The 72,089-nt window shown below is 35.0% G+C and overlaps 1 pseudogene; it reads right to left on the reverse strand.

The window, feature by feature from the left end:
- Positions 1–19,145: 19,145 nt before the first annotated feature.
- On the reverse strand, positions 19,146–40,187 carry LOC128590586 (E3 ubiquitin-protein ligase NRDP1-like; annotated as a pseudogene).
- Positions 40,188–72,089: the final 31,902 nt, after the last annotated feature.

Below are 72,089 nucleotides of genomic sequence, written 5' to 3' on the forward strand. Positions count from 1 at the left end.
TTCTGATGCCGAATAGCCAAATTGTGAATGCAAGGAATGATGATGATCTCCCTCTATAATGCATAAATGTTCTTAATGACATCTAGAATGGTGAATTTTTTTCCAGAAGGTCTTCAATTTACTTTTTTTTCTGGATCTCTTAAACAATAAGACTTGAAAGTCTCCCCTTATCCCTGCCTACAGAATGGATGTGTGTTAGCAGAAGTGAAGACAGCATTAATTTCCTTGCACATCACCATCAGAGGTCTTGGGTGATTAGGTGCATTGTTAATGGGCAGTAATATTTTGAAAGTTATCTTTCCTTTTGAGCAGTAAGTCTCAACAGTGGTCACAAAATATGTAGTAAACAGCTGGAAACAGAGTAACTATCATCTAGGCATTTTTGTTCCCATTTATAAAGCACAGAAAGAGTAAATTTAGCATAATTCTTAAGGGCCCTAGGATATTGAGAATGGTAAACAAACAATGGATTCAGCTTAATATCACCAGCTGCATTATCCCCTAAAACAAAAGTCAGCCTGATACTTCAAGCTTCAATGCCAGGAATTGATGTCTCTCTAAACATACACATAGAAGGTTGTTTTGTCTACATTGAACTTTTATTGTTTTTTGTAACTGCCTTCATCCATTATCTTGGCTAGATCTTCTGAATAACTTGCAGCTTCCATGTTAGTACTTGGCTGCTTCACTTTGAACTTTCATGTATAGAAAAGGCCTCTTTCCTTAAACTGCATGACTACCTTCTGTTAGCTTCACCCTTTTTTCTTCAAGTTTCTCATTTCTTTCAGCCTTTATAGAACAAAAATAAGGGTTTTGTGCTCTGCGTATCAGCAATGAAGCTATTGGTTTTCTTTTCATTTATGTATTCCTGGAGTAGCAATTTTAATTTCCTTTAAGTACTTTTCTTTTCCATGCACAATTTGGCTATTCAGCATCAGAAACGTAGCTTTCAGCCTATCTCAGCTTTTGATGTAAAAAAAAAAAAAAAAAATCTTCCTTACTATGATTAATCATATCAGGCTTTTGATTTAAGGTCAAAGGAGTTCAATTCTTCCCTTCACTTGAACACCTAGAGGCCACTGTAGGGTTATTAATTGGCATAATTTCAATACTGTCATGTCTCAGAGAATATAAAAGAGAAGAAAAGAGACTGAGAAATGGCTGGTCTATGGAGCAATCAGATCTCACACTACAGTGATTGAGTTCATAGTCTTCTATGGGTGGAGCTCACGGCTCCCTAAAGCAATTTGTAATAGCAAGATCAAAGATCACTGGTAACAGATCACCATAGATCTGATCACAGAAATTCTTGAAATATTGTGACACTTACCAATGTGACACAGAGACAGGGAGTGAGCACATGCTGTTGGAAACACGATGCAAACAGACTTGCTTTACACGGGATGCAACAAACCTTAAATTCCTGAGAAATGCAGTATGTTGGAAGCAGAGTAAAGTGGAACACAGAAAAACAAGGAAGGCCTGGAAAGTGCTATAATGTAGTTTACTTAATAGAGTTTGGGCCCTTATTTAATTGGCCTTATTAGCTCCCTCTCTCAAATAGAATTGAATTTCTGAGTAATGCCACAGTGGAAAAAGTTAAGAAAGATTAGGTTAAGATGAGCAGCTTCCATAAAGCTTCTCTAACACTTCTGTCAGTCAATGTTTGATCATTGTGTAGGGTTGGCAAACATAATGTCAATTAATTAGACTGAAGATGATAATAGAAAATGTTAGTGAGTATACCATTATTATGATAATAATTATCATTATTACTACCAATAGTGGTAGCAATAACTGTAATAAATTTGTTGTTATTATTGTGCTACTTTGTTGTAGGAAAAAAGTAGGTAAACAGAGCACATATAAATAATATTTTATAATTTTACAGTGTAAACAATATATGGAAATACAAAGGGCTAAAATAAATAAATAAAAGAACTTAGAAATAATTCTAAAGTATGTAAACTCATGTCTTACAATAAACTCCCAATGTAGAAGTACTTTGATTATACAATGAGGGCTTAAAATATTGTTTTCTATGATTGATTTATATTAAAGAAAATAAAATTCTTAAGACTCTAGCTGAAATTAGAAAAGCATATCAAAATGTAGGTATTTTTTTTCTGAGGGAAATTATAAATCTCTGAATTTTTTTTTTTTTAATAAAAAGAAGTGTCAGACTAAGAAAGCATAAGCTTCTATAAAAAAGCCATGAATAAGCCTTTAGCTAATCCTTGTACCATGTACCCACAGATCTGAGGGCAGCACTTGGTACAGAGTAAGTCTAAATATTTATGAATAAATTAGTGAGTGGAAGGATTTATTAACCCTACCCACTCCAGGAAATCTATAACTATTAAATTAAAAATATGTAATGATATTATTGAGTAGCTTAAAAAGACCTTCACTGTAAAATTAAAATAATTATGTAGAAACAATTTTACATATTTATTTGGAATTACTAGAGTAGGGAAAACTTATTTAAGTGAGGAATTATGGAATTATTTATGAACACAATTGTTTTTCTTTTTCTCTTTTTTTTCAGTTTTTGGCCAGGGCCAGGTTTGAGCCCACCACCTCTGGTATATGGGGCTAGAGCCCTACTCCTTTGAGCCACAGATGCCACCCATAAAATTCTTTTTCAAATATGATCATTCATATAGTTTAATTCTAATAGACAATATTTATTTTCTAAATGAAAGTCCTTCACTAAGGTAAATAATCCATTTTGTTGGTAGTAGTTAATATTACTTTGTCAAAATTTTGCATACTCTCAGGTAAGTTACTCTGAGTTCCAAATTTTATGACAGTAGAAAAATATGTTATATCACATATGCACATGAAAGTCACCTCCACACATCCCTGGCCTATCTGTTTAATACTTTTATTATTTTCCTGAAGTTTGATCTAAATATATAGTAAAATAAAATCTCTTGCTGTGCTATGACAAATGTATAGGGTATTTAGATTGGCTTTAACAGACAGCACTTTATTTTATTTATTTAATTAGTTAAATCATAGCTATGTACATTAATACAATCATGGGGTACAATGTTCTGCTTTTATATACAATTTGAAATATTTTCATCAAGCTGGTTAACATAGCCTTCATGGCATTTTCTTAGTTATTGTGTTAAGATATTTCTGTTCTACATTTAGTAAGTTTCACATGTACCCTTGTAAGATGCACCGTAGGTGTGGTCCCACTGATTACCCTCCCTCTACCCATCTTCCCCTTCCCTTCCCTCTCTCTCCCCTTTCTCCACATTATTGGGCTATAATTGGGTTATAGCTTTCATATGAAAGCTATAAATTGATTTCATAATAGGGCTGAGTACACTGAATACTTTTTCTTCCATTCTTGAGACACTTTGCTAAGATTATGTTCCAGTTCTATCCATGTAAATGTGAAAGAGGTAAAGTCTCCATCTCTCTTTAAGGCTGCATAATATTCCATGATGTACATATACCACAATTATTAATCCATTCATGGGTCGATGGGCACTTAGGCTTCTTCCATGACTTAGCAATTATGAATTGGACTGCAATAAACATTCTGGTACAAATATCTTTGTTATAATGTGATTTTTGGTCTTCTGAATATATACCTAGGAGAGGAATTGTAGGATCAAATGGCAGGTCCATTTTTAGATATCTAAGTCTTCTCCAAACATCTTTCAAAAAGGAACATATTAGTTTGCATTCCCACCAGCAGTGTAGAAGTGTTCCCTTTTCTCCACATCCATGCCAACATCTCTGGTTTGGGGGTTTTGTGATGTGGGCTAATCTTACTGAAGTTAGATGATATCTCAAAGTAGTTTTGATTTGCATTTCTCTGATGATTAAAGATGATGAGCACTTTTTCATATGTCTATAGGCCGTGTGCCTTCAAGTCCCTTGCCCAGCCTGAGATAGGATCACTTGTTCTTTTCTTGCTTATATGTTTGAGTTCTCTGTGGATTCTGGTCATTAAACCTTTGTTGGAGATATAACCTGCAAATATATTCTCCCAAATTGAGGGCTGTCTGCTTGCTTTACTTACTGTGTTCTTGGCTGTGCAGAAGCTTTTTAGTTTGATCAGGTCCCAGTAGTGTATTTTTGAAGCTGCTTCAATTGCCCAGAGTGTCCTCCTCATAAAATATTCACCCAGGCCGATTTTTTCAAGAGTTTTCCCTGCAGTTTCTTCTAGTATTTTTATAGTTTCATATCTTAAGTTTAAATCTTTAATCCAGTGAGAGTCTGTCTTAGTTAATGATGAAAGGTGTGGGTCCAGTTTCAGTCTTCTACAGGTTGCCAGCCAGTTCACCCAGCACCATTTGTTAAATAGGGAATTTTTTTTCCCACTAAATGTTTTTAATTGGGTTGTCAAAGATCAAATAATGGTAAGTAGCTGGGTTCATCTCTTGGTTCTCTAGACTTCACTTTAAAAGGGAATCAAGCTGGGCGGGGTGGTTCATACCTGTAATCCTGACACTTTGGGAGGCCAAGATAGGTGGATTGCTTGAACTTAGGACTTCGAGACCAGACTGAGCAAGAGCAAGATCCCATCTCTAAAAATAGCCAGGCTTTGTGGCGGGCACCTATAGTCCCAGCTACTTGGGAGGCTGAGACCAAAGACTCATTTGAGCCTAGGAGTTTGAGGTTGCTGTGAGCTATGATGCCATGGCACTGTACTGTAGGCAACATAGTGAGACTCTGTCTCAAAAATAAGTAAATAAAAATGGAATCAAGCATAGCAATCGCTCCAATTATACGGCTCAGCATAGAGGGAAGAACTTTTCATCATGTCTCTGGTTTTCAATGGGATATAAAAAAGGTCAAAATAAGGGAGGGGAAGGAGGGGGGAGGGAGGGGGAAGGAGGGAGATTAATGGGATTACACCTGCGGTGCATCTTACAAGGGTATATGTGAATCCTAGTAAATGTGGAATGTAAAGGTCTTAGCAAAATAACTAAGAAAATGCTACAAAAGCTATGTTAACTAATGTGATGAAAATGTGTCAAACGATCTGTGAACCAAGTGTATTGTGCCCCACAATCATACTAATGTACACAGCTATGGTTTAATAAAAATAAATAAATAAATAAAAAAGGTCAAAATAATATTTTGAGTTCACTTAGCATTATCCAGGTGAGGGAAGGGAGATATAGAGAATTCAGGAAGAACACATTGATTGAATTACTTTCCAAAGATTTTTGTTGTAAACAGTATAGAATAGAGCTACTTGTATAGTGACCAAACTTTCCACAATCTGGTATCACCGTCATTTTTATCTGTATACTTACATCATAGCTAGTACTTCAAAATCACCTTGGCCTTTAACCTGGCATTACTTTCACTAATACTACAATAAACCAGAAAATCTGCTTTCCCTGCTCCTTTTACCATGAAATTAAATGCTGTTCAACATCAATGATGTGACCTCTCTGGCCACTTTCTCTCAAAAGAAAAATGGTCTTCCTTGTCCCTATATTGACTTTTTATCAACTATTAAAATCATTTATTCTAATTTGATAATTTCAAACTTATTTTTTGTGTTTTTATTTTAAATATATATAACACATGATGATAATGTGGGAAAATATTTTCAGGACAACACAACTGGGGAGACAAGACACAACAGAAAGTGTAAATTAATAATAGGACTTATAAGTTAATAATAGGACAAGAGTGAGATGAAAAGGAAATAACTTATCTCTCTTCCATTAAATCATAATACCTAGTTCATGAGATTAGTAGAGTAAACCTTTATTTAATATTATATAGTGTTTTTTCATATAATGTGATTTTCCTTATTAAATAATAGCAATTATATGTGTAATACAATAGGCATTTCATTAATTGTCAATATCGGTATCATGATGACAGTTGTAAATTTCTGGCATTTAAGAACATTCATAATTTTGATAACGTTTGTAAATTATTGATGTGGGCTTAGTGGGTACATAGCAGAAAATCTAGAGTAAGTTATAGACCAACTGTCTGTTAATAACTTTACTGTCATGGATTATTATTTGTGGATATTGCACAAAGTTGCTCACTGCTTTAAAAATGAGTTATATGCAAATTTAATAGAATAATATGTAGTTTTAGATGTATAATTTAATAGAAATTGGCTTTTCTTCTTATTCTTCTTATTATTATTGTTATTGTGAAACATTATGTATTATTAACATTCCACAATAAAATGAATCTTGATATTTTAAAGGTTAACTATAATATAATAGCTATTCCTTTTGATCCTTCATCCCTTTTAATCTATATGAAATTATGAAGAGTGATATCAAACAAAAATAATTTCCTTTACAAGAATTGTATTTCTTGGTATTACATACAAAAGATGACTTTTTGTTTCTGTACACCAGTAAATATGTGGGGACTTTCAAGTAGCATTTACCATGGGCAGAGAGTTTGTGACAGAGGTATGCCAATTAAGATTTGTTGATTTGTTTCCAAGCAAGGGAAATTATGATTCTGGTATCTTAACAAAATGGATTTACAGTAATACTATTAAAACCTCTGAAAGTAAATGATAGTTCTGATAAATAAGATTTAGAAAATAGATGAAATTTAGGCACCTGAGTAGAGCAGGAAGAAACAATAGCATAATAGGAGCCATATATTTCCTGTATTGCACTAGGGAAAATACTCTCTATTCTCCTCTCAAGATCAGAGCATGGGGTCTAGTAGAATGTATTTTCTCTTTATTTATACCAGAAGAGTGAGAAAAGTTATCATGGAAAGTATCCAAGGAACTTTTGGTCTTGCATGGAGGGAAAACAGGCAACTTGATTCAATAACCCTCCAAAACTATATCAACGTTGTTTTTCTCAAAATAAATTTATGCTGTTGATGAAAATGTGAAAAGAATTTTTCAGTTAAAAATGATGGCATAAAAGTAAGCAGGCTTCATTCCTCTCCAGAGAAGACCAAAAACAATATACAGCACACCAAGATTATCTTAGATGATACTGGTAAGTATCACTTATCAGTGATACTTATGATATGATATGTATGATACTGATAAGTATCACTTAGGTGATACTTAGAAGGCAAATACAAGGAAGAGATATTCCTAGGGTCACAGAGAAATGAAAAAAAGCCTTCAGCAGGTGGTAAAAGGTCCATCATCTGTTATGCCATTTCCCCCTTTCTGCCTTGAACCAAATGCATGTAAAATTTTCCCTTGTCTCACTGTTTCTATACTGGAAAACAAGTGACATTGAGGTGGACAACTAGCCTCTCCAGTATTGTGGGTTCCTGGCAAAAGACTTGGTCCTGACTAAATGCACATAAAACATCAAAAGGGCTTAATGGGAGACATATCTTAAGGACAGCCAGAGAAAAACAATGGAGGCAGGACTACCATTCCTTGGCCTAGACCCTCTTTTCTGTAAGTTGGCCAAAGAAGACACCAGTCACAATGAGTATTCAGCAGTATCATGGTATATAGGGTTTCATTCCAAAAATCCTCTGGCACAAACATCTAGACATCCTTCCCACACTACCAAGATATTCTGTTTTGAACTTCTGCCATCAGGATCCTTTATTAGATTAAGAAAAACTAGGGCTTAAAATGCCATCTGCTACTCAAAAGGAGATAATGATCTATTGAAAAAAATGTTAGAATATCTATTGAAAAATCATAAACAAACTCTGTGAAAGTGTCTAGAAAATAAAACAACAACAACAACAAAAATTAAAGGTAAAAGACTGGAATAAATAGCCAGCCCTTCAAGGTAAAGACATGGACATACTTCCACAAGAAACAATAACAAACAGGAAATCATGAATTTCCACAAACAAAGCAATGTACCAGTGACTGACTCTAATGGGATTGAGATTTGTAAACTCCCTGACAGAGAATTCAAAATAGCAGTTTTACATTTAAGTCTTTTCTCCATCTTCAGTTAATTTTTGTAAATGATGAGAGATAGAGCTCCTGTTTTACTCTTCTGCATGTCGCTATCCAATTTTCCAGCACCATTTATTGAATAGGGCTTCTTTATTCCACTGTGCTTTGTTGTCTGCTTTGTCAAAGGTAATTTGGCTGTAGATGGTTTTATATCTGAGTGTTCTATTGTTTTTCATGGTCTATATCTCTATTTTTGTATCAATATCATGGAGTTTTTGGTTATGATAGTCCTGTAGTATAGTTTGAAGTTACCAACATCTGTGAAATGATGTTGGTGTTTTTGTGGAGATAGCATTGAATCTGTAGATCACTTTAGATAGTATTGACATTTTAACAATGTTGATTCTATTGACCGGTGAGTATGATATGTTTTTCCATTTGTTTGCATGCTCTGTGATGCTCTAAGACATCTCTTACTTCCTTAGTTAAGTATATTCCTGGGTTGTTTATTTTCTTTGCAGTTACTGTGACTGGCACTGAGCCTTTGATTTGACTTTCAACTTAACTGTTATTGGTTCATAGAAATGCTTCCAATTGGTGTACATTGATTTTGAAACCTAAGACCTTGCTGAATTTACTTAACTCCAAGAGTCTCTTGATGGAGTCTTTAGGGGTTTTTTTGGGTACAAGTTTATGTCATCCACAAAAAGAAACAGTTTGACTTCCTCTTTCCCAATTTAGATAGCATTTATTTTGTTCTCTTTCCTGATTGCTGTAGCTAGGACTTCTAGCACTGTTGAATAGAAATGGTGAAAATGGGCATTCTTTTCTTGTTCCAGTTCTCAGGGGGAATGTTTTCAACTTTTCCCCATTCAAATAAGGAATATACAGGGGGAAACTCTTGTAAATATCAGCCTAGGCAAAGAATTTAAGAATTAGATCCTAATGGCAATCATGGCAACAACAAAAATAAATAAATGAGATTTGATTAAACTAGAGCTTCTACACAGTTAAGGAAACAATCAACAGAGGAAAATACATAATCTGCAGAATGAGAGAAAATGTTCACAAGGTATACATCTGGTAAAGTGATAATAATGAGAATCTGCAATGAACTCAAGCAAGTCAGCAATTTGAACAATCCCATTAAAAATGTGCAAAAGACTTGAACAGAAGTTTTTCAAAAGAAGATAGACTTATGGCCAGTAATGAACAAATGTCAATGTCACTAATCATTAGATAAACACAAATTAAAATCACTATGACATACCAAATTATCCTTGTTAGAGTGATTTGTATTTAAAAGTAAAAAACAGTAGATGCTAGCATGGATGCAAAATGAAAGAGATACTTTTATACACTGTTAGTGAAACTGCAGATTAGTACAAGACCCTGGAAAAGAGTATGGAGATTCCTCAAAGAACTAAAAGTAGACCTACTATTCAATCCATCAATCCCACTAAGGGTTATTAATCGAAAGGAAAAGAAGTAATTTTATCAAAAAAAAAACAAAACCTGCACATGAACGTTCATTACAGCACAATTCATAACTGCAAAGATGTGAAATTAATCTAAGTGACCATCAATTCATGAGTGGCTTAATAAAATATGCTATATGTATACCATGGAGTACAAAAAGAAGCATGAATTAATGCTGAACACCCTTACATTGTGCACATTAGTTGAGATCAAACCAATTTCCCTTTCTCTTGCCCCCTCTCCTACCCATACCCTCCCCTCCCCCTTGCTAGACTTTTGCGTTTTATCATTTGTGTGGGTGTGTAGTCATTTATACATATATTGGTTTCATATTAGTACTAAGTACATTCGATATTTGTTTTCCATTCTTCAGGTACTATACTAAGAACAGTGTGTTTCAACCCCATCTTTATTAATACAAAAGATGTAAAGTCTCCATCTTTTCTTATGCCTAAATTGTACTCCAGGGTATAAATATGCCACAGTTGGTTAATCCATTCTTGGGTTAATGGGCATTTGCATTACTTGCACAACTTGGCAATGGCAAATTGAGCTGCAATAAATATTCTGTTTCAAATGTCTTTGTGAAAAAATGATTTTTGTTCTTCTGAGATTAATAGGATGGTGGAATTAAATGGAAGGTCAACTTTCAGTTCTTTAAGAATTCTCCATATTTCTTTCCATAAAGGTTGTGTTAGTTTGCAGTCGCACCAACAAAATAGAACTGTTCCCTTTTCTCCATATCAATGCCAACATCTGTAGTTTTGGGATTTTGTGATGTAGGCTAATCTCATTGGAGTTAGGTGATATCTCAGAGTGGTTTTGATTTACATTTCTCTGCTGATTAGAGATGATGAGCATTTTCTCATGTGTTTTTTGTCCATTTATCTGTCATCTTCAGGCAAGTTTCTGTTCAAGTTACTTGCCCACTTATAAATGGCATTATTTTCTCTTTTCTTGTTGATTAATTTGAGTTCTCTGTAGATTCTAGTTAGGAACCTTTTGTCAGATTCATAACATGCAAAAATCTAATCCCATTGTGAAGACCGTTTGCTTTAGTTGTGGTAAGCGTGGTGCAAAAGCTTTTTAGCTTGACCAAATCACATTTATTTGTTTTTGATATTGCATCAACTGCTAGGAGTTTTTTCCTCAAATAATCTTTTCCCAGGCTAATTTTGTCAAGCATTATCCCCATATTTTCTAGAACTTTTGTTGTTTTGTGTCTTAAATTTGAATCTTTTATCCAGCAAGAGTCAATTTTTATCAATGGTAAGAGGTGCAGGTCTAGTTTCAGTCTTCTATGTGTGGCTAACCAGTTCTTACTAGTGATTCTTTTCCTCAGTGAATGCTTTTTGTTGTTGTTGTTGTTGTTGTTGTTGTTGTTGCTGTTATTGTTGTTCAAAGATCAGATGGTGATATGTGGCTGGGTCATTCTCTAGATTTTCTATTCCATTCCATAGATCTATACTTCTGTATTTATACCAGTACTATTCTGTTTTGAATCACTATACATTTGTAGTATAACCTTAAGTCCAATAACGTAATGCATCCAGATTTGTTTTTATTCCTAAATACCGTATTCATTTTTTTTCTGAATCCATATAAAGTGAAGTATTTTTTTTAAGTTGTTCTAACTATGATGTTGGTGTTTTGATAGACATTGCATTAAATCTGTGCATTGCTTTGGGTAGTATAGATATATTAAAAACATTGATTCTTCACAGCCATGAGCATGGAATGTTCTTGCATTTGTTAATGTCTTCTGCTATTTCTTTTCTCAGGGTTTCATTGTTCTCTTTATAGAGATCTTCACACAATTTGTTAGATGTATTTCCAGGTGTTTCATTTTCTTAGAAGCTACTGTAAACAGTATAGAGTCTTGATTTTATTCTCAGCATATTGAAAGACAACTGATTTGTGGGCACAGATTTTATATCCTGAGATACTACTATATTCTTTGATCACATCTAAGAGCTTTGTAGTTGAGTCCCTGTAGTTTTCCAGGTATAAGATCATTCCATCTGCAAAGAGAAAGAATTTGACCTCTTTTGTTCCCATTTGAATACCCTGACTGCAATGGTTAGGACTTCCAGCACTATGCTGAATAGCAGTGGTGATAGTGGACATCCTTGTCCAGTTCTGAATGGAAATGCTTTCAGTTTTACTCCATTCAATGTGACATTGACTGTTTGTTTGTTGCAGATGGCCTCTATTAGTTTAAGAAATGTCCCACCTAAGTCTAATTTCTTAATTGTTCTTTTCTAAAAGGATGCTGGATATTGTCAAAAGCCATTTGTGCATCAATTGAGGAAATCATATGGTCTTTGTTTTTTTATTTTATTTATGTGGTGAATTACATTTATGTATGTACATATGTTGAACCAACCTTGCATCCCTGGGATAAAACCTATTTGACCATGATGTATGACATTTTAATGTGTTGCTGTTTTCTGATTGCTAAGATCGTATTGAAAATTTTTGCATTGGTATTCATTAATTATATTAGCCTATAGTTTTCTTTTTGAGGGGTTGTTTCCTGGCTTTGAAATCAGGATGATATTTGCTTTGTAGAACCTGCCAGGGAGGATTTCATTCTTCTCTGTTTTTGAATATGTTACGCAATATAGGTATTAATTCCTCTTTGAAGATTTGGTTGAATTCTGGTGTGTAACCGTCTGATCCAAGGCTTTTCTTTTTTTGGAAGATTTTGCATTGTTGATGCAATTTAAGTCTTGATATAGGTCTATTCAAAATTTCTAATTCTTTGTGGTTGAATTTAGGAAGGTGGCCTGCCTCCAGGTATTGGTGCATTTCCTCTACATTTTCAAATTTCTGGGAATGGAGTTTTTATTATAAGTGTGGAGGATCTTTTGTATTTCTATGGTATCTATTGTTATTTCCCCTTTATCATTTCTGATTGTAGTTATTGGAAATCTACTTTTCTGCTTCTGGTTAGACTGGCCAATGGTTCATTGATTTTATTAATCTTTTCAAAGAACCAAATTTTCTTTGTTTTGCTGATCTTCCAAATGATTCTTTTTTAATTTCATTTAATTCTGCTCTAATTTTAGTTACTTCTTTTCTTCTGCAGGGTTTGGGGTTGGATTCTTCCACCTTTTCCAGTTGCTTGAGATGATCCATTAGGTTTTTATTTACTCTCTGTTTTCATGAAGAAGTCATCTAATGCTATAAATTTGCCTCTTAAGATGGTCTTTGCAAAATTCCACAGGTTTTGAGAGCTTGCAGTGGCTTATCATTTTGTTGAAGAAATGATTTCTTTCTTAATCTCGTCTTTGACCCAGATGCCATTCAGCATAAGGTTTTTTAGTTTCCATGACTTTTTGGGTTTGAAGGTTTCTATTTGCCATTGAGTTCTACTTTTATTCCATTATGGTCCAAGGAGATACAAGGAATAATTTCTATTCTTTTTAATCTGTTGAAGTTAGACTTGTGTCCTAAGATATGATCAATTTTGGAGGATAATATGGGGGCTGATGAGAAGAATGTGTATTCAATTTTGTTAGAATGGAACATTCTGTATATGTCTTTTAAGTCCATTTGTTCTAGTGTCATGTTTAAATCCATTATTTCCTTGCTTAGTTTCTGCTTGGAGGATCTGGCCAGTACTGTCAAAGGGATGTTAAAATCTCTAATATTATGGGGCAGAGAGATACCATATTGTTCAAATCATTTAGGGTTTGTTTTTTATATATCAAGGAGCATTTAGTTTGGGTGTGTACATAGGAATTGTTGAAATCTCTTCATGTTGTGTGCCTCTTTTGATCAGTATTTAGTGTCTATCCTTGTCTTTCCTTATTTTTATTAGTTTAAATGCAATTGTATCTGCAAATAAGATTGCAGCCCCTGATTGATTTTTTTTTTATTTCAATTTGCCTGGGTTATTATTTTCCCTCCCTTGACCTGAGTCTAGCTTATCCTTGGAGATCAAGTGTGTTTCAAACAAAATTTTAAAATTAAGAAAACAGTGAACATAGTGAAAGAATCTGTGACACAACTTCAAGCAGACCAACATAAGACACTGGAGTTCCCTAAGGGACAGGGAAAGGAACATAGAATACATATGAAGAAATAGTCTTATGAATGCTTTCCACATTTGATGAAAGACATAAATATAAATACCCAATAAGCTCAACAAACTCCAGGGTAATATAAATTCAAAGAGACTCACACTGAGATAAAATATAATAAAACTTTTTAAAGACAAAGAAAAATATTTAAAGCAACAGGAAAGTAGTAACTCTCCACATACAAGTTATCCTGCAGATTATCTGCAGATTTCTCAACAGAAATTTGGGAAGTTAGAGGCAATAGGCTGAGGGTGTTTTTTGTTACTATCATATGCCCTGAAAGAAATGCCAAAGACAGTCTTGCAGTTTTAAATAAAAGGATACTAGACAGTTACTTGAAGCTGTACAAAGAAATAAAGAAATAAAGAAGGTAAACACAAGGACAACTATAAAACTATCATTATTATAACAATACTTTGCAACTCTACTTTTTGTTTTCTACGTGACTTTAGGGACTGATACATATATATTTTTTTATTATTAACCCAAGGCTCATATTCTTGAAAATTTGGTTTGTAAATTTACATTTGTTTTCTACATAAGAAACTAATGCATTTAAACAAACAAAGAAACAAAAGAAAAACCCAAAATAGCAGTTTTAAAGAAAATCAGTGATCTCTAAAATAACAAAGAAAAGCAATTCAGAAATGTACTAGATATATTTAATGGAAAGATTGAAATAATAATAAAAAAGTACTCTTGGAAATAAAAAAAAAACACCATTTACTACACTAAAAAAATTCATTAGAAGTTTTTCAACAGCACAATGGATCAAGCAAAGGAAAGAATCAGTGATCTCAAAGACAAATTATTTGAAAATACAATCAAAGAAGGAATTAAACAGGAGCCAGAGATAGAGTTCTTATTCAAAAAAATATAATGAAACAATTTCCCCAAACTTAAAAAAGTTAAATAGTTAGGTACAAAAATTTCAGAGAACCGAAAAGTGTTTGACCCAAGTAAAACTACCTTAAGCATACACATATTATTATAAAACTCTTGAAGAGGATGAAGGTGAAGATTCTAAAAGCAGAAAAAGAAAAGAAGCAAATTACATATAAAAGGTATTTAATTCCTTTGGCTTCCTTCATACAGATCAGAATGGAGTGGGATGCATTTTGAAAGTGTTTAAAAGGAAAAGAACTGCTATTCAAGAATATAATACCCAGTAAAGTTTTCCCCAAATGAGAAGGAATGATCAATTTTCCCAGGGAAACAAAAGTGGACAGCATTAAAAGTGGAATTTGCCACAAGCAGACATGCTTTATAAGAAATGCCCAATGGAAAATCTGGGTTAAGTGGCATGTGCCTGTACTCCCAGACACTGGAGAGGCTGATGTGGGAGGATTACTGCAGTCCATGGGTATTAGTGCAGGCTGGGCAAAATAACAAGACTGTTTCTTCAAATAAAATATTTAAAAAATACATCAAACCATGCTAAAGCAATTTCTTTAAATGGAAAAACAACATTACTGAGTCAAAATAAATTTGAAGATATAAAACACATTGGTCAAATTAAATGCATAGATAAACCCTGGGTACCCTAACACTGTAAGTGTGGTGTGCATTTCACTCATAACTCTAGTATTAAGCTCAGAAAACAAATCTATCTAAGCAATTGTAGCTACAACCATCATTTGAAAAATAGTTCAATATAACATTATGTAAATCGAATTAAAGTTTAGACATATTTAAATTTCTGTTTGCTTCTATTCTTTCCTTTGTGATCTAAGATAAGCTTTCATCTCTTTAAAATAACTTATTATATCTATGTTTTTTGTCAGTCTCATGGTAACTACAATGAAAAACCTATAATAGACATACCAAAAATAAAAAGGAACAAATTAAAGCATACTACCAAATAAAATCACCTGACTGCAAAAATTGATAAGACTGGTCAAAATAGAGGAGCTATAAAACAACTAAAAAACAGGTAAATGACAGTAGCAAGTCCTTAGTCCTTAGTAACTGAATGTTAATGGGCTCGCCTCTAATTAAAACACATAGAGTGGGCTGAGTGGATGAAGAAACGAAGCAAACTATATGCTGTCTATAATAAAATAACATCACCTGTAAAAACATTAGATTTAAAGTGAAATGATTGAAACAAATATTCCATGCAAGTGGAAACCAAAAAATGGTAAGAGTAGGTGCACATATAGGATAAAACAGATTACATGTTAAAAAGACAGAGAGTCTATCTATGATAAATGTTGTCAGTTCAGTAAGAGGAGATAAAACATGGTAAATATTTATGCACCCAATACCTGGGCCCACAAGTATATAAAGCAAATATTAATAGATCTATAAAGGGAGATAAACTGCAATAGCAGGGGACTTTCACAGATTGTCCAGACAAAAAATCAACAAAAAGACATTGGAGTTAAACTAGTCCTAAAGACATTTATAAAATATTTCACCCAACTGCTGCAAAATATACATCTTTTCATCAGCACATGGAGCACTCTCCAGAGTAGGCCATATATTAGGCAACAGAACAAGTCTTGACAAATTAATAAATGTAGAAATTATATGAGGTATCTTTTATAACAACATAGAAAAACAAGAAACAATAATAAGAACAAGCTCAAAACCACAAAAATATGGAAGTTAAACAATATGCTCCTGAATAACCATTAAATCAATAAAAAATGGGAAGAAAATTATAACATTTCTCCAAACATAAGAAAATAGAAATGCAACATATCAAAAATCTGTGGGATGCAGTCAAAAGGAGGGAATGTGTAATGTACAAAAATAAATGTCTGCATCAACAAGTAGAATAGTTCAAATAACCTTGACTTGCTCCTCAAAGTACTAGAAAAGCAAAAGCAAAGCAAACGTAAAATAACTAGAAGAAAAAAATGATATTGTTGGGAGCAGAAAATAATATCATGTGTCAATGAAATGAAATTTTGGAAAAAAAAATAAGAAACCAACATAATCAATAAAACTTGTCTGGACTCCAGAAGAAAAAGAAAACTCAAATAAATAAAATAAAATCATGTACCCAAAAGACATAACAAATAATATTACAAAATACAAAGAATTATTAGAAACTATTATGAACAACTATTGATTGGTCTATAAATTGGAAAACCTAAAAAAAAAAAAAAAAAAAAGGATAAACTCCTTGAACACAAGAAATCTATAAGATTTGACCATGAAAAACTAAAAACACTCAATAAACCAAAGAGTATTGGGATCAAAGCCATAATACGATTCCCTTTAAAGTAAAGCTTAGTATCTGATGGTTTCACTGCTGAATTCTACCATTTAAAGAACTAAGACTAATCCTAACTCTTCAAGAAAATGAAAGAGGAGAAAACACTTCTAACTTCACTCTACAAGGCCAACATTATCCTAATAACAAAACAGCAAAACTAAACTACAGGTCAGTTTGTTGACAATCACAGATTTGTTTAAAAATCATCAAAAAATTGCAACCAAATTGAATTTAATAATACATTCAAGAGGTTTTTAACCATGATCAAGTGAGATTCATCCTAAGAATCCAGACAAATAGAACCGTGAACAAAAACCATGTGATCATTTCAAAACGTCCTCAAAAAAAATTTGATATAATTAAAAATACCTTAATGAGAAAAGCCCTCAACAATCTGGTTATAGAAGAAAATACCTCAAAATAACAAAGGTTGTATACAACAAACCCACAGCAAACGTTGTTCTATACAGGAAATAAAATAATCCAATTAAAAATGGGAAAAAAGATATGAATAGGCATATCTCAAAAGGAGATGTATAAATGGCGGCAGATAAATAAAAACAATGCTCAATATCTCTAATAATAAGAAAAATACAAACCAAAACCAAAATAAGATATATTTCACCCAATTAAAAATAGCTTTTATCAAAAAGAAGAGGGAATAACAGATGCTGGTATGAATGTGGAGAAAGGGTAACATTCTTCCCTGTTTATGGGAAATAAATAAATACAGCTATTATATGGGAAACGATATGGAGTTTCCTTACAAAACCAAAAATAGAACTACCATAGGATCTAGCACGTCCATTACTGAGTATATGGTGCAAGAGAACGGAAATCAATATACAAGTGTGTAGGAGATATCTGTACTCTCCAGTTCAGTGCAGCACTACTTGCAATAGACAAAATATGGAATAAACCTAAGTTTTCATCAATTGATGAATGGATAAAGAAAATGTGGCATAGATATGCAATGGAAGATTATTCTGTCATAAAAATACAAAGAAGTCCTGTCATTTGCAGCAACATGGATAGAACTAGAAGTTATTATGTAAAGTGAAATAACCCAAGCACAGAACAACAAATATTGCACATTATCATTTATATGTAGGTGCTAACATAGTGGATCTCATGAAGGTAGACAGGAGATTGGTGGTTACCAGAGGCCACAATGGGTAGGGGGTTGGATGAAAAGGTATTGATTAAAGGACACAAATGTATAGTTTGATAGAAGAATAATACCTAGTATTTGACAGATCAGTAGGTTGACTATAGTACACAATAATCTAATGTATATTTCAAAACAGGTAGGAAAGAATAATTAAAATGTTTATAGAATAAAGAAATGATAAATATTTAAGATATGCATATCCCAATTACACTGATTTTATTTTTACTAATTATATAAATGTATATATTAAATTATCAGATGTACCTTGAATATATGTACAATACATATATATCAATAAATAACATTTAATAATATTTAAAAGGTAGACTTAGGAATGGAGTGTTCTAAAACAAAGATTACAGTAGATGAGATTTTCTTTTTTGTTACTGTTGTTCAATTTTTTTTTCTTTTTTCCCTTCTTAAAAAAAAAAAAAATATATATATATATATATATAAATTAAATTGCCAAGAATGTGGCCAGGCTAGAAAGTGGGGTAGACATAACCAGGCCATTATAAACAAACAAAAAAAAAAAAAAAAGAAAGAAAGAAAGTGAAGAGAGGGTGGAGCTTGTGAAATATAAACAAATGGCCAACGGAAATTATCAAAATAACCGGACTCTGCTCACAGGGCTGGAGAGGGGTCTGTGGAACTCCGACTGCCTCTGCCACGAGAGACAGGACCTACACAATTTCAGCAAAAGCCCGACAGCAGCTTCTTGCTAAACACAGAAACCCTGAGACACTAACCTTTAATTCCAACTTTGCCATTCCCTAATTATGATAAAAGTAGGAAAGAAGAAATCTGAAAATATTCGGCACCCCAACCTATAGACCCGCAGGCCACTAGGAGCCTGCACCTTTAAGGTGGGCTGAACAGGAATATTGCGTGGCCATAGGTCCAGTAGTCTCCTCCTATGGGCTGTCAGCGATGGCCAATCACAGGCCTCAGTATTTCTAGGGTTCTGTTTCTAGGCTCTACCCTTACCTTTCTTCAGGATATCTGCTCCCCAGAGCTGCCCTCTAAATGTTGCTTGGAGTCCAGAGGCCTAACTACTCTGATCCTGGTTTTGGAGAAGGACTGATTAGATTCCTCACTCCATTTTTATTCTCTAGGGAAAAACCAATCTCTTTGTGTTTTCTGAAAATATCTAGGATTGGATCCTGGGCAGGACAATGGATGCAGGTTGAGATTTCTCCACCCTGATAGAGAAGTTACAGAGATTTTAGGGGAAGAAATCTACGTTTCCCACCTGAAAGTCTGAGCAGAGTTCCCCAGGCCTTCAGTGCCAGAAGCAGGAGATGTATGCCTCAAATATAAGCCTCAGTATAAAGGACAATGGGGAGGACTCGGGATCCAGCTGCTGGAGCAATGGGTTTTTCTTGTTTCCATCTCTTCCTGGATTATACACAATTGAGTTCTCCTGTATCTTCTCCACACATGAGCAAATATCATGACAAGCTGATTCCTTGCCATATGCTGGATTTCACAGGCCTTCACAACAGCCTGCTTGCCAGGGATGCACTTGGCCGCGTTGTTCTCATAGGAGCGCCAATTCCTTTGTCTTGTCTCTGGAGCGTGGCCAGACCCTGGGGCCAGCTATGCTCACGGGCATTTTCAATCAGCTAGAGGCAGGACAGCTACTGTCCACCAGGGAGCTCTTGATTACAGCCTGGAGCACAGCCTCTGGGGTCTAGATCGTCCCTCCCCAGAGGGAGGGTCACTCTGGCTGGCTGAAGGGAGTTCACCAACTCTAGGATCTCGTTGTATTCACTTGTCTCCTCCAGGTTCTGAAGGTCTGGGTTGACGCTGGATTGCCCGCATGTATGCCTTTAGTAGGTGGATGTCTCGCTCCTGCTCCACCAGCTGGTGTTTGCATTTTGCTGACCTCTTCTCCAGCTCTGCGTTGTGTGTCCACAATGCTGTACCACTGACCGCTGTACCACTGACCGCAGGTGCTTAAAGCAATTGTGGTGTGGCAGCTCATCTTCGGGCTTCTCCAGTCTGTACTGGCTCCTTCAAGACTCCACTGCAAATAGAGCAGATAAGGTCTTTGTCAACATCCCCCTGGAAATGGGTTACATCAGACCCCGTGTCTCATCACTGAAACCCAGGTCCTTCCGAGTTCGTTTGTTTGTTTTTGGCTGGGGTTCACAAGGCCCCAAACCCCTGATGCCTCCACTCAGTGCCACTCAGGAGATGGTCCCAGTAACCTCTTGTTGGCTACTGTCCACTGAGCCTACCTAGTGTCAACTCCATTGCCAAACCTTTATCGGGTGGAAGCCCTCACAGGCGCAGTACACACCACCCTGGACACAGTTGGGACTCTCTGTCCCCTGGCCTGGTTGGAACTAAAGACGCAGAGGCCACTGGACAGCCTGGGCTCTGGGTCTCAGCCTTTTCCTGGAAAGGGCAGGGGAAAGAGAAGGAGGGGGAAGAAGGTTCCGACCACCTGTCACGGTCTCAGACCAAGGTTTATATATATATTATTTCATTTTCACATACAATTATCCTAGTCTATATTTTGATTGTTCTTGATCTAAATCTAAGGCATGTTAGTTAAAATTAAAGATTTATTGCTTACATAGAAATTTATTGAGGAAAGAAAAGAAAAGCAACTGCTAGTAGTTGTCAAAGCTTTCTGGCTCTATCCAGAGATTATTTTCTTATTCTCAATTTAAATGCAATGGGATCAAACAGATAAAACATTCATGCATCATTCCTAAATTATTATTTTCACATAATCCCTTTTTTTCAACAAAAGGTATATTTCATACGTGTATCTTTTATTTATAAATAGCTTTGCATTTTTTCTTATTATCCCTTATGAAATTTATGTTTGGTATTGTCAACCACATTTCTGAACAGTAAATGCTTCAAGTTTTATAATATTAAATTCATATAAAACCAAATAAACAATTTGGATGGAACTGGAGACCATTATCATAAGTGAAGTAACTGAAGAGTAGGAAAATAAACACCACATGTACTTTCTATTAAACTGGGCACATGTGTGCACAGAGGGAAGTATAATCCATTGGAAATAAGCAGGGGAGAGAAAGGAGAGGAGTAGAAGCCCCTAGACCTAACAGGTATAATGAACACTATTCGGGTTGTGAGAACACTGTGACTCAGCATTACAGACACGATCCATATAACATAAACATTTGTACCCCCTTCACATTCTGATATTTAAAAAATTCAAATAAATTAAGAAAAAATATAGAACTTATTCTAATTGCAGATTTATGGTAGGTAGACATGTACAGACTAAGGCTTTTTATTTGTTAATATTAAAAACAGCTAATATACTTCTGTAAAATATACCCCGTAGTAAAAATAAAACAAAGTCACAATAGGTATTTTCTTAGTGCTCTGTTAGGAATTGCATTTGGGTATACTAGTATTTTTTTATTATTCTTAAATCATAGCTGTGTGCATTAATGCAATCATGGGGCACCATACACTGGTTTTATAAACAGTTTGACACATTTTCATCACACTGGTTAACATAGCCTTCCTGGCATTTTCTTAGTTATTGTGTTAAGACTTTTATAGCCTACATTTACTAAGTTTCACATGTACCCTTGTAAGATGCACCACAGGTGTAATCCCACCAATCACCCTCCGTCCACCCATCCTCCCCCCTCCCTCCCCTCCTCTCCCCCTTCCCTCTATTCTTAGGTTATAACTGGGTTATAGCTTTCATATGAAAGCCATAAGTTAGTTTCATAGTAGGGCTGAGTACATTGGATACTTTTTCTTCCATTCTTGAGATACTTTACTATATTAGTATTTGATTTCCCTCACTGCATCCTCCTGCCTTCTTCCCTACCTTGTGAGCACAGGAATATGTTCAAAAGAAATATTCTAGCAGACTTATTATGTTTCTAATGTTACATAGAAACCTATAGTACCTCACATTTCTATGGTTAATCTTTTGCCTTCTTATTTTGACATCTATATACTTTTATAGCCACACTTTGAAATAAATCTCCAAGTTTGTCTAAATTGTTTAAATTTTTAGCTCAACTATCTCATTCAACTTACTGACTTTTGAGTACGTACAGTCCACTGACGCTCAGTCTTCTTAGGCCTAACATCTGTCGGCAACATTTCCACATACCCAGTACAGTAGGGAGGGGTTTGATCTGGAAGACTCCTTTGTTTCAACCCTATTCTAGTAATCTTGCTTGCTCGGGCATGGGAACAACTGGGAACTTCTTAAAAGTACATGTTTGTATAATTTCAACTATATGACATACAAGAAAAGGTGAAACTATAGATACAGTAAAAAACAAAAACAAAAACCCAGTAGTCGCAGGTTTTCAGGGAGAGGAGGAAAATCAGAGAATTGTGTTATTTTAGGGCAGTGAAAGTATTCAGATTAATTCTGTAATGGTGCATTATCTATTTGTCAAAACCCACAAAAATATAATGAATGGATCTATCTTAAGGTGAACAATAGATTTCGATTATTAAAAATTTATTAATAGGCCAGATGCAGCGGCTCATGCCTATAATCCTAACAATCTGAGAGGCCGAGGCGGGTGGATTGCCTAAACTCACAGATTGGGGAACAGCCTGAGCAAGAGTGAGACCCCATCACTAAAAATAGCCGGGCTTGGTCGGGGCACCTGTAGTCCCAGGTACTGGGGAGGCTGAGGCAAGACAATCACTTGAGCCCAAAAGTTTGAGATTGCTGTGAGCTGTGGTGCCATGGCACTATACCAAGAGCAACAAAGTGAGACTCTGTCTCAAAAACAAAATGAAATGAAATAAAATAGTAAAAACAACTGCAAAAAATAATTTTATCAACATTGATCAATTGGAACAAATGTACCATATTAATGCAAAGTGTTAATAATAGGAGAAAAGCAAAATGTGGTGGAGAAGAATAGGATATATGTAGAATCTCTGTATTTCAATTTAATTCATCTGTAAACCTAAAACTGGTCTAAAAAATGAAGTTTGTAATTTTTATTTTTTGAGACAGAGTCTCGCTTTGTTGCCCTTGGTAGAGTGTCATGGTGTCATAGCTCACAGCAACCTCAAACTTTTGGGCTCAAGCTATTGTCTTGCCTCATCTTCCCAAGTAGCTGGGACTACAGGCTTCGGCCACAATGCCCAGGAATTCTTAGAGATAGGGTCCCGCTCTTGCTCAAGCTGGTCTCGAACCTGTGAACTCAGGCAATCCACCAGCACTGGCCTCCCAGAGAGCTAGGATTACGGGCGTGAGCCACTGCATCCTGCCTTATAATTTTTTTAAAGTACAGAACCTAGGGCCATGACTTTGCCTCTATGTATTAATAATCTCCTTGAAATGATTCTGTGGCCTGGGACCATGCACAGACACATAGACTATAAAGTATTCTAATTCATGTTTTGCTGCAAAGTTTAAAATTATGATGTCATTAATATTGTGAGGAAGACACAATTTATCAATTTAATGATAAAATAAGTTAAATAGCCAATTAAAATATTTTAATTTTTATCCATTTTGTCCACTGCATTCGTATTTCATATGGTGATAAGAATGATTTTTCTTGTTCATATGAGCATGTAATCATCTATATATGAGAAGGTGGAAAGGAAGAGGGCAGAGGAGGACTGGCAAAAGGAGGGAGGGCATGTGGCCGGATCTCACCTAATGTGCACGTTGTGAAAGTGTATAGCACGCCCCTGGGGGAGGGGCTCTTTTACAACTGGAGCTTTACCCTGGAAGTGAGAGCAATGTAATCTAAAAATTTGTATCCTCATATTAATTTTAAATAAAAAAAATTTTTTTTAAATAATGATTTTTCCAGGCAACTGTATACAATCAAATTCCCAGAATGGAAACCAGATTTTCAGTTCACAGGATTATTCTTTATTTTTTTTCAGTATTATTTTTTAGTTTTTAATTTTTTTTTTTTTTAGTTTCACATTTCAAGTTTATAGATGTAAAAGTATTGTGTTACTTATACAAAAGTACTTTTTTATTATTTATCTTTTTGATTTACTTTTTCACATTATTATTCTTTAAAAGGAAAGTGCTTTTTTTAATTCCTAAAAATGCTGGTTCTAATGCAAGGAAAAACTTTATAAGAGGAATTAATGTCCTAAAATATAATTATATCCAGTCCTCCACCCTAAAATAAATAATGTTGAACATCATCTTAGAATATACATGTTAAAATAATATTTAAAATAGAAATATTTATAATCAATTTAAACAGTTTTGTATCGGTCATGATATAAAGACACTAACTACAAAAACTTCATAAGACTAGAAAATTTTAATAAGTAAAAATAATATCATCTAATATAAAATCAAGGCAGATATTTTTCCTTTTGATAGCTTTCAAAGCTTGAACTATTATTCCCGTGACACTTTTTTCTCCTAAAATTGACATTACATTTTAATCAATTTTTTGTAACTTTGTCAAAGCTCTATTTTTATAAATATTTATTTTCCACATGATTGACTTAGCCACTTATTGACAAAGCTGAATAGTCATCAATTGTAGTATCCAGCGTACTCAGTACTTCTATGAAACCAATATATATTTACTCACACTTTCTTTTTTTTTTTTTTTATTGTTGGGGATAAATTGAGGGTACAATAAGCCAGGTTACACTGATTGCATTTGTTAGGTAAAGTCTCTCTTGCAATCATGTCTTGCCCCCAGAAGGTGTGGCACACACCAAGGCCCCACCCCCCTCCCTCCTTTCCGCTTTCTGCTTTTCTTATGAAAGATAGATCACTACTATAGCCCAGGATGAAGGAGAGAAATGGAGTGGGAAGGGAGGGGTGGGGGGAGGTTTGATAGAGGGAGGGTAAATGGTGGGACCACACCTATGGAGCATATTATAAGGCTACAAGTCAAATCTATCAAATATAGAACATTAGAACATAAATGTCTTAACACAATAATCAAGTAAATGAGGCAAAAGCTATATTAATTAGTTTGAGGTAAGCACCCCAAATTGTATAAAAAAATCAACACACTGTACCCCACATATACATAAATGTATTAATGATCTATGTGTATATGACTTAATAAAAAAAGTCATCAATTGTAATAGACCACTTATTAAGCAAGAAGGTATTTGGGATTTTTGAACCATATTTTCAATGTAACAAGTGAATAGCTAAGGGATTTAAAAAAATGAAATGTGGTGCTGTGCATGCATATTAAATGAGGCTATTTTTAAAAATGTGCTCTCAAGAATATCACGTCTAATTTAATTCCATTGTTCTGTATACTTGGTTATTCAAAAGGGGAAACAAGTTTAGATTTTTTAACCGGCCTTACACTACACTAGGCCATTTTTACAAGTTCTGGCTCCAAATATGAGGGTCAGTGTTTCACCTTAGAGAAGATCTAGAGAGCCTGTAGCAAGGCGGCCAGTAACCACACGTGTACATGCCTAGGCTGGCGAAAAGAAGGATGTGCGCAGCACCTCCTCATGCTGTGCATGAAAAGAAGCCGTAACTCAGAAAATACATTTCCACATAATAGCAAGCCCCTATTATTTGATTTTTAAATCATGATCTTGGAGACATCAAGATCTTAACTTGAGTAGTTAAGATTTTCTGAAATGTTAGCATTGTCAAATACTGCTTTGTCTTTATTGTGTGTTATTTATGCCATGATTATGTTAGGTAGAGTATTTCCTGAAAATTCTCTTTTTAACTATTACCAAAGAATTCCAGCAAAATAAGCCTCTATTTTTTTCTAATCAGAAATGGATTAATGCTATAGTGAGTGATTTATTTATGTATTTTTAGGGATTGAGATGAAAAGAAAGGTAGATGTAGGTAGACTTTGGATTTGGAGAATGATAGTATAAGATTTATGGTAGGTGTAAGTAATGAAAAGTTGGCCTCTTCTTTCAAAATTAGAATGAGACATTAGACATCAAGGCTGTTTTTATTTTTGGTGGATTTTTGTTTCTTTTTTTGTTTGTTTGTTTTTTGTTTTTTGTCTGAAGTATCTAAATGCATGCAAGCCATCTCTGAGAGAAGAACACTCCTCTGCTTCGTCTTTTGTTCTTCAGTCAGGCTTACAAGTGACTCCAGAGGAGACCTGGTCTGGAGCCAGCTGTAGTTTCTGTGGTGGGAAGGAGAATGTGGCTACATTCACAGCAGAGAAAGTGCATGTACTAAGCATGATAAAACATTACCAGAATCTCATAGTTGTGTTTGTTTGTTTGTTTTTTAAATACACAGTAGCCCCAGCCAGCAGTGTGTGAGATTTTTCCCTTTCAGATTCGTATAGTCCAGACATTCCCAGGACATTTTACTCCTTAGCTTAAATAAAGTAAATAAAGGGGGTCCTCATTTTTCTGTGCTTACCCCCCCCAAGATAAATGTGTAGGGACACAAAAAATGACATGGCATTTTATGCTAATAAAATTTTTAGGCTAATATAGTCTATAAATCATATTTATTTTAAATATACTTATTTATTTTCCTTTTTTTGGTTCCTGAATGCAAATCTTGTGCATATTCACAAAGAGGAAAACCCTAGTAGTAATGTTTATCTATTCTACCTTACCAAGTGCTCTGATTTTCTACTGTGCAACTGCTCCATTTTATATAAAGGACACAAATCCATTCCTGTTAAATATAATGAAAAAAATCACAGCAAATGAAAAGAAATGCCCTTGTGTTTGTAAAGACTGTTTGTTGTCTGGTCACATATGGGGTTTATTGATTCAGTCCAAGCCTGGACTGCTATATTTGCTGTGAATAGCTACTGGCAACATTTTCTCTTCTCATTATTTTGTGATATTATGCATTCTCAGCAGCACATTTATATTCAGCATATGAGGTATCCCACATGCTTCCATACATCCCCTTCTGTACTACTCTTTTTTTTATTATTTGTTTAATAAAATCATCTCAGCAGCAAGAAGAGATGATATAAACAGGAGCTCATCATGAAAATGACTTGCAAATTCAATGCCTAGTCAGTGCCTGCTGGAAGTATGACTGTATTCATATATGCACCTGTGTTGCTAAACAGGATGGTTCTGGAATTAAAGTGTGCTTAATTGCAAAAGGGATATGAGAATATTATAAAATCCTCTATAAAAACTCTCTAGAGCCCACCAAATCAGTATGTTTGCTTATGATATGAGGGTTACTCTAGTAGGATGAATAGATCTGGGTGAAATGTATTAAAGTAACTTGCTTGATAAGCTTCTGGTCTATAGAATAAGGTATTTTAAAAGTACATGGGGGTAGAATAGAATGAAAACTGCATCAGTAGTTGTATTCGTAGGACTGATGCTAGAAAACATAGCTGAAAGATTTTAAGCAAATTAGTTATGAGTGAGTTTCCAAAATAAAAATCATAAAACAAACATGGAGAAACTCCAGCTTCACACTAGGTATGTAATAACTAACAGTATTAGTGATACTTATCACATTTCCATGTAACATGAAAGAATAGTGGAATGTCATCATGCCAAGTACAAGTCCAGATGAGCTGTTTATGAAGAATTAACAGAAATGCCTGGCAAAGATTATTGATGGATAAAGATAGTAGAAGAAGAAAACAGCCATTGTGTTTTTAAAATGATTTCTGTGCTTTAATTTTAAGATCTTGAAATGTGTTGTTTCCCAGAGAAAAATTTAATTAGAGAATATAAAACACATCTAAGAGAATGCTTTTAGAATATCCCATATTCCACAGTGAAAAAGTGAGTACATAGATTTCTATTACTAATTAATCTGAGATGTCATTATTGTTAGAAAAGATAACTGATCACAAATGGCTTAACCATAACCCCTGCCCCTTACAGGTGATTATAACTTCTCCTCTATTATTTCAGAATAGGACATACAAACAAAGGGCTTTTCTTATGCACGCACAAGAATGAAGAAAGTTGGAAATGACTTCATGGAAAATAGGAAAATCAATCAATGGAACGAGCTGAGTGAAGTAGAGAAAGATCGACAGACAGCACCATTGGTGCTCAGTTGGAAATGCAAAGCACAATTTTAGAGAGTGCTGCCAACTAACCTGACTATAATTTTTTCCACCAACAATCAGAAATACTCATACATGTTATAATATCCAAATTATACATGTTGAATAATTCTCCAAACTCTTGTTATAAATTGTGAAATAAACCAGATGGATCACAGGCACGATTGGAGTTAAACATTCTGCTGCTCAGAAAAATAAATGTCTGATATATACTATCCCCTCTGTCTCCATTGCAGGATTTTTTACTAAAAGTTATTTTTGTAGGATTAAAGCTATTAAAACAATCTTGGAATTGTTTCTGAATATTTTCTTCCATTCTTTAGATTGTCTATTTACCCTTTTGATTATTTTTTAAAAATTTGTTTTGGTTGTCTGGAAGACTTTTAATTTGATTAAGTACCATGTATTTATTTATTTATTTATTTATTTATTTATTGCTATATTTGCTTTTGGGTTCTTAGTCATAAAGTCTTTGCTTAGGCCAATGTCCAGAAACGAGTTTTCTAGATTTTCTTATGTAATTTTTGTAGTTTCAGGTCTTACATTTAAGTCCTTATCCATCTTGAGTTGATTTTTGTATATGGTGAGAGAGAGGAATCCAGCATCATTCTCGCACATGTGACCCTCCAATTTTCTCCTGCACCATTTATTGAGTAGGGGTCATTTCTTCCCTGTGTGTTCTTGTCTTCTTTGTTGAAGATCAGTTGGTTGTAGGTGTATGGCTTTATTTCTGCATTTTATATTCTGTTCCACTTACTTGTGTGTCTACTATTATGCCCCTGTCATGCTGTTTTTGTTACTAAAGCCCTATTTGCACACCCTGAATCTATTGATATAAATACATTTTTGAAAAAAATATTTAGTTGGAATTTATAGCTAGCATCACACTTACAAAATTGGTGTCAGTGCACAACCAATATCCTAAAAGAAAGGAAGATACCTGGTGATTCCTCAGCAGTGATTGAAACACAATGCTTCCAGGATTGTGTTAATCATAAAAGAGGACATATAATTATATGGGTAAGAATGCAGAGACTTCACCCAAAATGACTGGGGAGTAACTGCAATCCCACATTTAGTTGGCATTATCTATGTTATAATACTCTCATCTGGGAAATGGGAATTTCGATCGTACCCACCCAATGTATTTTTGTGACCATTAAATGAGTTAGCCATACCAGGCATATGAAAAATGTTAAATAAGTGTTGTCCAAACATTTATTAAATCTCCTACAACGTCTCAAAATATATAAACACTACCATCTAACAATATCCACATTGCTCTTGTTGCTATTGAAAAAACCATGATCTTGTTGCCAATATATCCCTCCATATATGCCCAGACATAAACATCACAATGCAGCTACCTGTTCAGAAGGGGCATTTCTGTACATAGGTGGGTTGCTTCTTTTGGCAGAGTGGTTGCAGTCATGATCTTAGACAATTATATATTCCCTGTTCAACTCAGCTCATCTATAAAATGGATGATAATATCTGAATATAAAGCACTTGTAAATATGTAGCAGCTATAAGCTACTGCAGTTGTTACCCACACATTGATTTTAAAGCACAGGTGAAAAAAATAAAATTAAAATAAAAGCACAAATGAATGAGAGGGAAAGGGCTATTTTCTTATGTTTCCCTTTCCTATTATTACTACCAACATCTGTATAAAAAGCATTGTTAGCAACTTGCCGGTTACCCTGCAGTGCACTTACTAATTGGTGTTTATGAGATAAATCTGTGGCGTTTACCTCAGTAATATCTACATGTAGATAGATTTAACCACAAGTGATACGAATTAAAATTTTTTGGTGTGAGCACTTCTTTTTCATCTTCAAGGTTTTCAATGAAATTTGGTAAAGCATTGTGGTGGTTACACACGTCCCTCTGTGCAGCTTATGCTATAGCATGTAATATAATCCTTACCAAACATTCATGAGGGGCAGTTTGCAACGGGAGTTCCTGGAAAATTTTTTTTCCAGTTTTTTTTTTTTTGGCTAGGGCTGGGTTTGAACCCACCACCTCCAGTATATGGGGTCAATGTCCCACTCCTTTGAGCCACAGGCTCAGCCTGTTTCTGGAAATTTTTTAAGAACGAGACAATTTTCAAGAAGAGGTTTCTCCCTGTTCCTTTTTGCCTTAGGCATTTTCTGGGGATTGCTGTGGGAGATCACATTGCTTAAAGTAGCAAAATTCAGCTGTAGGCCTTGAAGAGAAAGCCTAGAGAATTTCAAAGAAACTGACAGAATAAGTTGTCATTGGTCTATCTCATATTGATTGTTCTGTAATTAAAAAAATAATAAGGCCGGGCGCAGTGGCTCAAGCCTGTAATCCTAGCCCTGGGGAGGCCAAGGCAAGTGGATTGCCTAAGCTCACTGGTTCCAGATCACCCTGAGCCACAGCAATACCTCTTTTCTAAAAATAGCTGGGTGTTGTGATGGGTACCTGTAGTCCCAGCTACTTGGGAGGCTGAGGCAACAGAATCTCTTGAGCTCAAGAGTTGAGGTTGCTGTGAGCTATGACGCTACAGCACTCTACCAAGGGCTACAAGGAGAGACTCTGTCTCAAAAAATAAATAAATAAATGACTTCTTTTGCCAGTTACTTTTATTCATATGTTTACTTATTTTTTTGAAAATATGTCACAGGAAAATGCACTAATCATTTATTCTGGTTTAGTTTTAGTTTTGAATTTTGAAGTTGAGCGCCTCTATCTAAGGGAAAAAAAAAAGGTATTCCTTTTACATTGTTAATGTGGAAGGAAAAAAAGGTATTCCTTTTACATTGTTAATGTAGGAGGCAATTCCCTGTATTTCTTTCATTGAAAAGAAGGGAAAAGAAGAGGCAGGGGAGAGAGGAGACTGATGCTCTAAAACATAGAGAAGTTGTCTGAAGAGATGGTAAGTGCTTAATTTAACTTTAGCAAATCCTGAGTGCATTCACTACCCCAGAAATCAGCATTCCAGATCAGTGAATATTAGATACCTGCTGCAAAATAAAGGAGATAATTTAGTTCTTCATCTTTCAATGATTTCAAGGTATTATTTTATATAAAGGATATAAAAATCCAAAGCCATTTTTATAGCAAGGTAAGTCATAAATTTTTTTTTGAAGGTTAGTTGTAAACATGGAGTAAAACTTCATTAATTTAAATAATTGAAGGAGAAGTTTTCTTTCTCTCTCTCTTTTTTTGTCAGTCTGGAAATTAGGTTGGCAAAATGTTGCCTATTATAATGCCTCCTGGACTTACTCTAATAAATAAGTATGAATCATGCAATGATCACATTGTTTACATGCAAATTAATCCTCCTAAAATGTGTAAAAGTGATTAAATAAGTTCAATATTGTGGGATTTTTTTGTTTGTTTAGCCCAGGGAACTGTTGAGGAATACCTGTTAAAATTTGAACAAGTTACATATAATCTCGGGGGCTTAGTTTACTCATCTATAAAACAGAATGATATTTAAAGCCTTCTGAATATCATTTCACATCTACCCAATTTTGTTCTGTGACATTACATTATTGAGAATTCCAAATTAATTGTAAATAAATACCTGAGTTTCTTGTTCGCTGCCATTCTCTCCCCACTGCCACTCCCACCTCCCAGGAAAAAAATTAGGAGAACCTGGGTTATTTAGTCATTTAGCACAACACAACTCTCTCTTTATGGCATGTGCATTCAGCAGCTGAGCTCTGCTTACCTGAGCCACCTAGGCAAGTGATATGGATTTAGATTTAGTTTATTCATGAATTTTGTGTGAGTGTAAGTATACATATTAAAAAACATGACCAGTGCCAGACTACATTTATGTATCACTTTGCATCCAGTGCTTAAGGTAATGTTATGCAACAGAAAATGGTCAACATGTTATTTCTTGAATTAATGAATGATTAAATAAGCAGGGTGTGAAATGAGAATGATTACGTAAGTTATATACAACAAGAAGATGAAACTGAGAAAATGAGATGGTGAAAAACTTTAAGCTTCAATCTACCCATTTCAAGAGAAAATGAGAAGCAGAGCCGAGCATGTCTGTTAAATGATGCTGTTAAAATTATATGCAATTGCATACAATTAATATTTGTGATTACACAATTCATAAATAACAACTACCAAATTAGGATTAAAACACTAGCATTCCAATTTCAGCATTATTTTATTAATTCAATTTTATTGTGAAATGTCATATATAGAAAAGTACGTAAAATAGTATCAATAAAATGATTATGAAAGAAACACCTTAGGAATTATCAAATTAGTCAAGAAATGGAATATTGGCAGTACACCAGAAGCAACTCATGCATCCTATCCCATTTATAATACTTTAGTTGAGTGCAAGAAGATATCCTTATCCTAAAATTTGTGGGGATTATTTTCAGGTTTTTATCATAGTTTTGCCAAATATCAAAGTATCCCTAAACAGCAGAGATTGTTTTTTTTTCTAGAATTCAAGAGTATATGAATAGACAGCATACATGGTACATATAAAATTTTGTGTGTGTGACTTCTCTCAGTGGATATTTTGTTAGCCAATTTATGGAAGTTGCTTATAGCTCTAGTCTGTACTTTTCCCTTGCAATACATCATTCTAATGTATTAATGTACCACACTGATTATTTTTAATCTTGACAGATACATGGTAATTTTCTGGATTGAGATATTCATACACAATGTTGCTATGAAATCTTTTAACCATCTCTTGGCACACATATGTATGAAGATCAAGGGCAAATATTTAGGAATGGAATTGTTGATACACGGATTATATATATAACCAATCATACTGTAAGACCAGACAGCATCTAGGTATTAGTCAAAGTGTTTGTACCTTATAGTCCTAACAGCAGTCTTGTGCTTTGTGAAGTCTGTTACTACACTTTATTATCAAATAACATTATAAGACACTTTAATTTTGTTTTGCTGATATGTGACGTATCCTCTATTTCCTTCTTTTTTGTGTCCTATCACATAAAAATTTCCATGGTATCCTTTAGACTTCATAGTCCATTATCAGCAAGATGTTCTACATTCTCATTCTTCTGAATATTCCTTTTACTCCTGCATATTTCTCCTTTTCTTTCTGCTTTTACCTTTTTGACCTTGGGCCTGAATACAGGCATTTCCTTTAATTCTAATTAATCCCTTCAGATCTTTTTTCTTTCTCATCTTTTTAAAAAACATAATTTTGATTCTGCTATCTTTAGATAATCTAGCACACTGCTGTCATCTCTCATCTCATCTATTAACGCCTGATCATTCATTGGAATTTCTAATGAGTTAAACTTCTGCCAAAGCACTATCTCTAATTCCAATATTAGTTCTTGTCTGTCTGCACAAGTGTATAATCTTTACAATAACCAGAGTCAAGTGCCATATATTCCTCTACTCAACACCAGAGTCATTTCTGAGCTGTTGTCTCACTAGTAATTGCTTTATATCATCACAGCTTCATGCATAACACTTCCTAACACCACCTCCAGCTTTCCATGTGAATTGTTGTGACCCCTCATTCAAACCGTTGTTCATTCCATATTTCCGCCGTTCTTTACCATAAATAAAGGCACTCTTTCATCCCCTCATCCTATTTCTGTTCCATTTGCAATCATTGTTATTGCTTCCTTGTACCTACTGTCAAATCCCAGGCACTGGCTCACTTCTTCATATGTTGGCAAATAACAATTTGGTTTGAATTCGATCTCTGAATGATTTTACCTTGCAATTATGCACTGTCTACTGGGAAATACACATTAGTATTTAAATTTATGACCAAAAAACTAACGTGGGTTCTTAGGCTGACTGACAACCACACCCCACTGTTTTAATCTATTTTTTTCTCCTACTTTCCTAAAGTATTATATCACACTGTCATTTTCCTCCTAAAAACAACAGAATTTCTAACTCATCTTCACTCTTATATAACGACCAATCATTTTACCTCATTTAGAAAGTGCAGGAAACCACAAGACAATATTGATAGACCACATTGTCAATACCACATCTATCCACATCACCAACATCTGTTAATATAAAGTGACTTTCTGCCAATCATGGGGAATGAAGTCTTCGTTTAGCTCTCTAATGCCAATTATTCAGTTTATGTCTAGAATCCTTTTGTCTTCTCTCCCTGGATATTGTTTTAACAGTTCTCTATTCTCTTTTTTACATTATTAAAATTTCCCTCTCTAATAGATTTCAATCAGCATAGAAAATTGCTTAGCATTTTTTCCTATCTTACTTTTTGACCTCTCTCTAGTTAGCTTTGCTCTTCCTCATGGCAAAACTCTGTGAAATGATTGTCCATCCCCCACCATCTTCAGAAAAAAATGTTTCCCATTCTTCACTAAATTGAGCTTTCATCGTGGCCATTTGACCAAAACTTCTTTTTCTGAAGTCACTAAAGGACACTGGGTGTCTTTCTAAACTCCCACAGCTGTCAGTCACATTTGGCAGAGTCAATATTCCCTGCTCCCCGATACTCTGTCTCTAGTTGGTTTCTGGCTTGGTCTCTACTTTGGTTTTCTCCTGTCTCACTGATTGTTTTATGTCCGTCTTCTCTACATAATCTCCTATGTTTTTTCCTTGGAATATCATAGGGATGTCAGTTCTGGGTTCTCTTTTTAAACTCACCTCTGTGATTAATACATAATCGCATGCATATCATAAATACACAGACTCACATTATTAATCACGATTCATGAACCAGAAACACTACATGCTGTCAGACTTACAAGTGAAATAGGGAGAGGCCTGGGGCCTTTAGCACAGGTGCCCTGTGCACCTGACCTGCTCTGATTTCATTACAAAATCAGCCTAAGTGATGTGTGAAGCTGAGATCACATACAAAGAAGATGTCATTTTAGTCCAGTAGTTGAATCATTTTTATTTAGATTATTAAACAACTTATTATGTGAGTGGCCCACGAACCACTCACACAAATCATAGATTGCGGGCATATTATAGTCAATTCTAGATTAAATGCATCTTTTTAAAATCATTCCAAAGGCAAGGAGTCTTCTGCTCACAAACATCACTTGTTTATTTGTCAGGAAAACTCTTATTTTTATATTTATACTGACATTTGCCAAATAATTTGCAAAAATAATGTCTTTATTTGTCAATAACTTGTAAAAATAATTTCTTTATTTTCTTCGGAAAAGGGTAACTGGAGACCAAACTTGCTGTTATATACTTCCCAGTGTCATGTAACATTTTTATACTAAAGACTCAGTTTCTATATCCAGCCAAATCTTTCTTATGAATTGCATAGTATTTTGCCAACGGGCATTCTCAGTATCTTTATTAAGATGTAAAATAGACACCTCATGCTCAACATATCAGGCACCGAATTCTTAATAAACTGTTGCTTCTATAATCTCTCCCATGTAGTTTTACAGCTATTCTCTTCTTCCAGCTCAAGAATAATCCTTCAGTTAGAGCACCTGGGTGTAATTCAGTCCACTATAACCACAATTTTGGTAATTAGACTATAGTGAAATTTAGCCACACTCTTTTTGTTGTTTTTGTTGTTAATATATTTGATGGCTGAAGACAGTTGAGTTGTTTCAACAGAGACTATTAACCTGGAAATTTTTAGATGTTTTTATTCTTTATAGAAAAAGTTTTCTGTTCACTAACATAAAATAATCTACAGTTGTCCTGTGTTCTAATCTCATTTTTAAGTTCTCAATAGTAAAATTTTGCTATTTTCTAAAATACATTGTATACTGCACCCTTTTTTAACTTCTGTGAATAGCATTTTCACTCAAAATATTTTCCCATTTCTATTAGAATTTTTATTTGATCTACATGGAATTTCTAAGTAAATCCTTATCATGTAAGTATACAAATATTTTTTAGTTAGTTGCAAAATGTGCAGCAAAAAATGTTTTGTATGCTCTTAGTCCTTTGAAATTTTTGAGATTTGTTTTATAGACAAGTCTGTGTTTGTTTTTTCTATCCATGCCTCTTTAGATAGTTTCATGTGCTCTATTTTCTAGTTCACTAATTCTCCATTCAGCTTGCCTAAATCACAATGAAACGCACCCATTCAGATTTGAACTTTGGTTATTGTGTTTATTGATTTTAATGTCTAAGATTTTATACATTTTAAATTGTTTTATTATTTTTAGGTCTTGCCATAGTGTTCAAACTTAACTTTTATTTCTTACTATATGCTAATCATAATTTTGGTTTCTAGCTTGTGTTTGATATTTCCAAATGGTCCTTGGAGTACTATTTCAATTGTCTGGATTGTACTTATTCTTTTTTTTTATTTCAAAATATTAAGGGTGTACAAATGTTTTAGGTTACACGAATCATTTTTGTAATGCTTGAGTCCTGGCTAAAGGTGTGTTGGTAACACAAATAGTGTCCATAGTACCTGTTAGGTCTGGCACCCCTGAGGTCTCAATTATCCCTGATTCCATAACAATTCAGGCCAGCCTGACCCATGCCAGTCTAAAACAACATCCAAAATGCACCCTGCTCACATCTAACTCACTGCCTAACCTAACTGTATCATTACTAATCTATGTCCATATACGTGCCAGAAACATACAGAGCTCATATATCAACTGGAAAAGGGGAAAATAATTCTAAAACAACAAGAGATACATTTAATCCTGTTTTCTAGGAAAGGTTGTAAATGTTTAAATGCACAATACAAATATTGGAAATATTTCCTAACCTTGAGGCAGGCGTTATTCCAAATATTTGATGTTTTATTAGAGATTCCAGAAATCTCCCTGGATTTTGACTGCAGACATCAAAATGACAACAGAGGCTCAAAACTTGGCTGGGGTCCAGATGGGTGAGCATTGCTCATCTGACAATCCTCCCTTTGGCCTTTTGCTCTTCCCAATGCCCATCTCATTTAAAGGTAAACTTATCTCCCCTTCATGTAAGTAGCAAAGACCTCAAAGCAGTTCTGATTTATGCAGCTTCTTGAAGCTTTTCCAAAAATTCTTTGGACTACAGAAGTTCTTCGCTTCATATGGGAATAACTGAAAGAAGCACTTTAGTTTCTTTTTATTTTTCTAAGCATTAAAGAAATTGACTACTCAGATTATTAATTCAAGTCTTAAAAACAAAAAAAAAGGAAGTTGAAGATGGCAACTTATCGTTCTCTCCCATAGAACCTGGTGCAATACATATCCCTAATCAATATTGTAAATATCTTTATGTCCATTTTTACTTTATCCTTAAATTCAAACTATCCAATTTCCCTCCTTTGTTTAGCAAATGCTGTACAAAGGACAATTTTTCTCAAGTATCTTTTTGTATTTTTCTAGAGATAGTCCTAAGGATATGGAGATAAGTTAGAAAAATGCATGCGAAGTGCATGAATTGTTTGACACACAGTAGGCACCCAATGAATGTATTCTTCATTAGAAGTAGCAGTTGGTTCCCTTTTGGGAATTATGAGTTTTAGGGAAAAAGGAGGAGAAACCACTGGAAATTCTGACAAGACGGGGCACACACTCCTTCTGAAATTGAGGAACATTTTTCCAGAAGTTTGTTTCAATAGGTCTTGCTTATATCTTATTGGCTATATATGATGTATATTTATGACCCTGTTAAAGTATTGTCATAAAATGGCAGTATGGGTTTTATGGACAGGATGGGTTTAAGAAGTTTGCCTAGAATAATGATTTTTGAAGTTCATGTTCATCAAGAGATGGACAAATAAATTCTAGGTTGTGTTAAGAAAGAGAGAGAGAAAAAAGAAAGAACATTAGAGAATGATTGTGAGGTAGTCATTCTAAATTATCATCTGCATGATACATTCGAAACACCTTAATTTATATTAATCTTGAGTTCCTAGCAAGCTATTACTAACTACTTTCCACTTCTCTGAGAACAATGCATCTCAACTTCCAGCAGGAAACTCTTTAAATAGGGTTCATACATTTTTCTCGGTCTGGATTTCCCTCTCCGTACGAGTCCCTAGACAAATTTTACACTTGCACAGGGAGATTCATGCTTTGCAATGTTTTAAAAACCTATAACCTTCTCTTCAAGATAATAGGTGGAATCCCTTGTGTTCACATCTACCTTAGCTAATTTCAAACATAAAGTGTTCTAAATCTCCCCAGTGCCTGTGCCCAGGAGACCTTGCTGCTTTGCCAAGGGCGGTTCTCAAGACCCTGCCTCACTTTACCTTTGTTAATTTACCAGATGTCAAGCAATTTACGCTACTTCCAAAACAGCAGAGGCATTCATTTCTGTTCTTTGTTTTTATTCAGAAGTGAGATATTCCATTTATGTTCCATTTTCCATTTATTTTTCAATTACATCAGCTTTTAAAACTATTAAAATATTAACTGTTTAAGATATTTCTTCTTCTATGGGCCATTTATTTATTTTTCTCTACGGCTTTCAACCATAGACATATTTTTTTGCTAACAACCTTCTCCATTTTTTTTTTTTTTTTTTTTTTTGCAGTTTTTGGCTGGGGCTGGGTTCGAACTGGCCACCTCCAGCGTATGGGGTTGGCTCCCTACTCCTTTAAGCCACTGGTGCTACCCACCTTCTCCAGGTTTTTCTATTGGGCATCGCAGTGAAAACTATAAATTCTATAAATTCTAGTTTTGATAAAAACATCCATTTTTCAAACAAATCTTTTCTATCTTCTCCTCCGAAGTTGTATAATTCCACCCAAGAGGTAGTATCATTTATCCATTTAATATCTATCCTCTAAATGAAATCAATCTATTATTGTTTTGCTTTTCTTCCCCAAAGAAAGTTTCATCTTCACTGAGACATATCTCACACTTCTACACCCATATATGTCCCTCAGGATACATAGATAACACGTTTGCCTCCTACATTGAGCGTTCGGATTTGCACCTCTTCTAACATCATATTAAGCATTCTATATTGAGAACTTCCATCTTTTCCCAGCATATCTTACATGATTTGCAGAAATCTGTAAATGTTCTCCTAATCAGGAAAGATAGGAACATGTCAGGGAAAACATTAACACATTTATAATATTAAAAAATGAAAAACGCAGTGGTTTCCTTATCAGGGAAATGTCTCCAAAAACGATTCCATTTTTTTTTTCTGAGATTTTCCCCTTCTTTTTCTTCAGTCACCTTGAGATGTTTACTTCTAGCCACACACCATCAAATAGATGAACCTCTAATTTTTTCCATTTCCATACTGAAAAGCAATTAGTTACGAATATTTTATTTACTTTATTTACCCTTTCATGCATATTTACCCAGTGCTCTAAAATCCCACCTCTTCCACTCAGCCCATCTCTCACTTTCTATAGTGAAATTTATTTTCTAGACCTACTGATCAATTTATTTTTCACATTAGGTTAATGTGTTAAAATATTGAAAGCATTCAGAAAATTGCATAAAATCATACAGTACCCTCATACATAAATCCATATTTATATCTCCACACACTAATGGTAAAATTGTGCCATATTTACTTGGTAAAATTATTTCGAATGAATCATATCACAGCTAAAGCTTCAACCCACTCTTACTTCCTCTAGGTAATAACTCTCATGAGAGTGGCCAGTTTCATTCATATATTTTTTTTACTATATTTACTGCCTGTATTATGTGTCTATGTATACTATACATTGATGTTTGTGTTTCAAATGTCTTTTAAAAATAGCTATTTTCATTTACTGTCATATTCAAACTGATATTTGTTAAACAATCTATTAATTCAACTATAATATAATGTATATTACATGCATAAATTTCTTATTCACTTTCTTCTTGAAAGATTATGTTATCTTTACTTTTTCTATAAAAAAAACTTTACAATGAACATACTTACACGTGCCTACTTGCACATGTCACTAGCATACATAGCTAGAAATAGAATTATTTAATTTTAGGTTATTCATATCTTACTAGGCATTACAGATGACATCAGAAAGGTTCTAATTTATACACACACAAAGTAGAACATAATATCTCTACTTTGCCAATCTGTGAGAGTGTACTGTAATGGTACAGCAAATTGTCTTCCTCTGCATGGAAGAAAACATTAGGAAGTAAAAGAACCAGTCTTTTTATTTTACTTGCTCTCTAATAAATTGTACCATACAGGAAAACATTTGATAATACATAAATACTATAGACTTAAGTATGTAAATAACTGAATTTATGAATCATGAAATCCCTTAAAACATCCACTTGGTTCTTTTGATTTCAGGTTGTTAGTAGCACTGAGAACACAAAAATATAGTAGCCCGAGCTTTACTTGTATTCATCCCTCTTCCTTCATTCAACTTCAAGTTCCTTCCTGCAATGGGCTCTTACATATACTTATAGAAAAATATTTCAAAAGTAAATTACCTTGTTGTCCAAGACATGCTCATTGCTTCTATCTGATCATCTGATTCTGACATGTAGACATCCCCATTTCTCAAATTTAATCAAATTTGGATTTATTGCATGATGGTTGAATATTTTTGACTCTCTTGCTTAGTACATATTACTTCTTTTTGAACTTAAATTTCCAGGTTTATATGGGAGGAATTGCCTTGCTTCTCCCTGTACTAATTGTCCATGTCAGTAAGTTTTTCTTCCTTGCCTGATGTTGCTGATATCAGGAAACTCTAAGTTTGTTCTCCTGGTAATATGCTAAGTATTGCATATCCAATCAGTGATTATTGATAGGCTTTGCTCCTGTTTTATTGCTGTTCACCTATTTCTTCTTATGTGTTCTGTATTAAAAGTGTAAGTTTTTTTAATGGAGTGGCTTTAATGTATTAATAAATAAATACCATTTTCTACAATAGATTGATGAATTGGACCTCACTGCAGTCATCTATAACATATGGGGACCTTTTTAGTATCAATTATGATCTTGGAATCAAAACCTTTCCTCTTTTGCTTCAGGATTTGGAGACAATCAAGCTCACAGTTTTAGTCCCTACATACCACTGTCTGCTTTTGATCCACAGGCATATTTCCCTAATCCAAATAAGACTTTGATCACTTTTAAATTTTGGATCAATATAGGCTTATTTCAGAAAATCCACGTGAAAATACATTCTCTGCTTTTGTAAAGACAGGAAACTAAGAATTAGATATCTTCATGATATCAACCATATGTCACATTTCTAGCACTACCACTTATATTTAATTTTCATATTCATGTGAATTTAACAGCACAGCATCCTTCAAACTTTGGCCATTATAATGAAAAATTAAATTATATGCAAATTTATTTATCTTCTTAGCAACTGCAGCATTTTTCAAATGTGATTTGTAATTTCTATGCATAAGTTTTTTTAAGGATATTTCAAGCGAAGATTGACAAAGAGTAAATTTTTTATGATTTACAGACATTATTTAAAGAAGAGAATAATTAATTTATAAGCATTTTCAATAAATTCATGGGAAACAGGTACTGAAAAGTCTCTGTTGTTACTAATTTTAAAAAGTATAAAATATTCTCCATTTATCCTTTTTTTAACATGTCCTATTTACATTTTATTAAATAAGCACAAACAACACTTAAATAATAAATTTTAAGATAAAATTTTAACAATTCTTGTGCTTCTTATTCATTATTTCCCCTGATATGGTGTCAACTGTGAATTCACTCAAGTTACTGTCTTCCTAAACAGGAATGAAGCACAATACTAGAGAGAGTCTCTCCATTCAATAAATTTATTATTCAAATTATTTTTACATCATTATTTGTAAGAATCTCCAATTAGGTATTTTGACATTAACTTAACTTGAATATAGCAAAGAGAAATTGTTTATGTCTTTACATAATTGTCTCCTGTGATCAATTTTCTCATCACGATGGGCTTTATATGCATTCCCTTTCTCTTTTGTTATATTTTAAATATTATGAAAGCTTTAGCACATTCTTATGCTTTAATTCATCAAACTGGGCACAAAGAATAGGAAATATCTTGGTCTTGAGGAGTTTCTTTTTGTGTGTAAATGTGTTGTAATACAGATTCAACTTACTCAATGTATATTTGTCTTTTCGGAATTGCTGTTTATGGGCTCAGTGCCCATAGCACAGTGGTTATGGTGCCAGCCACATATACCGAGGATGGCAGGTTCTAGCCCCACCCTGGCCTGCTAAACAACAACGATGACTGCAGCAAAAAATAGCCGGGTGTTGTGGTTTCAGCTACTTGGGAGGCTGAGGCAAGTGAATCGCATAAGCCCAAGTTGGAGGTTGCTGTCAGCTGTGACACCATGGCAGTCTACTAAGGGTGACATAGTGAGACTCTGTCTCAAAAACCAAAATAATAAAATAAAATAAAATAAATAGAATTGCTGTTTATATTTGTGTCATTATAAGTAAGTAGTGTTTTACTCAGGAATTTATCCATTTCCTTTAATTTGCTGAATTAATTAGCATAAATTGTTCATTATATTTCCTTATTTTAATGTCCATAGAATCTGTGGTGATGTTCCTTCTTTACTTCCTAATTTTAATGGCATTTTTGATTGTCTCTTTTGTTCTTAATTAGTCATACTTAGGGGTATTGAGTTAATCAACTTTTTAAAGTATCAGTATCGTTTCTTCTCTTCGTGTCTCTCCTATTCATGACTTCAGCTTTTATATTTAATTTTGCAGTTATTTCACTGTACTTTTGTTTTATTTGCTATTCTATTTCTACCTTCATAACACGAAGTCAAGATCACTGGTTTTAGAACTTTTTCTAATGCAAGAATATAAAGGATGAAAGTCCCTTTAAATGATACTTTAGATGAAACACAAGTTTTACCCTGTTCCTTTTTTATGCTTTCTTTGGTCAACATACATTCAAAATCATTTGTAATATCAACTCATAGCTTAATTAGAAATATGTAATTTAATTGCTACAATTTTCAGATTTCCTAAATATCTATTTGTTTTTGATTTCTAATGTAATTTCATTGTTGTCAGGAAACTATAATGTAGCAACCTACGTAACAGAATATGTAGCAGCTTATGTAACAACCTGCACAGCAAGATGTGTAGGAGCTGGGACAGCAGGCTTGCAGAGACAAAGTGGCAGTTATGTGAAACATACAAGCAATCACTAGTCATTAAGGAGCAGAAGTTGGCAGTTGGAAATTGATCAGCTGTGCAATTCCAATGGGGGGGGTCTGTATCAGGGGAGGGGAGCTTGTTCTCAATAAATAGCAGCTGCAGAGGTTGTTTGGGGTCATGCATGATGAGGCACACTTCCTGCAAGCTTCCAGCTTACAGTACATTGTCTGGCCTGCTTCCTTGGTGACAGCACCGACACTATAGTCCGTTAATTTATAAATTATGGAATTTATTAAGGCTTAGTTTAGGGTCCAGTATTGTTCATTTTTATAAACTGTAGTGTACATGTAAAACAATGTTTTTATTTTATTAAGCCGTTGGATATAATGGTTTGTAAAATCAAATGAATTCAGTTGTTAGTGTTAAAAATCTATAGACTTACTTTTTGACTACTTAGTCTATCAACCAATAAGATGATCTCCAACCTTGGTAGAAAATTGTCTATTTCATCTTTCTTTAAGGCTGCATAATATTCCATAGTATACATGTACCACAATTTGCTAGTCCATTCGTGGGTCGATGGGCACTTGGGCTTCTTCCATGACTTAGCAATTGTGAATTTGGCTGCAATGAACATTCTGGTACAGATGTCTTTGTTATATTGGCAAACTTACTAAATGCAGAATACAAATGTCTACATACAATAACTAAGAAAATGCCATGAAGGCTACATTGAACAGTTTGATGAGAATATTTCAGATTGTATATGAAACCAGCACATGGTACCCCTTGATTGCACTAATGTACACAGCTATGATATAACAAAAAATAAATAATAAATAAATAAATAAAAAAGAAAGAAAAAATGTCTGTTTCACATGTAACATTATTATTACCTCATGACTGCAGGCTCTTTTTATTTTTATAGACTATTAGACTGAAAGACAGAGGGAGAAAGAAAGAGAGAGAAAAGAAGGAGAGATTATTAGTTTCATTGATAGAAATTCTAAATAGTTTCTAAAATAAAATGTAAAGAAATTTCACATAAGTTCTGAGATGCTTCAATTGGTAAATATGTCAGAAAACTACACTAATGTTTACTTAAGAACATAACAATATAATAAGTGTTTAAAAGTTTGTAGAATGTAATTGTTAAAAATTCAGTAAAATGTAGAGTTGAGGTATTAGTTCAAAAAGTATTCTGTATTTAGTTATAAATATAATACAAATATTGTACCAGTTTAAATTAAAATTCACATATATTCCTAAACATATATGTTTAAAATCTACTATAATCACCTCATATACACGTATGTTCCAGAATGGCTAAAGTTAGAAGACAGATTATTGGTGATCTTTTGAAGCAAGCAGTTCTCTCATATGTTGTTGGCAGTAATGTGAAATTACATAATCTCATTGGAAAAAGCAATAGATGCTTCTAAGGGAAAATACACATATATACAATACACAATTGTACCTGTGAATATTTGCAGACCAGAAACAAAATCTCCCATTCACCAAGACAGATATAAAAACAGTCATGACATCTTTACTATAATCCACAAAAACTGGAAACTGCCCAGGTGTCCATCTTCAGGAACTGATCAGAAAATCGTTGTGTATTCCTACAATGGAATGCTAAGGAACAAACTACTGGAATATCAGCAATAGAGATGAATCTCAAAAATTGTGTGGTAAGTGAAAGAAGCTTTACACAAATGAATACATTAAGTGTAATCCCATTATATAAAATTTGAGAACAGGAAAAACTAATCTACAGAGCAAGAAAGAAATGACAATGGCTGTTTCTGTGATGAAATGGGATGAAGATTAAAGCTAGAGAAGGGCATTTGTTCATATTCAGTATTACAATAAGGATTCGGATAACACAGCTATATGCACTCGCCAAAAATAAGGTAATGTTCAAATAAGATATGTGCATTTCATTTCATGTAAATTGTACTTAAAACCTGGAAATGAGGGCAGCACTCATAGCTTAGTAGGTAGGGCACTGGCTGCATACACCAAGTCTGGCAGGTTCGAACCTGCTCAGGCCAGCTAAACAATAATGACAATGGCAACGGAAAAATAGCCAGGTGTTGCAGGCGCTGTAGTCCCAGCTACTTGGGAGGCTGAGGCAAGACAATAACTTGGGCCCAAGAGTTTGAGGTTGTTGTGAGCTGTGACACCATAGCACTCTACCAAGGGCAACATGGTGAGATTCTGTCTCAAAAAAATAATAATAAATAAACAAATAAACCTGGAAATGAATGTTGAACTCTATTTTTAAATATCTATGCTGAATTTGGGGGATGGGGATAATTGGACTACTATTAACAGTGTGGTTTAAAATACAACAGAACTGTATTTATTGATAGAAGATTAGGTAGATGGATAGATACGTTAAAAGCAAGTGCAGTAAAATGCAAAGGTGGATTCCAGGTACCAAATATGAGGATAATTGCTATAAAGTTCTTTGAACTTTATTCTATTTTTATTTATGTAAAGCATTAAAGAAAAAAAAAAAACAAGTGGAAATATGCCCCACTGAGAATAATTCAGAACACCTGGATTTTTAAAGCTTAGGACCAAATATATAAAATGTTTAACAAAGTTAGTAATACAATTGGATAATAGTTAGACCCAGTTTAGTGGTTAATGCTCTCCTTGCCTTATTAACTTAAAAAATTTTTTTCTTTTGTCAAGAAAGTTTATACAGAAGCTATATTATACATTTTTTATGTTAAGTATAAAATTTCTCTTGGCAAATACAAAACCAACATAAAAACTGTTTTTATGTTTGTGTCCCATAACATGAGAGATTGTTTATCATAAACTCTCTCACACAGATATTTAATGACCAATAATATTGTTAGTGAGAAGGACTAGGAAGAGGTGACAAAAATCCCAGAATAATCAATAAATAAATATGAGGCAAATGGAGAAACACCTAATAGGAAAAGCCCTTCACAGCCTCTTTTTAACTATAATAAAATTTCCTTCATTATTTTCTATTATATAATTTGGAGGCAATATAGCTGAATCTCAAACAATTTATGGTAAGTTAAAGAAGCTTTACACAAATGAATATATTAACTGTGCTCAAATCTGAATTCTATGCCGTGTCACTATTTATTCCCAGCAATGCTGAATAATAGCCATATATTTTCATCAAGGAAATTTCTCACCTGAGATAGCTAGGGAAGGCCTCCTCTCTTTCCATGTTGCTAGTGTAACAAGATGTTGGGGACGCAAAGGCAATACAATTACCAATTTGGTAATTTGTTAACTCCCTTGTACAGACATCTATCTAAAGCCCATTTTCATGACAGTAAAAAATTTCTATTCATGGTATTAATGTGCTTATTAAAATGTAAAAACAAGAGCATTTATTAAATAACAAATATGTGATCAATACTGCAAAGTTTAAAAAAGAAATACTGCAAGGTTTACTTAAGAAATCTAAGACACGTTTCTGTATTCTTCTGCCATAGAATGAAAAGCAAAAATATAGGAATAAAATTAATTAGAAAATAGGTAATTTGAAATAAACAGAGGTGACCACACATGCATAGATAGAGCAAACACAAAATTATAATTTCAATTGTGAGAAATTAATGATCTCATCGTGGAAACAGTGGAAATTTAGTTGGACCTGATTGATGGCATTACACAGAAGATATGGAAGAGAAAGCACTGTAATATTTAAAATCTTAACCTAAAAAGAAGAAAAAGAGAGAGAAGAAAGAGAAAAAAATGTACAATGTATAAGTTTCCCAGAAGGGGAAAAAAGATGTTGAATTTATTTTGTAGTAACAAGTGTTTGGAATTGGCTGTATTAGAGAGATGTCAGTGTGTTCCCAGGCATAGAGGTCTATAGAGAGATGTGTCTACCATGGAAATACTTGAATCACGTGTCACAGACATTGTTACATGTTGTCCTGGCTTAATGGTATTGCTAAGACTTTTTCTAATTTGTTTTTCAGGTCCCTATCTTGGGAGTGGCCATAAGCCAAGACAGCTACCCTATAGTAGAACTCTGAGAAGGGGAAATTGAGGTAAGAATTTGAGTGTCAGGTAAGATAAAAAGAGAGTGTGAAGCCAAAATACAAAACAAAAGAAGTTTATTGACAGGTCCCAGAGTACTGGCAGAAGGATGATGAGAAGTCTGAGGAAGCAAGGAGCTCAGTCAACAGATGAGATGTGAGAGGGAAAGAGGACCTGGGAGATTATGCTTTCCCCTGGTGTAGGGATGAAATAGTCTAAAGGAAACAGGTGGGAAGTGGAAACTTACTTATGCAGCTCTGATATTGATCATGGTCAGCAGTGGGATGTGTTGTTTCTTGAGTCAGTGAATGGCAATCATTGTATTAAGAATGGCAATTGTTAAAACCATAAACTTATATTCCCTTGAAAGATTATCATGACCATCAGCTCCCTTGCCATCACCAAATTTTCTGCTGAGTAGTTCAGATGTGAAACTCCAGTGTGCACGTGAGTACAGAGCTTGCTCTTCTACTTAAACTCTACTACTTTTTATTCTTTTTTTGGAACAAATAATATAGAAAAATATTCATTTATCAAAATACTCTGAAATTATCATTCTTGAATAAATATTTGTAGAGGATATGAAAGCAAGATGGCAAGCTCAGAGCAGCTGGCATGTGCTACTCTCATAGAGAAGTTCAAAAGTTATAAGAAGGTGTTCACTTTGGATGGACTAAGAGAGAGCATTGGGAGTCAACAAAGAGGTGACAGGCAGCACTCAAAATGAAGAAGCAGGAAGCAAGCTGATCCACTCAGCAGGAGCAGAGGTAAACAGGAAAGGTGCCTGCATGTGGAGAAGGGGCACCACACTACCCTGTGGACACCACTATCCAAGCCAGGAGAGAGCCCTTCCAAATCTGCAAGCCTCTATTACAGAGATCTCCCTAAAGACTGTGTGATGGCACTGCTCCTGAGAGAAGGTACAACAGTCCCCACTGCTTCCAAAATCTGGGCCCTGCAGAGAGTGCACTTCTGAGGGCTCAGCCCCAGAGCACTGCCTCTGCTTCTGGCCAGCTTCATTGCTGCTGCCTCCTCATCACAGCTGCTGGGTCAAGGAGGGATTGGGGTGTGAAATCCACAGGGAAATGGTAGACATTGGAGACCAGCAGTGTCACAACTTCACACTACATCCTAACTGGTCCATCTTCTGGAGCAAGAATCAAGCACATCAGCCAGGGTCTTGGGAACTGGGGGCTATACATATATAACCTAGTCTACTCCTGCTGGCACCTGAATACCCTAGAATGAATCTGAGTTCCAACTAATCCAAATTGCCTCAGTATTAGAGCTGGCACATAATGGCATGAACTGAAAGGCACAGGACCTCTCCCTTCATTGAGCAACAGTGTTCCCAGCAGAGGAGAACAGATATACCATAATTATAACTATTTTGTACTCCAGAAAGAGAGTCCAGATGAGAAGAAACCAGCATAAGAACTCCAGCAACATGAAAAAAAAAAGCAGTCCATTTTGACACCCCTATAGGATCAAACTACCTACTTAGCAATGGACTCCAACCAAAAAGAAATTTTTTAAATGTCAGATATGGTATACAAAATATGGATTATAAGCAAGCTCAATGGAATTGATGAGAAAATTGGAAGCAAACACACACAAATTCCAGATATGGCTGAAAAATAATAGAGATGGGTGGTGCCTGTGGTTCAAAGGAGTAGGGCGCCGACCCCATATGCCAGAGGTGGCGGGTTCAAACCCAGCCCCAGCCAAAACTGCAAAAAAAAAAAAAGAAAAGAAAAGAAAAATAATAGAGATAAGATAATTTTAAGAAAAAAATTTTTTTTTTGGTAGAGACAGAGTCTCACTGTACCACCCTCGGGTAGAGTGCCATGGCATCACATGACTCACAGCAACCTCTAACTCTTGGGCTTATGCAATTCTCTTGCCTCAGCCTCCAGAGCAGCTGGGACTACAGGCGCCCGCCACAACGCCCGGCTATTTTTTTTTTGTTGTTGTTGTGGTTTGGACGGGGCTGGGTTTGAACCCACCACCCTCGGCATATGGGGCCAGTGCCCTACTCACTGAGCCACAGGCACTGCCCCAATAATTTTAAGAAAAATTTTAACAGAACTTCTCAAAATGAACACAGGCAAAATATAGTAGAAAGTTGTAAAAACAGACTAAACCAAGCAGAAGAATTTCAGAGCTTGAAGATAGCCTTCTGAATAAACACAGTTAAAAAATTAAGAACAAAGGATCAAAAAGAATGAATGCAATATTTGAAAACTATGGAACTATGTAAAACAACCCAAGATAAAAATTATAAGCTTCCCTGGGGGAGAAAGAGAAAAAGCAAATTCTTGAGGGAATAATGCTAGAAAATGTCCTAAATCTTGCTCAAGATTTAGACATCCAGATATAAGATGTTCATCAAAATCCTAGAAGATTCATTGCAAACAGGACATCTACAAGGCAAGTATATCTATCTGATCAGCAAAATCAAACTGAAAGATAAAAATACCAAGTAACTTACAAAGGAAGATCCATCTGACTAACTGTACTTTTTAGAGGAAACCTCATAAGGTGGAAGGGAATGGGTCTTATCTTCATTCTTAGAGAATAGCTGTAAATAAACAAAGTAGTGCCCTACAAAACTAAGCTTCATAAATAAAGAAGAATTAAAATCTTTCCCACACACATAAACACTAATGAAATTTGTTAGTGCTAGACCCACCCTACAGGAATTAACTTAAAAGTGCTCTATGCATAGAACAATATATATTATACAACAAAGTAAAAACACCCAAAAGTTAAAAGTCACAGATTTTACAAAACAATAACACAGGGAGAAAACTAAGCAATTAGGTAGCAATCAGCATGATGACTGGAGCAGTATCTCACATATCAGTATTAACATTAAATGGGCCTACTCTGAATGCTCCATTTAAAAGATACAGATGGGTATAATAGATAAAATACAAAACCAAATATATGTAATATCCAAGAAACTCATTTAATTTGTAAACATTCTCATAAAGTTGGAAATAATTTTATAAAATAGAAACTAAAAATGAGCAAGAGTAGCTATTTTTATACCAGATAAAACAGATTTTAAAACAACAAGTGCTAAATATGACAAATGTGGTCAATATAGAAGGATAGCAGGATCAAATCAACTCAAAGATATAACAATCTTAAATATATATGCACCTATCACAAGAGCTCCAATATTCATAAAACAAATACCACTAGAACTAAAGAAAGAAAAAAACAGCAGCATAATAACAGTCACAGTTTCAACACTTCACTAACATAACTGGACGCATCACCGAGGTATAAAAATCAGCAAAGAAATGGTGGACTTAAATGGGATTTCAGAACATATATTCTTCTCATCAGCTCAATGTAATATTTTCCAAGGGCACAAAACAACTCTCAGCAAATGAAAAAAATAAAATAAAATTATATCATATGTTTTCTCAACTCGTAGTAGAATAGGACAAGAAACCAATTCCAAAAAGAACGCAGAAAACAACACACTTACATGGAAATTTAACAACCTACAGCTGAACAATCCTTGGGTCAATGACAAAAATCAAGATGGGAATAAAAAAATTTTTATATTAAATGGCTAAGGTGACACAGGCTACCAAGATCTCTGAAATATAGTAAAGCAGTGTTGAAAGAGAAAGTCATAGCTCTAAATTACTACATCAAAAGACAGAAATACAACATATTAGTAACCAAATATGGCACTTCAAGGAACTAGTGAAAGAAGAACAAACTAAAACCAAACCTAGCAAAGGACAAGAATAACAAAAATCAGAGCAAAACTATATGAAATTAAAACAAACAAACAAAAAGACAAAGAATTGAATACATGAAAATTTGATTCTTTAAAAAGATAAATAATATTGATAATACCATTAACTACATTAACCAGGAAGAGAAGAGAAAGGATTCAAATAAACTCAATTTAGAAATTTAAAAGGAGGCATTACAACCAATAACACAGAAATACAAAAATTATTAGACTATCTACGCAAAAGGCCTATATGCCTCTGGCCAAAAAAGCTGTTTGAGAGGGAGCAGTGAAAAGACTTTGTGCAGGCATACTTGTGAGAAACTGAGGCAGAATTCCATATGGCCCGGTTGGTTGCAGGCATAAAACCCCCCTGACTTCAGGCCCACATGGGAGCAGAGACTTGCAAATGAGTTTCTGTATGTCTTAAGAATTTCCTGACTATGCCTTGCTTAAAAATTAAAGTAACTGCCTCCAAATGGTGAGGCCAGTAAGGCAGGGATTCAATCTATCTTTTTCCCCCAGAGCCTCAGGCTTCATCAGATAAGAGCAAAGAAGTAATGGTTAACAACATGTTCTCCATAAAGTCATGTATTTTTAGGAGGATTAAGTTAGATAAAGTAGTTATCAGTTAATCCGGTTAAACCTTAACCCATAAAGATAGCTTTAGATAATGTTAGTAAAATGGTTATCAGTTAATCTGGTTTATCCATTGGTGTAAGTACCAGGCAGTAAGAGGCATAAAGAGCCAAGGTTTAAGTCATGGGTTTATTGATTAAGTTATGTGCCTGTATAAGCTGGGAAGAAATAAAGAAGTTTGCTGCTCACCATCATAGAGTTTGTAGCCACTCTTCGTTCCATACTATTTCAACTGCCGGTCTGTACTCTGCATCACCGATTACACATAAGGGACTTCATGCAAAAAGACTACTATAAAAAACTCTCTGTAAATGAACTAGAAAATCTAAGGATCTGAATGACTTTTTGGAAACACTTGAACCAGGAAGAATAGATATCCTGAAAAGATAAATAACACGCATACAGATTGAAATGGTGAAAAAAAATTTTCCAATGACAACAAAAAAAGTCCAGGACCAGATAAATTGACAGTTTCTACAAAATGTACAAAGAATCGGTATCTATCCCATAGAAATTGTTCTATAACATTGTGAAGAAGGAATTATTCCTGCACTCATTCTAGGAATCTAGTATCACTGTGATACCAAAACCAGGAAAGGACACAACAAAAGAAAAAAAAAAAAAGAAAGAAATATCCTTTATGAACATAGATGCAAAATCCTCAATAAAATACTCGCAAACCGAAAAACCAAGAGCATGTCAAAAACATAATTCACCATGATCAAATCAATTTCATCTTAAGGATACAAGGATGGTTCAAAATACATAAATTAATAAATGTGATTTACTACATTATCAGAAGTAAAAACAAACAAATAGAAAAGGTCAACTCAATAGATGTAGAAAAAGCATTAAATAAAATCCAGTAACCCTTCATGATAAAAACCCTCAACAAATTAGGTGTATAAAAAAATATACCTCAAACAATAAAAGGCATGTATGAGAGACCCACAGCCAAGAACATACTGAATGGGGCAAAGTTGAAAGCCTTCCCTCAAAGAATTAGAACAACACAAGGATGCTTACTATCAGCATTTCTATTCAAAATAATACTGGAAGTTCTAGCCAAAGAAATCAGGCAAGAGAAAGAAAGAAAGGGCATCCAAATTGGAAAAAAGGAGGTCAAGATATTCCTGTTTGCCAATGATATGATCTTATATCTAAAAACCATAAAGACTCTCCAAAAACTTGATAAATATATACAGTAAAGTTTTAGATTACAAAATTAATGTACACAAATCAATAGCATTCCTATATACTATAAACTGTCAATCTGAGAGTCAAATAAGCAACTCATTACCATTTACAATAACTTTAAACAGTATAAAATACATAAGAAAATATTTAACTAATCAGGTGAAAGATTTCTACATGGAGAACCATTAAAAACTTACAAAAGAAATCCTGGAGGACACAAACAAATGGAAAACAGTTCATATTCATGGATCAGAAGAATCAATATTGTTAAAATGTCCATAAAGTGATTTATAGATTCGACATAATTTCCATCAAAATGCCAACATCATTTTTCTCAGAATTAGAAAAAAACAATTCGCAGTGTTATATGGAATTGGAAATAGTCCAATTAGATAAAGGAGTCATAGCAGAAAGAACAAATCTGGAGACATCACTCTGACATCTTCATTCTACAAGGTGATAGTAACCAAAACAGAGTAGTAAAAGTGTAATAGTAGATACATAGACCCATGGAACACAATAGAGAACCTGGGAATAAAACCATGTACTTACAACCAACTGATTTTTGAGAAAGCAGACAAAAACACACACTGGGGAAAGAATGCCTTATTTCACAAATGGTGCTGGGAAAATTGGATAGCTGTATGCAGAAGAATGAAACAGGATTCCTACCTCTCACTTTATACAAACGTTAACTCAAGGTAGACTAAAGTTTTAAATGTAAGACCTGAAACCATAAAAATTATTGGAGAAAATATAGGAAAAAATCTTCCAGACAGTGGCCTAAGCAAAGAATTTATGAATTAGCCATCAAAAACAAATATAGCAATAACAAAAATAAATAAATGAGACTTAATTAAACTAAAAAGTTTCTCCTCAGCAAAGGAAATAATTAACAGAGTAAACAGCCTACAAAATGGGAGAAAATATTTGCCAACTAAACATCTGACAACAGATTGCCATCCGGAGTCTACCTGGAACTCAAAAAAATAAACTAGAAAAAAAATAGATATTAGGCAAAATATATAGCTAAATTTTTGAAAAGAAAATATACAAATGTCCAACAAACATGAAAAATGCTCAATCTGACTAATCTTTAAGGAAATGAAAATCGAAATTACAATGAGATATCACTTTAACTCCTGTCAGAATGGCCATTACTAATAAGTCAAAAAACAATATATGTTGGGAGAGAAGCAGTGATAAAGGGATGCAGTGTTGGTGAGAATGAAAATTAGTACAGTCTCTAAAGAGAGTAGTAAATAAAAATAGATCTACCAGTTGATCCAGCAAGTCTATCCCTGGGTATCTACCCAAAGGAAAATAAGTCATTTTTTTTCAAAGAGCCACCTGCACCTGCATGTTCATTGCAGCACAATTCACAATTGCAAACATGTAGAGTCAACCTTTAACTGAGGAGTGGATAAAGAAAATACGAAACGTGTATACATGCATACCATAGAGTACTACTCAGCCATAAAAAGAAAAAAATAATGTCTTTTACAGAAACTTGGATAAAATTGGAGACCATTATCCTAAGCAAAGTATCTCAGAAATGTAAAAACAAATATGACATATTCTCACTTATAAGTACAAGCTAAACAATGGCAATATATGTCACATAAAGTGGAATAATGAATATAAAAAACTAAGATGTAGAGAGAGTGGGAGGAGGAGGATGGATCGAAAACTGCCTGTCAGGTAGAATGAATAATATTGGAGCAATGGGCACATGAAAAACCCTGATTTTGCCACTATGCAATTAATCTGTGTAACAAAAACCACTATCCCCTAAATCTTTCAAACAAATAATTATTATTTGTAGACAGCTAGGCCTTAGGAGGACATAATTCAAAGGAAAGCAGTAGTAGTCCTCCCTTACCTACAAGGTTTCCCTCACCTGTGGTTTAGTGCAGGCTAAAAATACAAAATGGAAAATTCCAGAAATAAATGTACATTTCTTTTAAAATGTGTGACATTGTGAAATTGCACTAAAATCTCCTGCTTCCTGACTCCATCTCAACCTGAGGCACCAATTCTCCCTTTGTCCAAGGTCCAAGGTACCCATGCTCTACGAGCTGTCTGCAAGTTAGTCACTTAGTAACTGGCTTAGTTACCAGAGTTTACAGGTATCACAGCACTTAGCAATGCTGGCAATTCAGATATGCCAAAGAGAAGTCATGAAGTGCTTCTTTAATTGAAAAGGTAAAGGTGTTGACTTAAGAAAGAACAAAAAAATAGTACGCTGAGGTTGTTAAGATCTACAGTAAGAACACATCTTGTACTGTGAAATTGTAAAGAGAGGCAAAAAAAGTGTGTTTAGCAAATATAAGATTCAGTACTATCCATGGTTTCAGGCAGCCACTGAGGATCTTGAACATATCCCCAGCAGATAATAGGGGGGGCTATCATACTGTTACCTACAAATGCAAGTGACAAGGAGAGGAAATCAGTTACTGCTGTATCTTCAAAAGCTCTGCAGGAAAAAATGCACATTTGTGGGGCTATTCCACTTTACCAAGTTCCCTCACACTACCCAACTTTAACCTCAACTTCACAGGTGAGGTGAATTGTGAGTACACCTGCATTCCAGCTTGAAGAAAGAAAAGAAAAAGTTCAGGGCAGTGTTTTAGTAAGAAATCTCAAGAGAAAGAGAATGAATGAAATGTGTATTTGGAGAGAAGAATATTTATGATAAAGAATTGACTCACAGGATTACAGACACTGGCAAGTCTCTGTCTGCAGTGTGGGCTGGAAGGCTCAAGATCCAAAATAAGTGCTGGTATAGTTATCCATGTAGTGCGAGGGCTGGCAGGAGAGGTGATACTATCCATGAAGTTTGAAGGCAGTCTGCTACAGAATTCTCCCTGGTGCAGAGGAGGCCAGTATTTTTCTTCTATTCAAACATAAACTAATTTGGTGAGGTCTACCCACATCAAAGAGGCCAATTTGTTTACTCATAGTTCACCAATTTAAACATTAATCTAATCTGAACTACCCTTCAAGTTGACACAGAAAATTAACCCTCGCAGGCAACAATTTTCCTTGATGGAATGAAGTGGAATTTGCTTTCCACTCACATTCAATTGGTAAAAATTTAGTCCACTGCCAATGCCCCTTGAAAAGCAAAGGTGGGAGATAAAAAATATAGCCTATAGCTACAAATTTTTATGCCCTGGATAACAGGAATAATTGATTGAGCAAGACAACTACATACAGTCTGAGGTATACACAGAAATGCATGGGAATAATCTTGTCACTTCTCACACACAATTCTCCCCTTTCATGAGGTCTGTCAAGTCACCTTATTCACAGGAGTCTGGCATCACTGTGTGATTGATACTTTGTCCTCTGCATCAGGCCAAATTTAACTGCTAACTGCACCTATGCACTGAAAGACAAGGTGTTTGCTCCCACCCCATGGAATATAAAATTGAGGAGTCAGAACGAGATAGCAAAAACAAACTATTGACAAAAAGAAGTAAAATTTCACTGGAGTTCCCAATCCATGGCAATGGCAAAATCCAGGTGAGCAGGGTTTGAAAGTTAACCTGCCAGCAGAGCGTGTCTTTTGTTAGCTTTCTCTTTCTTCTGTAACACATTGTCACAATTTTAGTGTCTAAAAACAATACAAATTTATTCTTCTACATTTTAGGATGTCAGAAATCCATTCAAGCTAAACTCAAGGTGTTTTTAGGACTGATTCCTTCTGGAAATGTGGAGAAATCTACTTCCTCGTCTTTTCCAGCTTTCAGAAGCTGTCTTCATTTCCTGGCTGCTGGTAGGTACCACACTACCTCTAATTTTTATATTCCTGTCTCCATCATAACAGATCTTACTAATGACTCTGATCCCTCGCTTTCCTTTGTGCCCACATAGTTTATCTTGGCTAGCCTCCCTGTGGAGGTCTTTAATTTATTCATCTCTAAGTCTCTCTTACCATAAAGGTGAGATCACATACACAGGTCTTGGGGTACTTAGCAACTCCATCTTGGGCCATTTGGGGGATGCCATCTTTTCTCATTCTACCTCCCCGAGAAAAGACCCTGCTTCTCTTCTCCAAGAAGAATCCTTTTGCCCATTGTCAGGTCCGGCCTCTTAGATTTCCTCCTGTGGCCATGTGTGTGCAGGAGAATTCTTCTTCCAAAGATGTTCTTCAGTCTGCCTCTTCTGAGGCATACATTGGAGCTTCTTATTTTTTCTTTTTTTCTGACCGGGCTTGTGGTCATTAAATTTCTCTCAAAAATTAAATAGACTTCTACTAGAATGGGCTAGTTATCAAGCATAATGAACTTTTTTTGGACAGAGTTCTTACATTTGCCTTATAAACTTCTTCGAGTATATATACATTTTCCTTTATTTTGTAGTGGTTACAATAAAACTATCTCCAACAATAGGCTTAATTTAGAAGGTGATACTTTTATTTTTTATGTTCTTTGCTGCAGGACTAGGGCTCTTAATTTATTTTTTTCTTTTCTTTTTTTTTATTAATATTGAGAGCCCTTGGCTAGCCTCTTGTAGAACAGCATGAGAAGCAGTGAAAAAACTCAGTACCCCAGTATTATTATTATTTATGTTTGATACATTTATCCAAACTATAGATAACAAATTTTATTGTTTTAATCTACTATGTGGAAATTCGTTGCAACAGCAATAGAAAATCCAGTATACCAAGGAATCACTCTAAGTCAGGTCGAGGAGATTTTCAAACCATGCCCAGTTAATTTTATCATTGCTATGAACCAAAAACTACTGGGTGATTTTAATTCTTAGTTGTGCCAAATTTTTGTTTGTGTGTTTGTTTTTTTTTTTTTAGATATCTTATTCTGGCTCCTCCATGTTATACTTGATGTTCTTGGAGCATATATTTTAGTACATAGTCTTAACATCTTTCATTCTTGGCTGCAAAATTTCCAAAGGCTGGTTGAAATCTTCTTTCTTCTTGTTAAAAGAAGCTAGGAATAATTAACACATATTAATGTTCTGGGTCATTCCATTTGGTTTCTAGAAAGCTACAAGCCATATAGGTATGAGAAAGTTTGGCTCAAATTATAATATATGACAGTTTGTCTACCAAGCATTTTATGACAGTATCACAAAGGACATGAGAATTCCTGACTTTGGTTATCATTTTCTTTGCCTTTAATTATCTGCTCATTAAACCATTGTCACTTACTAGGATTTTGTTATGAAGTCATCACACACTTGTCATGAACTTCTGTTATGTATTTATTTAATAATTAGAGATACAGTCTTGTTATGTAGCCTAGGCTAATCTTGAACTCCTGCCTTGAAGCTACCTTTCTACCTCAGCTTCCCAAGTAGCCTGGGATTACAGGTGTGAATCACTGTGACTAACTACCTACTTCTATTGTAGTTAGACTCCTTGCTAAGTTTCTATGGCAAAGAAAATCCCTAATTCAGAGATTAAAGACCTGCTTGTTTAAATTAAAATAATAATAATAAACAAGATCATTAAAAGAAAGATATAGGAACTTTTCCAAACATACAGTCAAAGGAAAAAGAATATCAAACATATGAGAGAAAAAAATAATGGACATAAAAGATAGATATGACAATGTCAAATATCTAATTAAGAGTGCCAGAATCTTAGACCTTAGAAAATAGATGTCAGAAGTTACCACAAATAACAGCAGTAATAGTAAAAATGCTAGAAAGGAATAGCAATGCTCATATTAAAATTCTCCAGAATTCCAAAGTATTCAAAAAAAGAGAAGTATAATTCATGTCATCATATTTGACAACAATAAATATAAAGAAAGCATCCATATAGCTTATAGAAAAAAATGATAATAGTAATAACAATGGTAACCCAAACAAGTGGTTAAATAACTCTTCTCATACCCCCTCAAGAAAACCTTCAAATGTCCATCTATTTTTTATAACTTGCAAAGAGACTCCATTCAAGGAAAACAATTGTAGACTATATGTTGCCTCATCTTTCAAAAAAAAAAAATAGATAATTTGGTCTCTAGTTAATTCCTACATTTATTTCTCAATTGACTCAGAATTTAAGTAGTGGAGGAATAATTAACTGGAAATTTTTGATTCTAAATCATACATTTATATTTTGGATTGTGATTTAAGTTAGTGGTTTCATGCATGGACTGTTGAGTTAACCTGCATGTACTACTGAGTCCTGCCCCTCCTCTGTGCAACCTACTTATTTGTTGTTAGTTTACTCACCTAAAAAACAGAAATCATATTATGTTACCCAAAAGCTGAAACTCGGCAGGTAAAAGGGAATCTCTTGCTACATGTGGCAGGAAGCAGCTTAAAAATCACTAATGGAATATTTCCTCAATTGTTGCCATAATATTTAAACTGATTTTCATTATCAAGAAATTTGAGTAAAAAGTTAATATATTCCCAAAGTTCATTTGGATTGTCTTGAATATTCTATATTTGATACCTGGAAAAGTCAAAGAAATCACCTAGGAAAGTCTGTTCATTTAATAGCAGTCTTCAGTCATCCGATTCTGAGTCAAGCATTGTGTCCCAAGTTCAGATTGTTCCCAGGCCAGTCTTACTCCTGTTAGGAATGAGGTGGAGAGGACAGGTGTTCATGCCTGTAATCGTAGTACTCTGGGAAGCCCATGTGGGTGGATCCCTTGAGCTCCAGAGTTCCAGACCATCCTGAACCAAAGCACAAGATGCCATCTCTAAAAACAGCTGGGCGTTGTGGTAGGTGCCTGTAGTCCCAGCTACTGGAGAGGCTGAGGCAAGCTGCGTGCTTGAGCCCAGGAGTTTGAGGTTACTGTGAGCTATGGCCCCATGGTACTCTACTGAGGGTGACAAAATGAAACTGTTTCAAAAACAAAAAAAGAATGAGGAGGGGAGGTTAAAGGGAGAAAGGCAAAGATGAACAGAGTGGAGATCTTTTTTGGTTGTTTTATATAAAAGCTGATGCCACTTGAAAACTCTCTAAATCCCATTAAATTAGACAGTTTGTTTTTACTAATGTAACAGATTACGGCACAGGTGAAGAAACTCCTTTCATATTCCAACAGCAAATTGAGAACAGCCTGATGTTGGCATAATAGTTCTTCAGTAGACATCATTACATATCACTCGCACTACCCATGGCACTAGCTACACAGTAACATCATGAGCAGATGAGCAGACAGCCCTGAACATCTACAGCCCACTGAAATATTAGCTGGGGAAACTGCTGGCCTATAGAGGACTAGGAAGGTGAGCTTTATCAAAGAGAAGCAGCGTCCAAGTGGGACACAATATAAAAGGCGATGCATGTGTGTGTTAGCCGACAGCTATGTTGTATTGGTAGAATCAACCCCTGTGGATCTAAAGAAATGAATAGGACTGATGCTTTGAAAGAGTCCTCTGGATAGAGACACATAACTTTTCTCAATGACAGATTTTGTGACACTACATTTACATTCAGGTTACTGTGTCTTAAAATAACCAGGGTTCCACAATGCATGGCAATTATGTCACAGAATTGTGATGAGGAGAAATATGAAGTTATGTATTACGTTGGTTCAAATGATAAAACATTCTGTTAAAATATGATTTATTTATATCTCTCTATTAAGATGTTACATAGATACAAAGAACAGCACCTTAATTATCATTCATTAATCCTAAAGGTAGATAATAGGATACATTTCAGAAAATGTATATGTACATTGGTGGAATCTTTTCCCTTTTATCGTGACATAGAAAGACTTCAGGAAAAAATAGAAAATTTCAGACTTTGTGAGTATCTGTGTTGCAAAGTGGTTTAAATAACCAACCTGTCCTATGTTTGATATATTTTCCTGTGGGGCTTTGGTAATAAACACAGATATATGAAGGGAAGAATTTGATATCAAGTTTTAATGAAAGGTTAATTACTTCAGCATCAATAAGTCATTTACTAGGAAAGATGCTCTAATTCATAACGGTAAGTTTGGATATGTGTTCCCATTTATTACAATGTAAGGAGAGAAAAAAATGAAAATAACCAAACTTTAAATATAGCTATTAACTTCTTAGTATTTCCTGATGCTAATAGATTCATGCCAAACTAGAGGCAGACTTAAGGTGACCTTGGTTGAAGTTGACTAGTACTGGAATTCAATTAAGTGGAGCATTAAGGTGGTAATGAATACACTTTATTGCAGGATAGTATCATCCAGCAAAGATAAAGCCCAAGGGTACAAGTTTAAAGTATGGCAAAGAGAAGAAGAAGAGTCAAATTACATGCAAGGAATGCGAAACTTCTTGTAATAAGTTGCTTCCAATCCTATACAAATGATATAGACAAAAAACCCTTGAGTCTTTAAGAAAGACTTCAGAGCCTCATGTTCCTGTGGGAAATGTCTCTACAAAAATGGAAGAGTGTAAGATCACTTATAGCAGATGGCAAAAGTGGCCAAAATTGTCCAGGCTGTCTACTGCTGTAAGCTTTGCAGAGTGATTTTTGGAGGTCTTTAAGGGAGGGAGACTCTTCTCTTACTCCTGAAATCTTAGCTGGCCAATGACTCACTATGGCCAGTGAATGTTGCAGAAGGGATGTTGTATTGCTACCTAGCATTAGACTTAAGAGACCTTGAAGAGCTCCATACTCTCTCAGACTCCTGAAACTCCCATATGAGTGAGAAAAATCTCCTGGAAGATGAGAAACCAAATGGATCAGACTCAGTCAGCTGATTCATATCAGGCAAAGCCCACAGCTCTGTGAAATAGCCCACACCAGCTCAGCAAAACCAAATGTCATCAGATCTCAGAGTCATTGACTCTTCAGTCAGACCCACTCTGACTCAATGATTCTTGAGCCCGTTGAGTTCCACAGTGATGTTTTACAGAGCAACAGATAATGGATGTCACTGACTATATTGAGTTAGAAAAACAAAAATTCCTTTGTTAATACATTGTGGTGGTTTTTTTTTCCTAACTACCACTGGAAAAACACCTTCTTTCACTGGAAAGTATTCCTTTCTACTTGAATTCCATATTTCCACATTAATTTTTGGTAGGGAGTATGATCGGCACAGGTGACATTTACAAGTCGTAGAAACAGGAGTGGAGTCAAGAAACCAAACCTCTCAATTAAAACTTAATGGATAATGGGAAGAAAAGATTATTAGATTGAAACATTTATTTCTACCTCCTCTTACTTGAGATGTAAACACAGCATCACCTGTGGTTCATTTTTCTCCCTCGCAATCTAGATTCAAATACAACTAAAACTTGTAGATTGCAGCAGTCCCTGGGGTATTAAAGCCCGACTTTTCTATACTCTCTGGACCTATGTGTGTCAAAGCCTCATTATCCTGAGAGTGGAGTATGGCAATGACACTTCACTGATTTTTCTGAACCAAGCCTTTCTTTATTAAAGTCAAGTTTCACCTTCAGCCTGAACCAGATTTAAAAGTTCCATTCTTCATTTATGATCCTTCAAAGGTGGCTTTACAGCATCTTGCCAGGGTCCCTTCATGAAATACACATAAAACATACATCTTACATAAAGTACACTATCCAAATGCATCATGCAACTTTTTGACTTTTTTTATCTCAGAAATAATAAACTGTATTAATGCTTATGTTTCCTCTTTCCCCAGGATGCTAGAGAACGCAAATTCTATTATGTATAAGCAGTCCCCAGCTTACAGGTGGGACAGCTTCTGCAGGATATTTTTTTAAGTTGAATTTGTATGAAAGTTGGAACAGGTAAATTTACCCATTATCTTTAATAGCCTCTGTTCATTAGTGCAAGTTGTACATAAGTCAGATGTTTGTAACTTGGAGACTGCCTATATATTTGAATATGAATTTTAATTTTATTTGTCTGAAACACTGCCACCTTTTAAATACATGGACACAAAAAGTAAGCAAATAAATAAACTAGTAAAGTAAGAGGCACGAGATAATTAAAAAATGTTGCAGTTGGTCAGAAAGATCAGTTTCAGTCGAGAAAAACAATGCTTGTTTCATAGAAAAGCCTCCAGGACCTCAGAGGTACCTGGAAGGGTGTGAAGAAATGTGTAAACTCTGAAGAGAGTGGAGTACACCGCAAGGATGTAAAAGTAATGAGCTTAGTCCTGGAGGCTGTAAGAAAACAAGAGTCTGAAAAGAGCAGTTAATGAGTAGTAAGAAAAAAATGTACATGTGCTGACGGTTTAAGCTGTCGTGAGCATTGTAGCTAAGAGTAGAGTCTGCAGTCAGACTGCTGGCTTTCCAGCTAAGTGCAGGCGTTTATAAGATACGTGACCTTCGGCAAATTTCAAACTTGCCTCTCTTTTCCCATCTGTTAATAAGTGATAGTTTTACCTTTTAGGGTTGTTTAATGATTAAATGTGTTAACATTTTATTTTTTTAAAATATTTTATTTTTGTGCCAGGTGTGATGGCTCATACCTATAATCCTAGCACTCTGGGAGGCCGAGGCCGGTGGACCCCTTGAGCTCATGAGATTAAGACCAGGCAGAGAAAAAGAGTCAGACCCTGTTTCTAAAAATAGCTGGGCATTGTGTGGCACCTGCAGTCCCAGTTATTCTGGAGGCTGAGGCAAGAGAATTGTTTGAGTCTAGGAGTTTGAGGTTGCTGTGGGCTGTGATGCCATGGCACTGTACCCAGGGTGACGAGTAAGGCTCTAACACTCTTGCCTGAATCGCTGATCCTGCCACGTGACCTTCCTGCCTCAGGGTGTTTGGATCTTCTGTCCTGGGGCTTTCTTTTAACAAATTTCCTGGTCTGCTCTTTCTCTGATGTATCTGTTAAAAAAACACCAAGCCCTCTGGTGTCCATCATTCCATCTAAAATAAAAGTCCTTCCCTACTCATCCCTTTCCCTTACACTGCTTTCAGATTTCTTCATAGTACTTATCAATACCTAACATCATAGTCTGTAATTAGTAAGAGCTGCTTGTTTTTGTTTTCTTTCTACTATGGTATCATATGGCAAATGATTAGATATTTTGTCTTTTTGTTCTTGTTATTCACTGATTTAAATCCCTCTACCTTGAATGTATGTGACCCGTAGTTTCACACTAAATATTTGTTCAGTATTTATTGAGTAAATAAAATATATTAAAAGACATTTTTGTTTATTCATACAAGGCAGGAGTTTTTTAAAAGATCAATACCAAGATTTCTTTAGATGTATGGCCTATATCTGAATAGGAAGAGTCTAGCCCTACCTCCCCAAATTTATTTTATTTACTTATTTAGAGACAGAGTCTTACTTGTTGTCTGGGTAAGGGGCAGTGGTGAGATTGAGAGATACAAAGAAAAAGTAAGGTCTAAGACAGCGGTTCTCAACCTGTGGGGAACTATATTAAAGGGCTGTGGCATTAGGAAGGTTGAGAACCGCTGGTCTTAAGAAAATAGAGGTCTTCTCAAGGAGACTTCAAGGATACACCTGGGAATGTCCTCCCCCTGGTGACTCAGCCCATAGGAATTTGTACTTTACTTCCTGGGACCTGGGGGCTGAGGATTGCTTCCCCTTCTGTAAAAGCCAAGCCAGAGCTGCTTCTCCAGCTTGATTCAAACTGACCACAGAGAAAGGTAATGCTGGGCTGGAACTTTTTGACTGGAGGTAAAAAGGAGAAGACTGAGCCAGTCATGGAGCATGGTCATTTTGAATTCTTCTCTGCCTTGCTCCTCCGGCTGAAATAAAGCCCTGACTCTTCTTATAAATGGTGTTTGGATGTTCTTTCTCTCCATTGGGCTTCATCTTCCTGCAAAAAGATCATAGCTCATTGCACCCTCAAATACTCAGCTCCAGCGATCTCTCACCTTCTTCTGCCCCAAATAATTTGTCAATTCTTTATAGAGACAGAGTCTCATGTGTTACTCACACTGGTCTTGAACTTCTGATCCCAAGCAGTCTTCCTGCCTCTGGTTCCTAAAGTGCTAGGATTACAGGCATTAGCCATCCCGCCCAGCAAAAAAAAAAAAAAAATGTTTTTAATAAAATACAGAACCTATAGCTTGACTATCACACTTTTGATGTTTTTCATGTAATTAAGTTAACAGATATTTTAGTCCGCAATTCATATTTGCTGATTTCTCAGACAATTTCACTCAATAAAGTATTCTGGGAATAAGAATTCATTTTATTTTAATTAAGTAATTTTTTTGCATTCTTTAAGCAGCAGTGGTATAATCACCAGTCTTTATTTCATCACTATCTTTGATGGATACCTAAATGATGCCTTCACTTCGGTTTGGAAGAGAGTTTCTCATTTGGAACACAAAGCTAAAGTTAATTCCTAAAATCTTTAAATCATATAGTTCACCTTTTAAAGAACCTGTTCTTTGTGATTTTGGCCTGAAAGGAGGAGACAATGAGAGAGGTGGGGGGGAAGTCACCCTGAGGTGACAGTCCCTCTCTGTCCCGCGGAGCAGAAGCCTTAACCCTTAAACCTTGTTGCGGATGAAAACAGCGGCTGAGGTCTGTCCTCGGGGTGCTAGGGAAACCCACTGCAGCCAGGTAAGGCAACTAAAACAGAAGAGTCTCCTCCTGTGACAGAGGGGGATGTGCCTGGATCCAGAAACACAGTTTAGACAGAGCAGGAACGCAGTGTCCGCCTGCCACTGTTGCTGAATCCGGAGCTGCAGAAAATGGCCCTTCACTGCCTCCACCACCAGGTTAGAAGGCTGAGGGCCCAGGAAGAAACACAACAGCTGCGGGAGGACAGTGTGGGGGCCGGGGTGTCAAAGGGGGACTTCTCGGAGCTCCCACAGGAGTGGAAAACGTACAGCTGAGGGTGCCACAGCCAAAGGTGGAAGAGGAAATGTACCAGGGAGCAGGAAAAGGGTACAGAAGAAGAACAACTTCAAGGAGATTCATAAAAGCAGTAATATCGGTAAAACAAGAAATCGGAGCTGAGTATGTGCGCACGGAGATGACAGACAGCAGTAGAAGAATGAGCAAAGTATTGTTTTCTTTTTTTATATTGGGAAAATATATTTTGGGAATCAGAATATCTTATGTTTTCAGAGGGTAAGTTTTCTGCCCTGACTCATCCAAGAAAGAGAACAGCTTTAGTTACTTTAGCTTAGTGTATGTTTAAAGCAAGTGAAAAATGCACCCTTTAAATTTCAGGGACGGATGTTTGAGCTACTGTAATGAATCAGGGACACTAATATACATAGCATATAATGTCAACCTAAATTAAGGCAATTCCCATTGACTTCAGTGTTAAATATAACACTGAATAATTTATTTATTAATAAATAAAGCGCAAGATGTGGACAATTGAATCCCTTTCACTGTTTGGCCAGTCTAGGAACTTGCTGTCACTTGCGCACCCACTTCATACTCTCACACCTCCAGGCCTCCTAGTTTCTCAGATTTGGACAGGGGATGGGAGGAATTAAAACAAAAACTTTGTAGTGGATAAAAATTATATTATTCAACAAAAGACTTAAAAATAGTAAACATGTATTTTAGAAATACCTACTTGATATAGTAAGTTAAATATCATTGGATGTTGATGGCATAGTTTTTTTTCACTCACAATGTTTTGATATTACATAACCGCAGCTTTCCTGACGGTCACAAAATATATATTTTATTAAAAATTTGCACGAAAACTAACTTTTGAAACTGTAGTACATTATTTTCTGGTTTGTGCGCAATTTTTTATTTTTTTTTTTTTTGAGACCGTCTCATTATGTCACCCTCAGTAGAGTGCAGTGGCGTCACAGCTCACAGCAACCTCAAACTCTTGGGCTTAAGCGATTCTGTTGCCTCAGCCTACCAAGTAACTGGGACTAGAGGTACCTGCCAACACCCCCAGCTATTTTTATATTTTTTGATATAGTTGTCATTGTTGTTTAGCAGGTCTGGGCTGGGTTCAAACCCGCCAGCCATGGCATATGTGGCCACCACCCCAACCTCTATCTCACTCTCTGCCCTGGGTAGAGTACTGTGGCCTCATCATAGTTTGCAGCGACCTCAAACTCTTGGGCTTAAGCAATCCTCTTGTCTCAGTCTCCTGAGTAGCTGGGACTACAGGCACCCACTACAGAACCCACTAGTCTTTTTTATTTTTTTATTTTTAGTAGATGTGGGTCTCACTCTTGCTCAGGCTGGTCTGGAACTCCTGAGCTCAGGCAATCCACCTGCTTTGGCCTCCCAGAGTGCTAGGATTACAGGTATGAACTACTGTACCCATTCTGACCATACTTTTCTTTTAACTTGACATGACAAATGTACAGGGTGTCCACAAAACACATGTATGGCACACTATTTTAAATTGCACACAAACTTTATGGCCACCCTATCTATGTAGATAGATAGATAATTATAGGAATTATAATATTATGTACATTTGAAATATAATATTTGAGGGAGGCGCCTGTGGCTCAAAGGAGTAGGGTGCCGGCCCCATATGCCAGAGGTGGCGGGTTCAAGCCCAGTCCCGGCCAAACACTGCAAAAAATAAAATAAAATAATAAAATTCTTAAAAAAAAAAGAAATATAATATTTGAATATAAAATAAGACCATTAATTTAAGAAAACAATGGCCTTTTTCTATGACTATATCAACAATAATATTTCAAAGCTAAATTTTACTTTCACTTGTCATCCAAATTTCTTCATGATTTTAATTTTTTTACTACTCCTGATAATATAGATATGTAAAATAAAAAAGTTACTAAGTATATATTCCTCTGAAGTCTACAGAGCTTTTTTTTTAAAAAAAAAAAACTAGTAATGAAGCATATGTAACACAAAGAAAAGCTTTCTTGCTGTTTTAAACTTCTTTCAACTGAAACATGAAATTGTTAAAAGAGATTGAATTGGAATCCATTATTCACATTATATATGAGAATAGTTGTCCATAAGTTGATGTAATAATTTTATATTAGACTAAGAAATCTTCTGGGCCACAGACCACTGTGTAGATTGTAGCAAGCGTGGGACGATTACACTGTACGGCATCTAAACCATAGCTCTTTCCAGAACAACAGGGGAAACCAACACTGCCTTCAGCGATCTGGTACTTACGGTCACTGTAGTTATGTGTATCTGCTGAATTATCTCAGAAGTGTCACCAAAAGCTTCGTTTCTCCTGCATTAGCCACAGACTTTTGGTCTCTCCCCCCGCTGTTTAAAGTCTGAGATCATGAATATTGCTCTTGAGGGAGAGAAGAGAATGGTAGTGAGTTTTGAATAAAAGTTATAAAGAACTGGCAAAGAATAGGAACAAGAGACTCCGAATAAGGTCTTCTTTATGGACTTTACTGCTGTGGCACCTGAGATGAAAAATCTGAGTGAGGGAATGAGTCACTAGCAATTTACTTACTGTACTATAGATTCTGAAGATTGATAACATTCTGTTCTTCTTGTACAGCACACTGGATACGTGAAAAGGTATATGGTCTGCCTTTGTGCACTAAATTCCTATCTGATTTATAAGCTGCATAGAGCTCTCCAGCAAAATAACAAAAAAGGTTTTAGTGTTGCTTAGAATGGCATTCTGACTTTTGTGTAAGAGTGAAATGTGATTTAAAGTGTATTGCTTTCTTGATGGGGAAATCAAACCCCTCCCCGTTGCCTATTTTACAACTTATTTCAAATAATTCCCTCAATCTGATTTGAGGCAAGTATGATTTTTTTCAATTTTGGCAGATTTATTTTGAACCTGACAATAGCATCACCCAGTAATGGCTCTGTTCTAAAAGGGAAGGCACTTAGTGTTGGCTTTGACGACATCACGTCTCATCGAGGGGATAATATTGCAACTACAAAGAAAATGCTCACCAGGGCGCACAGGTGGTAGTTCTCACCAAGGGCTTCAGCTCACTCTTTAGTAACCTAGAGAATCTAAAAATGAACAGGAATAGCAATCTAAACAATTTGACATTAGAAAAAGAAAGCTGGTGTATCATTAAACAGGAACCTCTCAGAATTTTCACTAATTTGTCATGAAGCTACGCTCTATAGATAGTCTTGTAAGTGCTTTTTGTGACCTTATTCTAAAGATATACTTTATTAGTATTTTTTATTTTCACATGTACATGTATTCATTAGGCTTCCACTTTTTGCCTTCACAAAATTAAAAAGGCTTAAAATTTAATAACGATAACAATGTTTAAGATAGGGACCAGAAACAAAAACCTCACAAAGAACAAACGAAGACAAATACATTCAGAAAAGAAATCAGACGATTGCTGCAATGAAGTATTAAGCAATAATAATAATAGTAATGCAAAGAAAGTAACATTCACATTGTCAAATAAGAATATTCTCTTATAGAATGCTTTGACTCTAAGGTTCAGTATGGAGACATCAATCAACTACTTCTTATTATTTAAATAAATACTTTTAAAAAAGTAAAATAAAAAAAGACAATGAACAATCATTAGGAAACTTTAAAAATCTTAGGTAGAATTTTATTCCCTTAGATTTTCAAAAACAAAATTTCCATGAAAATATATTTATGGTGAGTTCTAAATACATCTTGAACAAAAGTATATATACACATGGTATTTTGCCCCGTATAATGTGCTCCTGTGTATAATGTGCACCAATGATTTTAGCTCAAACTCTCAGAAAACAAAAAACAGACTTTCATTTCAATTTAAATTGTTATTTGTTTTTATTTATGTATTTTATTTTTGCATTATAAAGGAATTTTACCATTTATTCTTAATATATTATGGTACAAAAAATTTATGTAAGAAATAATTGCAAAACAAAAGAACAAATCCAAGGTAAAAGAAATGTTACATCCAAGTAATAAATTTATGATATTTGTTAATAAATGTCATAAATATTTATTATCAAAATTTATTAATTTATGATATTTATGCATCATAGAAGGCAAGCAGATCAGACCTATCTGTCTGTTTCGATTTCTATGTAACTGATGTCTTTTGAAGAGTCACTTTTCTCCTCCCAGTAAATGTTACCATGCTGCCACTTTTTAGAAACAATTTGCAACCACTTCCTCATTGACACCATTCCATGATCTTAGGATCCAATCGCACACCTGGGTGATGGATGCTTTCTTGATTCTGCCTGTGAGTGTTAAATCCTTACCAGCTGACTGCATCCATAACATCCTCTCTGTTTTCATTAGGGCCTTAACGGGCTTGCTTACTGACACATCAAGGGGTTGTAGTTGTCTGGTTTATCCACCAGGCATCACAGTAAGGTGGGTTTTCCATTCTGCTGCAATGGCTCTTGCACTTTGTGCAACACGGGCTTTGAAGTAATCAAAAGCAAGCAAAGCTCTTCTGCTAAGTAATCCTCCGGGCCTTAGTGACTTTGTTAAAACAGATTTTCATTCCTTCTTCATTCATCCATCCTTTTTCAAGCTCATGGATAATAACTCCACTTGGAACTCTTTTTATGAAATGTTTTTCTTTTAAAGATGATCCTAGGTGGTAGCTTTGTCCCATCCGCACAAGAGAGAACAACAGTGAAATGTGTGTTCTCATGTCCATTAGTTTTAATTACCACTGTCTCTGTTTCTTTGATGTCCACAGTTGTGTTGGATGACACATCAAATGTGAGTGGGACCTCATCCATATTGGCACAGCTCAAAGTATAAGCCTTTTGAAGATTCAGAACATGAGAATGAAATTCCAAAACTTGATTCTCATAAGCTGCTGGAATATTTTGAGCAAGTTTTGTTTGCGTCCTCATGCTCAAACCTCTCTTCATAAAGTTAGAGCACCACTTAGGTGTCCCTGAGAAATCATTAGTTTTTTTTCTCTTGTGCAATCCTTTTATCCCTTTCTTGTATCATTGTATTCAAAACAGAGATCCTAGTTTGATGCTGCTCCAGAATTCAGGCCTTCACCTCCTACTCCACCTCTGGCCACTTTCCAGGTGTCCCTCATATTGCTGCCTTCTTTCTGCCTGGGCATCTGAAGGAGCTTTCCTTCCTGTTGCCTCCATGAGCTGATGACTGTCTCTGTGGGAGGAGGTTCAAAGTGTCTCTCACCAGCTCTCTTGCCAGGCTCTTTAGCATATTTAATAACTGTTAGCTTAAAGCTTGCAGTGTGTGAAAACCATTTTGACATTTCCCAGTGGATTTTCCATTAAATTTTGTAAAACTATCAGCTAAATTTCTAACTCCTGCCTAACGCGCTCTCAGAGAAATATGTCACTCTTTGTTGCCCAAAATGTTCTTTTTGTAAGATTGTCCTAAGTTGAACAAAGACTGACAACTATATTCCAGGGTATTATTTTGTATACAGATATTGTTACTGCTTTCTAAGGTTACATTTTTGACACATAAGCATAAATAAGAGAATTAAAAACATTTATATGGATCACTACAAAAGTTTTAAGACTGTTTTGGTCCATTATTTCACTTCCAGGAAACACAGCTGATAGCATCTTTCTGATTCCTTATGCAAGTTTCAACTTGCTCAGCTGATTAGGGTTGCTGGGAGGACTTCAATTTTTTCTGCCCATGCAGATTTTACATTTCCTGATTTTTCTGTTTCTCAAAATTTTTGTAATGACCTACATGTACAGGTATGGACTTAGGACTACATGTGTATATTGCACATTCTTATTTTTCCTTCAGAAATTTGAGCAAAAAGTGTACATAATATATGTCAAAATCCATAGGTCAGGAGGTGAAAAGAGTCAGGGTTGTTGAATGTAGCTTTGATACATGACTACGTTATCTATACAGATTTTTATAGCCCAGAGAGAAAATTTAAATTATGACACACTCATTTGAAGTTTTGGCACAAGAAAAAATACTGATAGAAATTAAATTATTGATTATCTCTGAAAGGTTCCTTAGAAAGAGGTACAAAAGAATCTTTGGCATTTCTGGAAATACTGTATATTTTAAAATGAGTTGTTTACATGTATGTACACAGTTGTAAAAAATAATTAATCTGTATACTGAAGTATAATGAATTTTAAGGCCTTTACTGCAGAAATATTATTTGTCAATGAAATTTTGGGGCAGTGCCTATGGCTCAGTGGGTAGGGCGCAGGCCCCATATACCAAGGGTGGTGGGTTCAAACCCCGCCCTGGCCAAACTGCAATAAAAAAATAGCCAGACATTCTGGTGGTGGCCTGTAGTCCCAGCTACTTGAGAGGCTGAGGTAAGAGAATCTCTTAAGCCCAGGAGTTGGAGGTTGCTATGAGCTGTGATGGCACAGCACTCTACTGAGGGCGATAAAGTGAGATTCTTGTCTCTAAAAAAAAAGAAAAAAAGATTTAAGAAAAATTCTAGAACATAGAAAAAACAATGATTAGAAGAAATGTTAGGACCTTACTTGCTTAAATGAGAGTGGAAGAAAGGCTAAACTTACTAACCAAAGTTAGCATAATTCTCAAGAAGATGAGAAAAGGAATTCTAACCAATGAAAAGTAGAAGAAAGAAAGATTATTAAAACTCATTTAATTCAATTAAAATATATAAAAACAATATATAAAGAAAACCAAAATAACCTTGTTAAAAATAATGAAATAAAATTTAATAAAGAATTGGGGCTATTGATTGGGGAAAAAAAAGGTACAAGTATCTAATGTCAAAGGAGGCATCACAATATATCCTAAAAGCATTAAAGATAAGGTAAAGATATTCTTAAACAAATAATGTGAATGTGTTTAAAAATGTGAATACAAATGATTATTCTTAGCTACCAAGACAGGCAAAAAATAAAAAATAAAAAAATGGATAGCTTATAATCTTTAAAT

Source organism: Nycticebus coucang, chromosome 1 (genome assembly GCF_027406575.1).
Source record: "Nycticebus coucang isolate mNycCou1 chromosome 1, mNycCou1.pri, whole genome shotgun sequence".
NCBI lineage: Eukaryota > Metazoa > Chordata > Mammalia > Primates > Lorisidae > Nycticebus > Nycticebus coucang.